Source organism: Drosophila takahashii, unplaced genomic scaffold, assembly GCF_030179915.1.
Source record: "Drosophila takahashii strain IR98-3 E-12201 unplaced genomic scaffold, DtakHiC1v2 scaffold_39, whole genome shotgun sequence".
Classification (NCBI taxonomy): Eukaryota; Metazoa; Arthropoda; class Insecta; order Diptera; family Drosophilidae; genus Drosophila; species Drosophila takahashii.
Window position 1 is genome coordinate 1,023 of NW_027221717.1, and position 72,089 is coordinate 73,111.

At 37.1% G+C, this 72,089-nt stretch overlaps 6 long non-coding RNA genes across 6 annotated transcripts; all 6 read right to left on the bottom strand.

Moving 5' to 3' along the window:
* Positions 1-11,407: 11,407 nt before the first annotated feature.
* Positions 11,408-12,251, bottom strand: LOC138914581 (uncharacterized). The gene is made up of 2 exons (XR_011420418.1): positions 11,633-12,251; positions 11,408-11,576 (listed from the first exon to the last, which is right to left on the bottom strand). It is a non-coding gene; the product is annotated as an uncharacterized lncRNA (long non-coding RNA).
* A 26-nt stretch (positions 12,252-12,277) lies between these two features.
* On the bottom strand, positions 12,278-13,770 carry LOC138914582 (uncharacterized). The gene is made up of 3 exons (XR_011420419.1): positions 12,649-13,770; positions 12,375-12,590; positions 12,278-12,311 (listed from the first exon to the last, which is right to left on the bottom strand). It is a non-coding gene; the product is annotated as an uncharacterized lncRNA (long non-coding RNA).
* A 5,174-nt stretch (positions 13,771-18,944) lies between these two features.
* LOC138914584 (uncharacterized) lies at positions 18,945-20,458 on the bottom strand. The gene is made up of 4 exons (XR_011420421.1): positions 20,186-20,458; positions 19,912-20,127; positions 19,170-19,848; positions 18,945-19,113 (listed from the first exon to the last, which is right to left on the bottom strand). It is a non-coding gene; the product is annotated as an uncharacterized lncRNA (long non-coding RNA).
* Positions 20,459-24,652: 4,194 nt separating this feature from the next.
* On the bottom strand, positions 24,653-26,163 carry LOC138914583 (uncharacterized). The gene is made up of 4 exons (XR_011420420.1): positions 25,894-26,163; positions 25,620-25,835; positions 24,878-25,556; positions 24,653-24,821 (listed from the first exon to the last, which is right to left on the bottom strand). It is a non-coding gene; the product is annotated as an uncharacterized lncRNA (long non-coding RNA).
* Positions 26,164-30,169: 4,006 nt separating this feature from the next.
* LOC138914580 (uncharacterized) lies at positions 30,170-32,529 on the bottom strand. The gene is made up of 4 exons (XR_011420417.1): positions 31,411-32,529; positions 31,137-31,352; positions 30,395-31,073; positions 30,170-30,338 (listed from the first exon to the last, which is right to left on the bottom strand). It is a non-coding gene; the product is annotated as an uncharacterized lncRNA (long non-coding RNA).
* Positions 32,530-38,012: 5,483 nt separating this feature from the next.
* Positions 38,013-39,299, bottom strand: LOC138914585 (uncharacterized). Its single transcript, XR_011420422.1, has 3 exons — positions 38,958-39,299; positions 38,676-38,891; positions 38,013-38,612 (listed from the first exon to the last, which is right to left on the bottom strand). It is a non-coding gene; the product is annotated as an uncharacterized lncRNA (long non-coding RNA).
* Between the last annotated feature and the right edge of the window lie 32,790 nt (positions 39,300-72,089).

Sequence of the window (72,089 nt, forward strand, 5' to 3'; positions counted from 1 at the left end):
TTTTTCAAAACCGTCTTATATCTGAAAATAAAGGAAAAACATGGTAACGGATGAAAATTAAAAGTCAAGTAGCTAAGACGGCCAATAACTTTTGATTGGAATGTCCGATTTAAGCCATACTTTCTGAGTTTATAGGTCTTGATGAGTAGAACAAAGTTGCCATACAATCCTTCTTTCTATCTCTTGTAGTTTTTTCAAAACCGTCTTATATCTGAAAATAAAGGAAAAACATGGTAACGGTTGAAAATTAAAAGTCAAGTAGCTAATACGGCCAATAACTTTTGATTGGAATGTCTGATTTAAGCTATACTTTCTGAGTTTATAGGTCTTGATGAGTAGAACAAAGTTGCCATACAATCCTTCTTTCTATCTCTTGTAGTTTTTTCAAAACCGTCTTATATCTGAAAATAAAGGAAAAACATGGTAACTAATGAAAATGGTAAGACAAGTAGGTAAGACGGCCAATAACTTTTGATTGGAATGTCCGATTTAAGCTATACTTTCTGAGTTTATAGGTCTTGATGAGTAGAACAAAGTTGCCATACAATCCTTCTTTCTATCTCTTGTAGTTTTTTCAAAACCGTCTTATATCTGAAAATATAGGAAAAACATGGTAACGGATGAAAATGAAAAGACAAGTAGCTAAGACGGCCAATAACTTTTGATTGGAATGTCCGATTTAGGCCATACTTTCTGAGTTTATAGGTCTTGATGAGTAGAACAAAGTTGCCATACAATCCTTCTTTCTATTTCTTGTAGTTTTTTCAAAACCGTCTTATATCTGAAAATAAAGGAAAAACATGGTAACTAATGAAAATGGAAAGACAAGTAGGTAAGACGGCCAATAACTTTTGATTGGAACGTGCGATTTAAGCCATAATTGCTGAGTTTATAGGTCTTGATGAGTAGAACAAAGTTGCCATAAAATCCTTCTTTCTATCTCTTGTAGTTTTTTCAAAACCAAAAATAAAGGAAAAACATGGTAACGGATGAAAATTAAAAGTCAAGTAGCTAAGACGGCCAATAACTTTTGATTGGAATGTGCAATTTAAGCCATAATTGCTGAGTTTATAGGTCTTGATAAGTAGAACAAAGTTGCCATAAAATCCTTCTTTCTATCTCTTGTAGTTTTTTCAAAACTGTCTTATATCTGAAAATAAAGGAAAACATGGTAACTGATGAAAATGGTTGGACAAGTAGGTAAGACGGCCAATAACTTTTGATTGGAATGTGCGATTTAAGCCATAATTGCTGAGTTTATAGGTCTTGATGAGTACAACAAAGTTGCCATAAAATCCTTCTTTCTATCTCTTGTAGTTTTTTCAAAACCGTCTTATATCTGAAAATAAAGGAAAAACATGGTAACGGATGAAAATTAAAAGTCAAGTAGCTAAGACGGCCAATAACTTTTGATTGGAATGTCCGATTTAAGCCATACTTTCTGAGTTTATAGGTCTTGATGAGTAGAACAAAGTTGCCATACAATCCTTCTTTCTATCTCTTGTAGTTTTTTCAAAACCGTCTTATATCTGAAAATAAAGGAAAAACATGGTAACGGATGAAAATTAAAAGTCAAGTAGCTAAGACGGCCAATAACTTTTGATTGGAATGTGCGATTTAAGCCATAATTGCTGAGTTTATAGGTCTTGATGAGTAGAACAAAGTTGCCATACAATCCTTCTTTCTATCTCTTGTAGTTTTTTCAAAACCGTCTTATATCTGAAAATAAAGGAAAAACATGGTAACTAATGAAAATGAAAGTCAAGTAGGTAAGACGGCCAATAACTTTTGATTGGAATGTGCGATTTAAGCCATAATTGCTGAGTTTATAGGTCTTGATGAGTAGAACAAAGTTGCCATAAAATCCTTCTTTCTATCTCTTGTAGTTTTTTCAAAACCGTCTTATATCTGAAAATAAAGGAAAAACATGGTAACTGATGAAAAAATAACTTTTGATTGGAATGTCCGATTTAAGCCATACTTTCTGAGTTTATAGGTCTTGATGAGTAGAACAAAGTTGCCATACAATCCTTCTTTCTATCTCTTGTAGTTTTTTCAAAACCGTCTTATATCTGAAAATAAAGGAAAAACATGGTAACGGTTGAAAATTAAAAGTCAAGTAGCTAATACGGCCAATAACTTTTGATTGGAATGTGCGATTTAAGCCATACTTTCTGAGTTTATAGGTCTTGATGAGTAGAACAAAGTTGCCATACAATCCTTCTTTCTATCTCTTGTAGTTTTTATAAAACCGTCTTATATCTGAAAATAAAGGAGAAACATGGTAACGGATGAAAATGGTGGGACAAGTAGGTAAGACGGCCAATAACTTTTGATTGGAATGTGCGATTTAAGCCATAATTGCTGAGTTTATAGGTCTTGATGAGTAGAACAAAGTTGCCATACAATCCTTCTTTCTATCTCTTGTAGTTTTTTCGAAACCGTCTTATATCTGAAAATATAGGAAAAACATGGTAACGGATGAAAATGAAAAGACAAGTAGCTAAGACGGCCAATAACTTTTGATTGGAATGTCCGATTTAAGCCATACTTTCTGAGTTTATAGGTCTTGATGAGTAGAACAAAGTTGCCATACAATCCTTCTTTCTATCTCTTGTAGTTTTTACAAAACCGTCTTATATCTGAAAATAAAGGAAAAGCATGGTAACGGATGAAAATGAAAAGACAAGTAGCTAAGACGGCCAATAACTTTTGATTGGAATGTCCGATTAAAGCCATACTTTCTGAGTTTATAGGTCTTGATGAGTAGAGCAAAGTTGCCATACAATCCTTCTTTCTATTTCTTGTAGTTTTTTTAAAACCGTCTTATATCTGAAAATAAAGGAAAAACATGGTAACTAATGAAAATGGAAAGACAAGTAGGTAAGACGTCCAATAACTTTTGATTGGAATGTGCGATTTAAGCCATAATCCTTCTTTCTATCTCTTGTAGTTTTTTCAAAACCGTCTTATATCTGAAAATTATGGAAAAAGATGGTAACGGATGAAAATGGTGGGACAAGTAGGTAAGACGGCCAATAACTTTTGATTGGAATGTCCGATTTAAGCCATAATTGCTGAGTTTATAGGTCTTGATGAGTAGAACAAAGTTGCCATACAATCCTTCTTCCTTTCAAAACCGTCTTATATCTGAAAATATAGGAAAAACATGGTAACGGATGAAAATGAAAAGACAAGTAGCTAGGACGGCCAATAACTTTTAATTGGAATGTCCGATTTAATCCATACTTTCTGAGTTTATAGGTCTTGATGAGTAGAACAAAGTTGCTATACAATCCTTCTTTCTATCTCTTGTAGTTTTTTCAAAACCGTCTTATATCTGAAAATAAAGGAAAAACATGGTAACGGTTGAAAATTAAAAGTCAAGTAGCTAATACGGCCAATAACTTTTGATTGGAATGTCCGATTTAAGCTATACTTTCTGAGTTTATAGGTCTTGATGAGTAGAACAAAGTTGCCATACAATCCTTCTTTCTATCTCTTGTAGTTTTTTCAAAACCGTCTTATATCTGAAAATAAAGGAAAAACATGGTAACTAATGAAAATGGTAAGTCAAGTAGGTAAGACGGCCAATAACTTTTGATTGGAATGTCCGATTTAAGCCATACTTTCTGAGTTTATAGGTCTTGATGAGTAGAGCAAAGTTGCCATACAATCCTTCTTTCTATTTCTTGTAGTTTTTTCAAAACCGTCTTATATCTGAAAATAAAGGAAAAACATGGTAACTAATGAAAATGGAAAGACAAGTAGGTAAGACGTCCAATAACTTTTGATTGGAATGTGCGATTTAAGCCATAATCCTTCTTTCTATCTCTTGTAGTTTTTTCAAAACCGTCTTATATCTGAAAATTATGGAAAAAGATGGTAACGGATGAAAATGGTGGGACAAGTAGGTAAGACGGCCAATAACTTTTGATTGGAATGTCCGATTTAAGCCATAATTGCTGAGTTTATAGGTCTTGATGAGTAGAACAAAGTTGCCATACAATCCTTCTTTCTATCTCTTGTAGTTTTTTCAAAACCGTCTTATATCTGAAAATTAAGGAAAAACATGGTAACGGATGAAAATGAAAAGACAAGTAGCTAGGACGGCCAATAACTTTTGATTGGAATGTCCGATTTAAGCCATACTTTCTGAGTTTATAGGTCTTGATGAGTAGAACAAAGTTGCCATACAATCCTTCTTTCTATCTCTTGTAGTTTTTTCAAAACCGTCTTATATCTGAAAATAAAGGAAAAACATGGTAACGGTTGAAAATTAAAAGTCAAGTAGCTAATACGGCCAATAACTTTTGATTGGAATGTCCGATTTAAGCTATACTTTCTGAGTTTATAGGTCTTGATGAGTAGAACAAAGTTGCCATACAATCCTTCTTTCTATCTCTTGTAGTTTTTTCAAAACCGTCTTATATCTGAAAAGAAAAACATGGTAACTAATGAAAATGGTAAGTCAAGTAGGTAAGACGGCCAATAACTTTTGATTGGAATGTCCGATTTAAGCCATACTTTCTGGGTTTATAGGTCTTGATGAGTAGAACAAAGTTGCCATACAATCCTTCTTTCTATCTCTTGTAGTTTTTTCAAAACCGTCTTATATCTGAAAATAAAGGAAAAACATGGTAACGGATGAAAATGGTAAGACAAGTAGGTAAGACGGCCAATAACTTTTGTTTGGAATGTACGATTTAAGCCATACTTTCTGAGTTTATAGGTATTGATGAGTAGAACAAAGTTGCCATACAATCCATCTTTCTATTCTTGTAGTTTTTTCAAAACCGTCTTATATCTGAAAATAAAGGAAAAACATGGTAACTAATGAAAATGGAAAGACAAGTAGGTAAGACGGCCAATAACTTTTGATTGGAACGTGCGATTTAAGCCATAATTGCTGAGTTTATAGGTCTTGATGAGTAGAACAAAGTTGCCATAAAATCCTTCTTTCTATCTCTTGTAGTTTTTTCAAAACCGTCTTATGTCTGAAAATAAAGGAAAAACATGGTAACGGATGAAAATTAAAAGTCAAGTAGCTAAGACGGCCAATAACTTTTGATTGGAATGTCCGATTTAAGCCATACTTTCTGAGTTTATAGGTCTTGATGAGTAGAACAAAGTTGCCATAAAATCCTTCTTTCTATCTCTTGTAGTTTTTTCAAAACTGTCTTATATCTGAAAATAAAGGAAAAACATGGTAACTGATGAAAATGGTTGGACAAGTAGGTAAGACGGCCAATAACTTTTGATTGGAATGTGCGATTTAAGCCATAATTGCTGAGTTTATAGGTCTTGATGAGTACAACAAAGTTGCCATAAAATCCTTCTTTCTATCTCTTGTAGTTTTTTCAAAACCGTCTTATATCTGAAAATAAAAGAAAAACATGGTAACGGATGAAAATTAAAAGTCAAGTAGCTAAGACGGCCAATAACTTTTGATTGGAATGTCCGATTTAAGCCATACTTTCTGAGTTTATAGGTCTTGATGAGTAGAACAAAGTTGCCATACAATCCTTCTTTCTATCTTTTGTAGTTTTTTCAAAACCGTCTTATATCTGAAAATAAAGGAAAAACATGGTAACGGTTGAAAATTAAAAGTCAAGTAGCTAATACGGCCAATAACTTTTGATTGGAATGTGCGATTTAAGCCATAATTGCTGAGTTTATAGGTCTTGATGAGTAGAACAAAGTTGCCATACAATCCTTCTTTCTATCTCTTGTAGTTTTTTCAAAACCGTCTTATATCTGAAAATAAAGGAAAAACATGGTAAATAATGAAAATGATAAGACAAGTAGGTAAGACGGCCAATAACTTTTGATTGGAATGTGCGATTTAAGCCATAATTGCTGAGTTTATAGGTCTTGATGAGTACAACAAAGTTGCCATAAAATCCTTCTTTCTATCTCTTGTAGTTTTTTAAAAACCGTCTTATATCTGAAAATAAAAGAAAAACATGGTAACGGATGAAAATTAAAAGTCAAGTAGCTAAGACGGCCAATAACTTTTGATTGGAATGTCCGATTTAAGCCATACTTTCTGAGTTTATAGGTCTTGATGAGTAGAACAAAGTTGCCATACAATCCTTCTTTCTATCTTTTGTAGTTTTTTCAAAACCGTCTTATATCTGAAAATAAAGGAAAAACATGGTAACGGTTGAAAATTAAAAGTCAAGTAGCTAATACGGCCAATAACTTTTGATTGGAATGTGCGATTTAAGCCATACTTTCTGAGTTTATAGGTCTTGATGAGTAGAACAAAGTTGCCATACAATCCTTCTTTCTATCTCTTGTAGTTTTTACAAAACCGTCTTATATCTGAAAATAATGGAAAAACATGGTAACGGGTGAAAATGGTGGGACAAGGAGGTAAGACGGCCAATAACTTTTGATTGGAATGTGTGATTTAAGCCATAATTGCTGAGTTTATAGGTCTTGATGAGTAGAACAAAGTTGCCATACAATCCTTCTTTCTATCTCTTGTAGTTTTTTCAAAACCGTCTTATATCTGAAAATATAGGAAAAACATGGTAACGGATGAAAATGAAAAGACAAGTAGCTAAGACGGCCAATAACTTTTGATTGGAATGTCCGATTTAAGCCATACTTTCTGAGTTTATAGGTCTTGATGAGTAGAACAAAGTTGCCATACAATCCTTCTTTCTATCTCTTGTAGTTTTTACAAAACCGTCTTATATCTGAAAATAAAGGAAAAACATGGTAACGGATGAAAATGAAAAGACAAGTAGCTAAGACGGCCAATAACTTTTGATTGGAATGTCCGATTAAAGCCATACTTTCTGAGTTTATAGGTCTTGATGAGTAGAGCAAAGTTGCCATACAATCCTTCTTTCTATTTCTTGTAGTTTTTTTAAAACCGTCTTATATCTGAAAATAAAGGAAAAACATGGTAACTAATGAAAATGGAAAGACAAGTAGGTAAGACGTCCAATAACTTTTGATTGGAATGTGCGATTTAAGCCATAATCCTTCTTTCTATCTCTTGTAGTTTTTTCAAAACCGTCTTATATCTGAAAATTATGGAAAAAGATGGTAACGGATGAAAATGGTGGGACAAGTAGGTAAGACGGCCAATAACTTTTGATTGGAATGTCCGATTTAAGCCATAATTGCTGAGTTTATAGGTCTTGATGAGTAGAACAAAGTTGCCATACAATCCTTCTTTCTTTCAAAACCGTCTTATATCTGAAAATATAGGAAAATGAAAAGACAAGTAGCTAGGACGGCCAATAACTTTTGATTGGAATGTCCGATTTAATCCATACTTTCTGAGTTTATAGGTCTTGATGAGTAGAACAAAGTTGCCATACAATCCTTCTTTCTATCTCTTGTAGTTTTTTCAAAACCGTCTTATATCTGAAAATAAAGGAAAAATATGGTAACGGTTGAAAATTAAAAGTCAAGTAGCTAATACGGCCAATAACTTTTGATTGGAATGTGCGATTTAAGGCATAATTGCCGAGTTTATAGGTCTTGATGAGTAGAACAAAGTTGCCATAAAATCCAATACCTTTTGATTGGAATGTCCGATTTAAGCTATACTTTCTGAGTTTATAGGTCTTGATGAGTAGAACAAAGTTGCCATACAATCCTTCTTTCTATCTCTTGTAGTTTTTTCAAAACCGTCTTATATCTGAAAATAATGGAAAAACATGGTAACGGGTGAAAATGGTGGGACAAGGAGGTAAGACGGCCAATAAATTTTGATTGGAATGTGTGATTTAAGCCATAATTGCTGAGTTTATAGGTCTTGATGAGTAGAACAAAGTTGCCATACAATCCTTCTTTCTATCTCTTGTAGTTTTTTCAAAACCGTCTTATATCTGAAAATAAAGGAAAAACATGGTAACTAATGAAAATGGTAAGACAAGTAGGTAAGACGGCCAATAACTTTTGATTGGAATGTCAGATTTAAGCCATACTTTCTGGGTTTATAGGTCTTGATGAGTAGAACAAAGTTGCCATACAATCCTTCTTTCTATTTTTTTGTAGTTTTTACAAAACCGTCTTATATCTGAAAATATAGGAAAAACATGGTAACGGATGAAAATGAAAAGACAAGTAGCTAAGACGGCCAATAACTTTTGATTGGAATGTCCGATTTAAGCCATACTTTCTGAGTTTATAGGTCTTGATGAGTAGAACAAAGTTGCCATACAATCCTTCTTTCTATCTCTTGTAGTTTTTTCAAAACCGTCTTATATCTGAAAATAAAGGAAAAACATGGTAACTAATGAAAATGGAAAGACAAGTAGGTAAGACGGCCAATAACTTTTGATTGGAATGTGCGATTTAAGCCATAATTGCTGAGTTTATAGGTCTTGATGAGTAGAACAAAGTTGCCATAAAATCCTTCTTTCTATCTCTTGTAGTTTTTTCAAAACCGTCTTATGTCTGAAAATAAAGGAAAAACATGGTAACGGATGAAAATTAAAAGTCAAGTAGCTAAGACGGCCAATAACTTTTGATTGGAATGTGCGATTTAAGCTATACTTTCTGAGTTTATAGGTCTTGATGAGTAGAACAAAGTTGCCATACAATCCTTCTTTCTATCTCTTGTAGTTTTTTCAAAACCGTCTTATATCTGAAAATAATGGAAAAACATGGTAACGGATGAAAATTAAAAGTCAAGTAGCTAAGACGGCCAATAACTTTTGATTGGAATGTCCAATTTAGGCTATACTTTCTGAGTTTATAGGTCTTGATGAGTAGAACAAAGTTGCCATACAATCCTTCTTTCCATCTCTTGTAGTTTTTTCAAAACCGTCTTATATCTGAAAATAATGGAAAAACATGGTAACGGATGAAAATTAAAAGTCAAGTAGCTAAGACGGCCAATAACTTTTGATTGGAATGTCCGATTTAAGCTATACTTTCTGAGTTTATAGGTCTTGATGAGTAGAACAAAGTTGCCATACAATCCTTCTTTCTATCTCTTGTAGTTTTTTCAAAACCGTCTTATATCTGAAAATAATGGAAAAACATGGTAACGGGTGAAAATGGTGGGACAAGGAGGTAAGACGGCCAATAAATTTTGATTGGAATGTGTGATTTAAGCCATAATTGCTGAGTTTATAGGTCTTGATGAGTAGAACAAAGTTGCCATACAATCCTTCTTTCTATCTCTTGTAGTTTTTTCAAAACCGTCTTATATCTGAAAATAAAGGAAAAACATGGTAACTAATGAAAATGGTAAGACAAGTAGGTAAGACGGCCAATAACTTTTGATTGGAATGTCCGATTTAAGCCATACTTTCTGGGTTTATAGGTCTTGATGAGTAGAACAAAGTTGCCATACAATCCTTCTTTCTATTTTTTTGTAGTTTTTACAAAACCGTCATATATCTGAAAATATAGGAAAAACATGGTAACGGATGAAAATGAAAAGACAAGTAGCTAAGACGGCCAATAACTTTTGATTGGAATGTCCGATTTAAGCCATACTTTCTGAGTTTATAGGTCTTGATGAGTAGAACAAAGTTGCCATACAATCCTTCTTTCTATCTCTTGTAGTTTTTACAAAACCGTCTTATATCTGAAAATATAGGAAAAACATGGTAACGGATGAAAATGAAAAGACAAGTAGCTAAGACGGCCAATAACTTTTGATTGGAATGTCCGATTTAAGCCATACTTTCTGAGTTTATAGTTCTTGATGAGTAGAACAAAGTTGCCATACAATCCTTCTTTCTATTTCTTGTAGTTTTTTCAAAACCGTCTTATATCTGAAAATAAAGGAAAAACATGGTAACTAATGAAAATGGAAAGACAAGTAGGTAAGACGGCCAATAACTTTTGATTGGAATGTGCGATTTAAGCCATAATTGCTGAGTTTATAGGTCTTGATGAGTAGAACAAAGTTGCCATACAATCCTTCTTTCTATCTCTTGTAGTTTTTTCAAAACCGTCTTATATCTGAAAATAAAGGAAAAACATGGTAACTAATGAAAATGGTAAGACAAGTAGGTAAGACGGCCAATAACTTTTGATTGGAATGTCCGATTTAAGCCATACTTTCTGGGTTTATAGGTCTTGATGAGTAGAACAAAGTTGCCATAAAATCCTTCTTTCTATCTCTTGTAGTTTTTTCAAAACCGTCTTATGTCTGAAAATAAAGGAAAAACATGGTAACGGATGAAAATTAAAAGTCAAGTAGCTAAGACGGCCAATAACTTTTGATTGGAATGTGCGATTTAAGCCATAATTGCTGAGTTTATAGGTCTTGATGAGTAGAACAAAGTTGCCATACAATCCTTCTTTCTATCTCTTGTAGTCTTTTCAAAGCCGTCTTATATCTGAAAATAATGGAAAAACATGGTAACGGATGAAAATGGAAAGACAAGTAGGTAAGACGGCCAATAACTTTTGATTGGAATGTGCGATTTAAGCCATACTTTCTGAGTTTATAGGTCTTGATGAGTAGAACAAAGTTGCCATACAATCCTTCTTTCTATCTCTTGTAGTCTTTTCAAAGCCGTCTTATATCTGAAAATAACGGAAAAACATGGTAACGGATGAAAATGGAAAGTCAAGTAGCTAAGACGGCCAATAACTTTTGATTGGAATGTGCGATTTAAGCCATACTTTCTGAGTTTATAGGTCTTGATGAGTAGAACAAAGTTGCCATACAATCCTTCTTTCTATCTCTTGTAGTTTTTTCAAAACCGTCTTATATCTGAAAATAATGGAAAAACATGGTAACGGATGAAAATTAAAAGTCAAGTACCTAAGACGGCCAATAACTTTTGATTGGAATGTCCGATTTAGGCTATACTTTCTGAGTTTATAGGTCTTGATGAGTAGAACAAAGTTGCCATACAATCCTTCTTTCTATCTCTTGTAGTTTTTTCAAAACCGTCTTATATCTGAAAATAATGGAAAAAGATGGTAACGGATGAAAATGGTGGGACAAGTAGGTAAGACGGCCAATAACTTTTGATTGGAATGTCCGATTTAAGCCATAATTGCAGAGTTTATAGGTCTTGATGAGTAGAACAAAGTTGCCATACAATCCTTCTTTCTTTCAAAACCGTCTTATATCTGAAAATATAGGAAAAACATGGTGTGACGACCACGGTGAAGTGGATGCTATTTGGTTGCATACTCTGCCTACGGGATCGGCCTAGCTCAGGGAGGAGACAAGGGGGTCGGTTACTTCCTAAACAGCATCACCGCCACACAATAAAACTTGTAGACAGAGTTGGGGAGGTTTAAAGGAAGGACGCAGTCAATCCGAATGGATGTAGGAGAAGATATTGATCGGTTAACCCGGTTGTTGAAGAACTGAGATGGTAATGTTCTTCGGCTTGGCCCACCCTACCTGTAAGGACACATTAATGTTGAACGCCCTTACCCTTTACAATGAAAACCGCTTAACTCAGATGCCCATGTTACCGGTTTTACTTCATTTCAGTTACTTTTAAACTTCATATAAATTCAAATAAACTCGAACTTCAAATACATGATTCTCCATTGCAAATTCCAAGACTCGCGAAACAATTTACTATCATTTACGAAAGCGAAGCGGTAATTAGCGGTAATTTGACCTGTCAGCACATTTATAAACTAAATGGGGAGGGTTTCATATTCTTTCACATCTTACATTTGGGTTGGTTTACACCATGCGTTATATATATAGATTTATATCAAAGACAGTGTATTTACTCACGACCACTCCCTCGAAGTCCGCAGGCCTGTTGACTGTAGTGCTAGGATGAGGTGATATTTGTTGATATGTGTTGATAAATTTAATTTAGCATAGCTGTCTTGATATGTGTAGGTACTAAATGTCACCAAATGAGAAAAGGAAAGAATATGAGTATGCGGTCAAATCAGATTATGAAAAGAATTTACTCTAAATTACTTAAAATTATTTCAAGAAATTAAATATAACCGCAACTAGGCGGGACGCAGCAGGCGGCGTTTCCTGTGGCCGTGAATTGTTCAAATTTGGGTAAATACTCCTACGCGCCACGTTCCCGCGGATCGCTGAAGTCGGAACAGGGTCGAAATAGCCAGAGATAGCTGCTGCCTCGCTGTACACAACCGAGCCAAAGTGAGCTTATGTGCACGAGGGTTGTCGATGGGAGGTTATGTTGCGCACGATCCTATGGGAGGTTATGTGCAGCACGATTATCCACTGAGAGGTTATGTTGCGGTCCAATGCGACTCCCTTGCGTTCGTCAGCGCTCCGGATCAAGCGCTGCCCCAATCACGCACAATTTGCCGGTTAACTTGACCAAGTTGGCTCCTTGCACGTTTAGGGGCTGATCCAGAGGTAACTAGGTGGGGGACGGAAGAGTTAGATCGAAACTAAACTGGTGCACATGCTTGGCTGCAACTACCTTGAAATATATATCCACAGAGAAGGATGCTTTTGGGCATAGCCTGACACTTTTTGGTTTCAATACTTTAGCTGGCTGAGATCCGCCGTTGAAGGGGACACTTCAGCAGCGCTGTGTAGGGAGCGCCACGTGGAATCCGCGGCTTGCCAAAATTTGGGTTGCGAACTGCCAATACACAGTCTGCCGAGACCTTGGTCTGGCGCTGCCGGTTGATGGCTGGAATTTACGCAAGACGATTAGAGTCGATCTTGCGTTTGCAGTTATTTCTGCTCACCTAGCGGTTTCCACACACACGCGTGCTGTTGATCGTAACTTTTCAGCGCTTGCGGGTATTGCGAAATCCCTTTTGAACACGGATGAATCGATTGCCTTTACTACAGGACTTGAGCGCGTGGTATAAGTAGCACACGCGTGGACTTTTAAACTTTTCGCTGAAACTATGCGTACGTTTGCTTGGCTGAACGAAATGTAAAAGAACGCTTTGGTTGAGCGGAAATATTGTCTTGCCAGTTTACAAGGTTGCCAGATCTACGGTTGGCATATGTCAAGGTCAGCGTAGCCAGATCATGGGTCAAGGGAACTATCGCTGTTAAGGTTAACAGCACTCTCCGTTCTGTTATGGGCAAGTCTGTTGTTGGCGACTGTTACGTTTAAATTTTGGGACAACAAAATTCGTACCCTCACACCACAGGTTTTATTGACATACATTTTGGGAGGAGATGAAAGCTGGAAAAGGGTACTTTACCAGAGATCTTTCGCATGAAAAACTCCTAGCTCCTTTCCGTTGTGGTCTTCTAGCAAATACAATGACTGTCCTCGTTTCTCCTTTACCTTAGCTTTAACCCCGATGGGTGCTAGCTTGGCGTTGAAGTGTGTGGCCTGGTTGCTTAATACAAAATTTCGTTTTATAACTTCCTGACCTATCTCAAAGGTTCGATACCGAGAACGCAAATCATATTCGTTTCTGTTTTTCTCGTACGCTTTTGTCATATGCTTTGCAATGTTGGATCGGATTCTCGGAAATTCATCTGCCCTATCAATCTTGGCTGAACCTTCGGTAAGCATCTGAAGATTTCGTAGCAACTTATAATCTTTACCGTGTGTTAGCATGTGCTGGCCAAAGACTACATAGTATGGGGACTTTCCAATCGATTGGTGAACTGAGTTTCTCAATGCAGAGTTTATACTCGCAAGATACATATCCCACAACCTTTGATCTGATCGAATGTATGATCTCAAGGCGGCATTAATCGAACGATTTACGCGCTCCGCTGCATTAGATTGAGGAGCGTACGCACCAGTGAATGTATGTTGGATTCCGTATTTGGACGTAAAGGTAGCGAAGTCATGGCTTTTAAACTGAGTTCCATTATCGCTAACTAATACCTCCGGAGTTCCAAAACATGCAAAAATTTCGTCTCTTAAGTAATCGATTACTATCTTTGATGTGAACCTTTTTACTGGTTTTAGCCAAGTAAATTTGGAGAAATGATCTAGAAGAATTAGAATGCCAATATTTCCATTTTTCGTCCTCGGAAATGGACCAATAAAATCCATATAAATACGTTGAAACGGCCTTTCGCTAGTAGCTTGGCAACCCATGAGTGGACGAAGACGTTGCGTCGGATGTTTGGATGTTTTGCATATCTCACACTGGGCTATGTAATTTCGAACATCTATTACCATGTTTGGCCAATAGAAGTGTCTTCGTAGACGTTCCAAGCACTTGGCAGCTCCGCAATGCGATGAGGTTGGTTGGTCGTGTGCCGACTGAATCGCGCCTATCCTCAGGTCGCTTGGAACTAACAGCTTAAACTCGGACTCATCAACTTCGGAACTTCCAGTTGCAAAACCAGTCCTGTAATAAATATAATCGTCAACGACATGGAAATCTGGTAATTCTGAATTCTGCGCACGGTCTTTTAATTGGCAGTACTCAGCGGATTGAAACGCATCCGAATGCAAGTCAATCTCTGGAAGGATCTCTACGGACATGATTTCTTCTTGAAACGAGCGCGACAACGCGTCGGGTACGACGTTTTGAGTCCCCTTGCGGTGCTCGATTTCAAAAACAAATCCTTGCAACTTGATTGCCCAACGGGCTAGTCTCCCGCTGAGGTCTGTCTGTTTCATTAGCCATTGTAGGGCTGAATGATCAGTAACGACTTTGAACTTATGCCCCTCCACATACATGCGAAACTTTCTGATAGCTAACACCACGGCAAGGCACTCCAACTCTGTTACTGTATAGTTGCGTTGAGCACCGTTTAACTTTTGCGACATGTACGCGATAGGACGCTCATTGCCTGATTCATCGCACTGTGCCAACACTGCTCCAACACCACACATGGATGCATCGCATTGTATTATAAACGGCTTTTCATAATCAGGGTGAACTAAAAATGGAGCCGAGCAAAGCTTGGACTTGACTTCGTCAAAAGCAAGTTGTGCTTCGTCGTTCCAGGTGAATGTTTTTCCACGAAGTAGATCTGTCAGAGGAAAGGTTATCGTTGAATATTGGGGTATAAATCGACGATACCAGCCACACATCCCAAGAAATCTTCTTAAGTGTTGTTGGCTTTTGGGAATGGGGAAGTCGGAGACAGCACTAACCTTTTTGGGGTTGACTTGAAGTGTCCCTTCACCCACCACGTAATTTAAATATTCGACTTTTCTAAGACAAAACTGACTCTTTTTAATGTTGATAGTTAGTCCAGCATTGCGCAGACGAGATGCAACTTCGGCAAGATGTTTTAAATGATCTTCGAAACTAGATGACATGATTAGAAGGTCGTCTAAGTAAACGAATGTGTGCGATTTCATTTGATATGGAATGACTTGGTCCATGAGGCGACACATAGTCTGAGGGGCGTTGCACAGTCCAAAAGGCATTCGCTTAAATTGGTATAATGGCCTATTTGGTACTGTGAAGGCTGTTTTTGATCGGGACTCCTCATTTAAATTAATCTGCCAAAAGGCATCTTTCAAATCGATTTTTGAAATGCAGTGAACTGGTGGAAGACGGCTTATCAATTCTTCTAAATTCGGAATCGGATAAGAATCTTTTATCGTAACATCGTTTACCTTTCTCGAATCGAGACAAAATCGAACTTTATCTGGCTTGACTATCAACACGATTGGGGATGACCAGGATGACGAAGGTGCCTCTTCAATTACTCCTAAATTAATCATTCTGTCGATCTCTACGCACAGAAGTTTTTCACGCGCTGGTGACAAGGGGTAATGCCTCTGCTTTATTGGCTTGGCATTGCCGGTATCGATGGAATGTTCGACTAAGTTTGTTATGCCAAGACCGTCTCTATCAAATGAGGGAAAGGAATCTATAATGCTTTTTAATCTACGTTTCTCTGCTGACGATAAGCTAAGATTGGGCGACTCTTCCTCAACAGTTAACTCATTTGTAGTAAATCCTAATGAAATTGTAATTCCGAACTTTTCCCAGAAATCGATTCCACAAATAACGTCTTGTGTTATCGATGGTACAACTAAGAATTCCATTTCTGCCTCTATGGAGTTGTAATTCATCTGAACTCTGATAGTACCTAGAATTGTCTGTTTTGTTCCGTCAGCGGTTCGTACGTTGCCGCGAGTTCTATTGAACTTATGTTTTCCCGAAACTATACTACTCGCTAGGGAACCTCCTACTACGCTCTTGTTTGCCCCACTATCAAGTAAGGCTAAGTACGGTTGGTCGAACAGGATTATATTCACAAAAGGTCGTATGTCGTTAACATTTTGGGTTATGCTTGATATCGTGTAACTGTGGTACCTACGCTTTGATTTCCAAAATTTGCGTAACCTTATCGCTGCGCGACTTATGTTATCCTTTTCTACAACGCCATCAAATATTCTCCTCCTAGTCTCTTTATATTCTTTGAGTCGAATATGGTATGGTTTGAAATGTCGAGTATCGGAAAGGTCAGGTATTTTAATTGATCTGTCAGGGTTGGTTGTACAATCTGGTAGTTTAGAAATTTCGACATCCGAGTTTACATTCGGGCATCCGCTCTCGGACTGACACGGGTGTCCGGTTTTGAGTTTCCCGATTTTGGAGAACATTTTGGACAAGAAGGTTTATAGGTATCCGGAGCTCTGCACCCGTAGCAAAATACGCGGCGTGGTTGGAAGCACTCCTTGTATCGATGACCTACAGAATCACAATTCCAACACTTCACCTGATTGTCATTGCGAATTGCGAAAATCGGTGAATCACTTTCCTGAGTATTCTCCTCAGTTTCGTCATCTACATTTATCTCGTTTACGGTTCGCCTTGGTGCTGAGTGACGCGCATAGTTTCTCACTCTTAAATTATTAAAGAAGTCTTCATGGCGATGACATTGTCTACGTAACGACGCTATGGTGGGTGTATCTATATGTAATAATTCATGACCTAGATCTGATCTCAAATTATTTCGAACGGCCTGAACCAATTCTGAGTCTGACATAGGTTCCGATAGTGCATCTGCAATGGCCAAGATAGAGTCGAGGAAATCGTCAAAACATTCATTAATTCCCTGCTTTCTTCTTCGCATCGCATCTCTTATGTCTTGGTCGGACTTCTGATCTTTATATCTTTCCCTCAAACGTGCACACAGTTGAGACCAATTCATTTGCTCAGACACTCTATGGCATCGCCAATAAAAGGTCAAAGCTGGGCCTACAAACAAAAGATTTGCGTACTGATATAATAAATCAAAGTTTCCATTCAAGGCTTGACGAGTCAATGAATTTACACGATATATGAAATCTTCAATGAAAATATCTTTAGGTGAACCGGAAAACTTTAAGTTCCAGTGAGCAATTAAACTTGAAATTCGACCAGGTCGATCGACGTGATCTTCGCGACGGGACTCTCCTGAACGGTTATTAACCATATTTGGGTAAGCGGAAAAGCTATTCTCGAAAGTCTGCCTTGGCAGTTGCTCTGCTGACGCATCCCATTCGAGTGAATGCCTACGAGAAGACGGTACATTAAGATTTTGCATTGCCGAGTTGATTTGATCAGTTAAGGTTGCCGTTATTCGGGTTTGGTACGATTCTAAGGCATTTGTTATAAGTTCGTGAATTCTCCCTTCTGAAATGTTACTTGCTCTTTGGGTACCTGCAGAACGTAGTGAACGCGGTATTTGTGAACTAACATTGGATGCTGTCGTTGCTGATCGTGTACTAGGTCTAGTATTCGGGCGAGTTCTTGGAACAGTGCCTGTTCGTGCGTTCGAACTGGCTTCGTTTTGGGGTCTGGGAATCTCTAAGTTGGCGTTTTGAGATACGCTTTCAAGATTAGCGATCTGAGAAGGTAAGCATGGCTGTCGACAATTTGGGCATGTTTCGTTTTGCTGTAACCAGGCATGTAGGCAACCGCGATGAAAACGATGACCGCAAGTGGTTTCGACACTTTCTGTATCTGCACTGGAGTCATTGCATATTGTGCATTGCAAGGACTCAGCTGGCAATCTCTGATTAATTTCGGGACTTCTCCTGACCGACATGATTTAGTTTTCTATAATCAACAAGAACGATAACAGTATAATTCGGTAGTGCGGTACGGGAATGATACGATAGAGCGGTACGACAAGTTTACGGTATCGATAAGAATGAAATTAAAATCTGATTAATTGGGACTTATTCTTTGTTAAATCGGTTTCATTTATACAATTAAATGAGTTTTGATCGGTATCTTCTTCTTTTGGTTCTATTGTACTTTAAGATTGATTTGCTCGATGCACTGAATGAAAGAGTATACTGCTGGAACCTTCCAGCCAGAATAGTTCTCAATTTCTTCTTGCAACTTGACTGTAGATTATGTTTCGAAATGAAAGGAAAGTTATTAAGGAAAGAGGTATTGTTGAGCTTGCCAACAAATACAATTCTCAAATTCCCTTTGACTTTTGGTATTGAGTTATTTGAGACTATAAAAAGGAGGTAGTGTTGAACTTTTCCAACCGCTACAAATCTCGACTTTCTTACTCCTGAATTAAAATGGATTAGGAGGTTAATCCTCTGATTCGTTAGATTATCTACTGGTCTGGTTCTGAAATATATCCTAGACACACAGCAATTCCTAGTAGATTATAAAACGATGTTTCTGAAACTATTGTGTCGGATGACTGGAAATGGATTTTTCGGAATGTTGGTTGGGAAAGCATGGGCCAAACAATATTTAGATTTTCTTGCTTTTGCTTAGTTGTTATTGTAGTTGCTGTTGCAGCGGCCCCACGTTGGGCGCCATTTATTCTGTGACGACCACGGTGAAGTGGATGCTATTTGGTTGCATACTCTGCCTACGGGATCGGCCTAGCTCAGGGAGGAGACAAGGGGGTCGGTTACTTCCTAAACAGCATCACCGCCACACAATAAAACTTGTAGACAGAGTTGGGGAGGTTTAAAGGAAGGACGCAGTCAATCCGAATGGATGTAGGAGAAGATATTGATCGGTTAACCCGGTTGTTGAAGAACTGAGATGGTAATGTTCTTCGGCTTGGCCCACCCTACCTGTAAGGACACATTAATGTTGAACGCCCTTACCCTTTACAATGAAAACCGCTTAACTCAGATGCCCATGTTACCGGTTTTACTTCATTTCAGTTACTTTTAAACTTCATATAAATTCAAATAAACTCGAACTTCAAATACATGATTCTCCATTGCAAATTCCAAGACTCGCGAAACAATTTACTATCATTTACGAAAGCGAAGCGGTAATTAGCGGTAATTTGACCTGTCAGCACATTTATAAACTAAATGGGGAGGGTTTCATATTCTTTCACATCTTACATTTGGGTTGGTTTACACCATGCGTTATATATATAGATTTATATCAAAGACAGTGTATTTACTCACGACCACTCCCTCGAAGTCCGCAGGCCTGTTGACTGTAGTGCTAGGATGAGGTGATATTTGTTGATATGTGTTGATAAATTTAATTTAGCATAGCTGTCTTGATATGTGTAGGTACTAAATGTCACCAAATGAGAAAAGGAAAGAATATGAGTATGCGGTCAAATCAGATTATGAAAAGAATTTACTCTAAATTACTTAAAATTATTTCAAGAAATTAAATATAACCGCAACTAGGCGGGACGCAGCAGGCGGCGTTTCCTGTGGCCGTGAATTGTTCAAATTTGGGTAAATACTCCTACGCGCCACGTTCCCGCGGATCGCTGAAGTCGGAACAGGGTCGAAATAGCCAGAGATAGCTGCTGCCTCGCTGTACACAACCGAGCCAAAGTGAGCTTATGTGCACGAGGGTTGTCGATGGGAGGTTATGTTGCGCACGATCCTATGGGAGGTTATGTGCAGCACGATTATCCACTGAGAGGTTATGTTGCAGTCCAATGCGACTCCCTTGCGTTCGTCAGCGCTCCGGATCAAGCGCTGCCCCAATCACGCACAATTTGCCGGTTAACTTGAGCAAGTTGGCTCCTTGCACGTTTAGGGGCTGATCCAGAGGTAACTAGGTGGGGGACGGAAGAGTTAGATCGAAACTAAACTGGTGCACATGCTTGGCTGCAACTACCTTGAAATATATATCCACAGAGAAGGATGCTTTTGGGCATAGCCTGACACTTTTTGGTTTCAATACTTTAGCTGGCTGAGATCCGCCGTTGAAGGGGACACTTCAGCAGCGCTGTGTAGGGAGCGCCACGTGGAATCCGCGGCTTGCCAAAATTTGGGTTGCGAACTGCCAATACACAGTCTGCCGAGACCTTGGTCTGGCGCTGCCGGTTGATGGCTGGAATTTACGCAAGACGATTAGAGTCGATCTTGCGTTTGCAGTTATTTCTGCTCACCTAGCGGTTTCCACACACACGCGTGCTGTTGATCGTAACTTTTCAGCGCTTGCGGGTATTGCGAAATCCCTTTTGAACACGGATGAATCGATTGCCTTTACTACAGGACTTGAGCGCGTGGTATAAGTAGCACACGCGTGGACTTTTAAACTTTTCGCTGAAACTATGCGTACGTTTGCTTGGCTGAACGAAATGTAAAAGAACGCTTTGGTTGAGCGGAAATATTGTCTTGCCAGTTTACAAGGTTGCCAGATCTACGGTTGGCATATGTCAAGGTCAGCGTAGCCAGATCATGGGTCAAGGGAACTATCGCTGTTAAGGTTAACAGCACTCTCCGTTCTGTTATGGGCAAGTCTGTTGTTGGCGACTGTTACGTTTAAATTTTGGGACAACAAAATTCGTACCCTCACAATGGTAACGGATGAAAATGAAAAGACAAGTAGCTAAGACGGCCAATAACTTTTGATTGGAATGTCCGATTTAAGCCATACTTTCTGAGTTTATAGGTCTTGATGATTAGAACAAAGTTGCCATACAATCCTTCTTTCTATCTCTTGTAGTTTTTTCAAAACCGTCTTATATCTGAAAATAATGGAAAAACATGGTAACGGATGAAAATGAAAAGACAAGTAGGTAAGACGGCCAATAACTTTTGATTGGAATGTCCGATTTAAGCCATAATTGCTGAGTTTATAGGTCTTGATGAGTAGAACAAAGTTGCCATACAATCCTTCTTTCTATCTCTTGTATTTTTTTCAAAACCGTCTTATATCTGAAAATAATGGAAAAAGGTGGTAACGGATGAAAATGGTGGGACAAGTAGGTAAGACGGCCAATAACTTTTGATTGGAATTTGCGATTTAAGCCATAATTGCTGAGTTTATAGGTCTTGATGAGTAGAACAAAGTTGCCATACAATCCTTCTTTCTTTCAAAACCGTCTTATATCTGAAAATATAGGAAAAACATGGTAACGGATGAAAATGAAAAGACAAGTAGCTAGGACGGCCAATAACTTTTGATTGGAATGTCCGATTTAAGCCATACTTTCTGAGTTTATAGGTCTTGATTAGTAGAACAAAGTTGCCATACAATCCTTCTTTCTATCTCTTGTAGTTTTTTCAAAGCCGTCTTATATCTGAAAATAATGGAAAAACATGGTAACGGATGAAAATGAAAAGACAAGTAGCTAAGACGGCCAATAACTTTTGATTGGAGTTTTTTCAAAACCATCTTATATCTGAAAATATAGGAAAAACATGGTAACGGATGAAAATGAAAAGACAAGTAGCTAAGACGGCCAATAACTTTTGATTGGAATGTCCGATTTAAGCCATACTTTCTGAGTTTATAGGTCTTGATGAGTAGAACAAAGTTGCCATAAAATCCTTCTTTCTATCTCTTGTGGTTTTTTCAAAACCGTCTTATATCTGAAAATAAAGGAAAAACATGGTAACGGATGAAAATTAAAAGTCAAGTAGCTAAGACGGCCAATAACTTTTTATTGGAATGTCCGATTTAGGCTATACTTTCTGAGTTTATAGGTCTTGATGAGTAGAACAAAGTTGCCATACAATCCTTCTTTCTATCTCTTGTAGTTTTTTCAAAACCGTTTTATATCTGAAAATAAAGGAAAAACATGGTAACGGATGAAAATTAAAAGTCAAGTAGCTAAGACGGCCAATAACTTTTGATTGGAATGTGCGATTTAAGCTATACTTTCTGAGTTTATAGGTCTTGATGAGTAGAACAAAGTTGCCATACAATCCTTCTTTCTATCTCTTGTAGTTTTTTCAAAACCGTCTTATATCTGAAAATAATGGAAAAACATGGTAACGGATGAAAATTTAAAGTCAAGTAGCTAAGACGGCCAATAACTTTTGATTGGAATGTCCGATTTAGGCTATACTTTCTGAGTTTATAGGTCTTAATGAGTAGAACAAAGTTGCCATACAATCCTTCTTTCTATCTTTTGTAGTTTTTTCAAAACCGTCTTATATCTGAAAATAATGGAAAAAGATGGTAACGGATAAAAATGGTGGGACAAGTAGGTAAGACGGCCAATAACTTTTGATTGGAATGTCCGATTTAAGCCATAATTGCTGAGTTTATAGGTCTTGATGAGTAGAACAAAGTTGCCATACAATCCTTCTTTCTTTCAAAACCGTCTTATATCTGAAAATATAGGAAAAACATGGTAACGGATGAAAATGAAAAGACAAGTAGCTAAGACGGCCAATAACTTTTGATTGGAATGTCCGATTTAAGCCATACTTTCTGAGTTTATAGGTCTTGATGAGTAGAACAAAGTTGCCATACAATCCTTCTTTCTTTCAAAACCGTCTTATATCTGAAAATATAGGAAAAACATGGTAACGGATGAAAATGAAAAGACAAGTAGCTAAGACGGCCAATAACTTTTGATTGGAGTTTTTTCAAAACCATCTTATATCTGAAAATATAGGAAAAACATGGTAACGGATGAAAATGAAAAGACAAGTAGCTAAGACGGCCAATAACTTTTGATTGGAATGTCCGATTTAAGCCATACTTTCTGAGTTTATAGGTCTTGATGAGTAGAACAAAGTTGCCATAAAATCCTTCTTTCTATCTCTTGTGGTTTTTTCAAAACCGTCTTATATCTGAAAATAAAGGAAAAACATGGTAACGGATGAAAATTAAAAGTCAAGTAGCTAAGACGGCCAATAACTTTTTATTGGAATGTCCGATTTAGGCTATACTTTCTGAGTTTATAGGTCTTGATGAGTAGAACAAAGTTGCCATACAATCCTTCTTTCTATCTCTTGTAGTTTTTTCAAAACCGTCTTATATCTGAAAATAATGGAAAAACATGGTAACGGATGAAAATTTAAAGTCAAGTAGCTAAGACGGCCAATAACTTTTGATTGGAATGTCCGATTTAGGCTATACTTTCTGAGTTTATAGGTCTTGATGAGTAGAACAAAGTTGCCATACAATCCTTCTTTCTATCTTTTGTAGTTTTTTCAAAACCGTCTTATATCTGAAAATAATGGAAAAAGATGGTAACGGATAAAAATGGTGGGACAAGTAGGTAAGACGGCCAATAACTTTTGATTGGAATGTCCGATTTAAGCCATAATTGCTGAGTTTATAGGTCTTGATGAGTAGAACAAAGTTGCCATACAATCCTTCTTTCTTTCAAAACCGTCTTATATCTGAAAATATAGGAAAAACATGGTAACGGATGAAAATGAAAAGACAAGTAGCTAAGACGGCCAATAACTTTTGATTGGAATGTCCGATTTAAGCCATACTTTCTGAGTTTATAGGTCTTGATGAGTAGAACAAAGTTGCCATACAATCCTTCTTTCTATCTCTTATAGTTTTTTCAAAACCGTCTTATATCTGAAAATAATGGAAAAACATGGTAACGGATGAAAATGAAAAGACAAGTAGGTAAGACGGCCAATAACTTTTGATTGGAATGTCCGATTTAGGCCATAATTGCTGAGTTTATAGGTCTTGATGAGTAGAACAAAGTTGCCATACAATCCTTCTTTCTATCTCTTGTGGTTTTTTCAAAACCGTCTTATATCTGAAAATAATGAAAAAAGATGGTAACGGATGAAAATGGTGGGACAAGTAGGTAAGACGGCCAATAACTTTTGATTGGAATGTCCGATTTAAGCCATAATTGCTGAGTTTATAGGTCTTGATGAGTAGAACAAAGTTGCCATACAATCCTTCTTTCTTTCAAAACCGTCTTATATCTGAAAATATAGGAAAAACATGGTAACGGATGAAAATGAAAAGACAAGTAGCTAGGACGGCCAATAACTTTTGATTGGAATGTCCGATTTAAGCCATACTTTCTGAGTTTATAGGTCTTGATTAGTAGAACAAAGTTGCTATACAATCCTTCTTTCTATCTCTTGAAGTTTTTTCAAAGCCGTCTTATATCTGAAAATAATGGAAAAACATGGTAACGGATGAAAATGAAAAGACAAGTAGCTAAGACGGCCAATAACTTTTGATTGGAGTTTTTTCAAAACCATCTTATATCTGAAAATATAGGAAAAACATGGTAACGGATGAAAATGAAAAGACAAGTAGCTAAGACGGCCAATAACTTTTGATTGGAATTATATCTGAAAAAAAATGGAAAAACATGGTGTGACGACCACGGTGAAGTGGATGCTATTTGGTTGCATACTCTGCCTACGGGATCGGCCTAGCTCAGGGAGGAGACAAGGGGGTCGGTTACTTCCTAAACAGCATCACCGCCACACAATAAAACTTGTAGACAGAGTTGGGGAGGTTTAAAGGAAGGACGCAGTCAATCCGAATGGATGTAGGAGAAGATATTGATCGGTTAACCCGGTTGTTGAAGAACTGAGATGGTAATGTTCTTCGGCTTGGCCCACCCTACCTGTAAGGACACATTAATGTTGAACGCCCTTACCCTTTACAATGAAAACCGCTTAACTCAGATGCCCATGTTACCGGTTTTACTTCATTTCAGTTACTTTTAAACTTCATATAAATTCAAATAAACTCGAACTTCAAATACATGATTCTCCATTGCAAATTCCAAGACTCGCGAAACAATTTACTATCATTTACGAAAGCGAAGCGGTAATTAGCGGTAATTTGACCTGTCAGCACATTTATAAACTAAATGGGGAGGGTTTCATATTCTTTCACATCTTACATTTGGGTTGGTTTACACCATGCGTTATATATATAGATTTATATCAAAGACAGTGTATTTACTCACGACCACTCCCTCGAAGTCCGCAGGCCTGTTGACTGTAGTGCTAGGATGAGGTGATATTTGTTGATATGTGTTGATAAATTTAATTTAGCATAGCTGTCTTGATATGTGTAGGTACTAAATGTCACCAAATGAGAAAAGGAAAGAATATGAGTATGCGGTCAAATCAGATTATGAAAAGAATTTACTCTAAATTACTTAAAATTATTTCAAGAAATTAAATATAACCGCAACTAGGCGGGACGCAGCAGGCGGCGTTTCCTGTGGCCGTGAATTGTTCAAATTTGGGTAAATACTCCTACGCGCCACGTTCCCGCGGATCGCTGAAGTCGGAACAGGGTCGAAATAGCCAGAGATAGCTGCTGCCTCGCTGTACACAACCGAGCCAAAGTGAGCTTATGTGCACGAGGGTTGTCGATGGGAGGTTATGTTGCGCACGATCCTATGGGAGGTTATGTGCAGCACGATTATCCACTGAGAGGTTATGTTGCGGTCCAATGCGACTCCCTTGCGTTCGTCAGCGCTCCGGATCAAGCGCTGCCCCAATCACGCACAATTTGCCGGTTAACTTGAGCAAGTTGGCTCCTTGCACGTTTAGGGGCTGATCCAGAGGTAACTAGGTGGGGGACGGAAGAGTTAGATCGAAACTAAACTGGTGCACATGCTTGGCTGCAACTACCTTGAAATATATATCCACAGAGAAGGATGCTTTTGGGCATAGCCTGACACTTTTTGGTTTCAATACTTTAGCTGGCTGAGATCCGCCGTTGAAGGGGACACTTCAGCAGCGCTGTGTAGGGAGCGCCACGTGGAATCCGCGGCTTGCCAAAATTTGGGTTGCGAACTGCCAATACACAGTCTGCCGAGACCTTGGTCTGGCGCTGCCGGTTGATGGCTGGAATTTACGCAAGACGATTAGAGTCGATCTTGCGTTTGCAGTTATTTCTGCTCACCTAGCGGTTTCCACACACACGCGTGCTGTTGATCGTAACTTTTCAGCGCTTGCGGGTATTGCGAAATCCCTTTTGAACACGGATGAATCGATTGCCTTTACTACAGGACTTGAGCGCGTGGTATAAGTAGCACACGCGTGGACTTTTAAACTTTTCGCTGAAACTATGCGTACGTTTGCTTGGCTGAACGAAATGTAAAAGAACGCTTTGGTTGAGCGGAAATATTGTCTTGCCAGTTTACAAGGTTGCCAGATCTACGGTTGGCATATGTCAAGGTCAGCGTAGCCAGATCATGGGTCAAGGGAACTATCGCTGTTAAGGTTAACAGCACTCTCCGTTCTGTTATGGGCAAGTCTGTTGTTGGCGACTGTTACGTTTAAATTTTGGGACAACAAAATTCGTACCCTCACAATGGTAACGGATGAAAATGAAAAGACAAGTAGCTAAGACGGCCAATAACTTTTGATTGGAATGTCCGATTTAAGCCATACTTTCTGAGTTTATAGGTCTTGATGATTAGAACAAAGTTGCCATACAATCCTTCTTTCTATCTCTTGTAGTTTTTTCAAAACCGTCTTATATCTGAAAATAATGGAAAAACATGGTAACGGATGAAAATGAAAAGACAAGTAGGTAAGACGGCCAATAACTTTTGATTGGAATGTCCGATTTAAGCCATAATTGCTGAGTTTATAGGTCTTGATGAGTAGAACAAAGTTGCCATACAATCCTTCTTTCTATCTCTTGTATTTTTTTCAAAACCGTCTTATATCTGAAAATAATGGAAAAAGGTGGTAACGGATGAAAATGGTGGGACAAGTAGGTAAGACGGCCAATAACTTTTGATTGGAATTTGCGATTTAAGCCATAATTGCTGAGTTTATAGGTCTTGATGAGTAGAACAAAGTTGCCATACAATCCTTCTTTCTTTCAAAACCGTCTTATATCTGAAAATATAGGAAAAACATGGTAACGGATGAAAATGAAAAGACAAGTAGCTAGGACGGCCAATAACTTTTGATTGGAATGTCCGATTTAAGCCATACTTTCTGAGTTTATAGGTCTTGATTAGTAGAACAAAGTTGCCATACAATCCTTCTTTCTATCTCTTGTAGTTTTTTCAAAGCCGTCTTATATCTGAAAATAATGGAAAAACATGGTAACGGATGAAAATGAAAAGACAAGTAGCTAAGACGGCCAATAACTTTTGATTGGAGTTTTTTCAAAACCATCTTATATCTGAAAATATAGGAAAAACATGGTAACGGATGAAAATGAAAAGACAAGTAGCTAAGACGGCCAATAACTTTTGATTGGAATGTCCGATTTAAGCCATACTTTCTGAGTTTATAGGTCTTGATGAGTAGAACAAAGTTGCCATAAAATCCTTCTTTCTATCTCTTGTGGTTTTTTCAAAACCGTCTTATATCTGAAAATAAAGGAAAAACATGGTAACGGATGAAAATTAAAAGTCAAGTAGCTAAGACGGCCAATAACTTTTTATTGGAATGTCCGATTTAGGCTATACTTTCTGAGTTTATAGGTCTTGATGAGTAGAACAAAGTTGCCATACAATCCTTCTTTCTATCTCTTGTAGTTTTTTCAAAACCGTTTTATATCTGAAAATAAAGGAAAAACATGGTAACGGATGAAAATTAAAAGTCAAGTAGCTAAGACGGCCAATAACTTTTGATTGGAATGTGCGATTTAAGCTATACTTTCTGAGTTTATAGGTCTTGATGAGTAGAACAAAGTTGCCATACAATCCTTCTTTCTATCTTTTGTAGTTTTTTCAAAACCGTCTTATATCTGAAAATAATGGAAAAAGATGGTAACGGATAAAAATGGTGGGACAAGTAGGTAAGACGGCCAATAACTTTTGATTGGAATGTCCGATTTAAGCCATAATTGCTGAGTTTATAGGTCTTGATGAGTAGAACAAAGTTGCCATACAATCCTTCTTTCTTTCAAAACCGTCTTATATCTGAAAATATAGGAAAAACATGGTAACGGATGAAAATGAAAAGACAAGTAGCTAAGACGGCCAATAACTTTTGATTGGAATGTCCGATTTAAGCCATACTTTCTGAGTTTATAGGTCTTGATGAGTAGAACAAAGTTGCCATACAATCCTTCTTTCTTTCAAAACCGTCTTATATCTGAAAATATAGGAAAAACATGGTAACGGATGAAAATGAAAAGACAAGTAGCTAAGACGGCCAATAACTTTTGATTGGAGTTTTTTCAAAACCATCTTATATCTGAAAATATAGGAAAAACATGGTAACGGATGAAAATGAAAAGACAAGTAGCTAAGACGGCCAATAACTTTTGATTGGAATGTCCGATTTAAGCCATACTTTCTGAGTTTATAGGTCTTGATGAGTAGAACAAAGTTGCCATAAAATCCTTCTTTCTATCTCTTGTGGTTTTTTCAAAACCGTCTTATATCTGAAAATAAAGGAAAAACATGGTAACGGATGAAAATTAAAAGTCAAGTAGCTAAGACGGCCAATAACTTTTTATTGGAATGTCCGATTTAGGCTATACTTTCTGAGTTTATAGGTCTTGATGAGTAGAACAAAGTTGCCATACAATCCTTCTTTCTATCTCTTGTAGTTTTTTTAAAACCGTCTTATATCTGAAAATAATGGAAAAACATGGTAACGGATGAAAATTTAAAGTCAAGTAGCTAAGACGGCCAATAACTTTTGATTGGAATGTCCGATTTAGGCTATACTTTCTGAGTTTATAGGTCTTGATGAGTAGAACAAAGTTGCCATACAATCCTTCTTTCTATCTTTTGTAGTTTTTTCAAAACCGTCTTATATCTGAAAATAATGGAAAAAGATGGTAACGGATAAAAATGGTGGGACAAGTAGGTAAGACGGCCAATAACTTTTGATTGGAATGTCCGATTTAAGCCATAATTGCTGAGTTTATAGGTCTTGATGAGTAGAACAAAGTTGCCATACAATCCTTCTTTCTTTCAAAACCGTCTTATATCTGAAAATATAGGAAAAACATGGTAACGGATGAAAATGAAAAGACAAGTAGCTAAGACGGCCAATAACTTTTGATTGGAATGTCCGATTTAAGCCATACTTTCTGAGTTTATAGGTCTTGATGAGTAGAACAAAGTTGCCATACAATCCTTCTTTCTATCTCTTATAGTTTTTTCAAAACCGTCTTATATCTGAAAATAATGGAAAAACATGGTAACGGATGAAAATGAAAAGACAATTAGGTAAGACGGCCAATAACTTTTGATTGGAATGTCCGATTTAGGCCATAATTGCTGAGTTTATAGGTCTTGATGAGTAGAACAAAGTTGCCATATAATCCTTCTTTCTATCTCTTGTGGTTTTTTCAAAACCGTCTTATATCTGAAAATAATGAAAAAAGATGGTAACGGATGAAAATGGTGGGACAAGTAGGTAAGACGGCCAATAACTTTTGATTGGAATTTGCGATTTAAGCCATAATTGCTGAGTTTATAGGTCTTGATGAGTAGAACAAAGTTGCCATACAATCCTTCTTTCTTTCAAAACCGTCTTATATCTGAAAATATAGGAAAAACATGGTAACGGATGAAAATGAAAAGACAAGTAGCTAGGACGGCCAATAACTTTTGATTGGAATGTCCGATTTAAGCCATACTTTATGAGTTTATAGGTCTTGATTAGTAGAACAAAGTTGCCATACAATCCTTCTTTCTATCTCTTGAAGTTTTTTCAAAGCCGTCTTATATCTGAAAATAATGGAAAAACATGGTAACGGATGAAAATGAAAAGACAAGTAGCTAAGACGGCCAATAACTTTTGATTGGAGTTTTTTCAAAACCATCTTATATCTGAAAATATAGGAAAAACATGGTAACGGATGAAAATGAAAAGACAAGTAGCTAAGACGGCCAATAACTTTTGATTGGAATTATATCTGAAAATAATGGAAAAACATGGTGTGACGACCACGGTGAAGTGGATGCTATTTGGTTGCATACTCTGCCTACGGGATCGGCCTAGCTCAGGGAGGAGACAAGGGGGTCGGTTACTTCCTAAACAGCATCACCGCCACACAATAAAACTTGTAGACAGAGTTGGGGAGGTTTAAAGGAAGGACGCAGTCAATCCGAATGGATGTAGGAGAAGATATTGATCGGTTAACCCGGTTGTTGAAGAACTGAGATGGTAATGTTCTTCGGCTTGGCCCACCCTACCTGTAAGGACACATTAATGTTGAACGCCCTTACCCTTTACAATGAAAACCGCTTAACTCAGATGCCCATGTTACCGGTTTTACTTCATTTCAGTTACTTTTAAACTTCATATAAATTCAAATAAACTCGAACTTCAAATACATGATTCTCCATTGCAAATTCCAAGACTCGCGAAACAATTTACTATCATTTACGAAAGCGAAGCGGTAATTAGCGGTAATTTGACCTGTCAGCACATTTATAAACTAAATGGGGAGGGTTTCATATTCTTTCACATCTTACATTTGGGTTGGTTTACACCATGCGTTATATATATAGATTTATATCAAAGACAGTGTATTTACTCACGACCACTCCCTCGAAGTCCGCAGGCCTGTTGACTGTAGTGCTAGGATGAGGTGATATTTGTTGATATGTGTTGATAAATTTAATTTAGCATAGCTGTCTTGATATGTGTAGGTACTAAATGTCACCAAATGAGAAAAGGAAAGAATATGAGTATGCGGTCAAATCAGATTATGAAAAGAATTTACTCTAAATTACTTAAAATTATTTCAAGAAATTAAATATAACCGCAACTAGGCGGGACGCAGCAGGCGGCGTTTCCTGTGGCCGTGAATTGTTCAAATTTGGGTAAATACTCCTACGCGCCACGTTCCCGCGGATCGCTGAAGTCGGAACAGGGTCGAAATAGCCAGAGATAGCTGCTGCCTCGCTGTACACAACCGAGCCAAAGTGAGCTTATGTGCACGAGGGTTGTCGATGGGAGGTTATGTTGCGCACGATCCTATGGGAGGTTATGTGCAGCACGATTATCCACTGAGAGGTTATGTTGCGGTCCAATGCGACTCCCTTGCGTTCGTCAGCGCTCCGGATCAAGCGCTGCCCCAATCACGCACAATTTGCCGGTTAACTTGAGCAAGTTGGCTCCTTGCACGTTTAGGGGCTGATCCAGAGGTAACTAGGTGGGGGACGGAAGAGTTAGATCGAAACTAAACTGGTGCACATGCTTGGCTGCAACTACCTTGAAATATATATCCACAGAGAAGGATGCTTTTGGGCATAGCCTGACACTTTTTGGTTTCAATACTTTAGCTGGCTGAGATCCGCCGTTGAAGGGGACACTTCAGCAGCGCTGTGTAGGGAGCGCCACGTGGAATCCGCGGCTTGCCAAAATTTGGGTTGCGAACTGCCAATACACAGTCTGCCGAGACCTTGGTCTGGCGCTGCCGGTTGATGGCTGGAATTTACGCAAGACGATTAGAGTCGATCTTGCGTTTGCAGTTATTTCTGCTCACCTAGCGGTTTCCACACACACGCGTGCTGTTGATCGTAACTTTTCAGCGCTTGCGGGTATTGCGAAATCCCTTTTGAACACGGATGAATCGATTGCCTTTACTACAGGACTTGAGCGCGTGGTATAAGTAGCACACGCGTGGACTTTTAAACTTTTCGCTGAAACTATGCGTACGTTTGCTTGGCTGAACGAAATGTAAAAGAACGCTTTGGTTGAGCGGAAATATTGTCTTGCCAGTTTACAAGGTTGCCAGATCTACGGTTGGCATATGTCAAGGTCAGCGTAGCCAGATCATGGGTCAAGGGAACTATCGCTGTTAAGGTTAACAGCACTCTCCGTTCTGTTATGGGCAAGTCTGTTGTTGGCGACTGTTACGTTTAAATTTTGGGACAACAAAATTCGTACCCTCACACCACAGGTTTTATTGACATACATTTTGGGAGGAGATGAAAGCTGGAAAAGGGTACTTTACCAGAGATCTTTCGCATGAAAAACTCCTAGCTCCTTTCCGTTGTGGTCTTCTAGCAAATACAATGACTGTCCTCGTTTCTCCTTTACCTTAGCTTTAACCCCGATGGGTGCTAGCTTGGCGTTGAAGTGTGTGGCCTGGTTGCTTAATACAAAATTTCGTTTTATAACTTCCTGACCTATCTCAAAGGTTCGATACCGAGAACGCAAATCATATTCGTTTCTGTTTTTCTCGTACGCTTTTGTCATATGCTTTGCAATGTTGGATCGGATTCTCGGAAATTCATCTGCCCTATCAATCTTGGCTGAACCTTCGGTAAGCATCTGAAGATTTCGTAGCAACTTATAATCTTTACCGTGTGTTAGCATGTGCTGGCCAAAGACTACATAGTATGGGGACTTTCCAATCGATTGGTGAACTGAGTTTCTCAATGCAGAGTTTATACTCGCAAGATACATATCCCACAACCTTTGATCTGATCGAATGTATGATCTCAAGGCGGCATTAATCGAACGATTTACGCGCTCCGCTGCATTAGATTGAGGAGCGTACGCACCAGTGAATGTATGTTGGATTCCGTATTTGGACGTAAAGGTAGCGAAGTCATGGCTTTTAAACTGAGTTCCATTATCGCTAACTAATACCTCCGGAGTTCCAAAACATGCAAAAATTTCGTCTCTTAAGTAATCGATTACTATCTTTGATGTGAACCTTTTTACTGGTTTTAGCCAAGTAAATTTGGAGAAATGATCTAGAAGAATTAGAATGCCAATATTTCCATTTTTCGTCCTCGGAAATGGACCAATAAAATCCATATAAATACGTTGAAACGGCCTTTCGCTAGTAGCTTGGCAACCCATGAGTGGACGAAGACGTTGCGTCGGATGTTTGGATGTTTTGCATATCTCACACTGGGCTATGTAATTTCGAACATCTATTACCATGTTTGGCCAATAGAAGTGTCTTCGTAGACGTTCCAAGCACTTGGCAGCTCCGCAATGCGATGAGGTTGGTTGGTCGTGTGCCGACTGAATCGCGCCTATCCTCAGGTCGCTTGGAACTAACAGCTTAAACTCGGACTCATCAACTTCGGAACTTCCAGTTGCAAAACCAGTCCTATAATAAATATAATCGTCAACGACATGGAAATCTGGTAATTCTGAGTTCTGCGCACGGTCTTTTAATTGGCAGTACTCAGCGGATTGAAACGCATCCGAATGCAAGTCAATCTCTGGAAGGATCTCTACGGACATGATTTCTTCTTGAAACGAGCGCGACAACGCGTCGGGTACGACGTTTTGAGTCCCCTTGCGGTGCTCGATTTCAAAAACAAATCCTTGCAACTTGATTGCCCAACGGGCTAGTCTCCCGCTGAGGTCTGTCTGTTTCATTAGCCATTGTAGGGCTGAATGATCAGTAACGACTTTGAACTTATGCCCCTCCACATACATGCGAAACTTTCTGATAGCTAACACCACGGCAAGGCACTCCAACTCTGTTACTGTATAGTTGCGTTGAGCACCGTTTAACTTTTGCGACATGTACGCGATAGGACGCTCATTGCCTGATTCATCGCACTGTGCCAACACTGCTCCAACACCACACATGGATGCATCGCATTGTATTATAAACGGCTTTTCATAATCAGGGTGAACTAAAAATGGAGCCGAGCAAAGCTTGGACTTGACTTCGTCAAAAGCAAGTTGTGCTTCGTCGTTCCAGGTGAATGTTTTTCCACGAAGTAGATCTGTCAGAGGAAAGGTTATCGTTGAATATTGGGGTATAAATCGACGATACCAGCCACACATCCCAAGAAATCTTCTTAAGTGTTGTTGGCTTTTGGGAATGGGGAAGTCGGAGACAGCACTAACCTTTTTGGGGTTGACTTGAAGTGTCCCTTCACCCACCACGTAACCTAAATATTCGACTTTTCTAAGACAAAACTGACTCTTTTTAATGTTGATAGTTAGTCCAGCATTGCGCAGACGAGATGCAACTTCGGCAAGATGTTTTAAATGATCTTCGAAACTAGATTACATGATTAGAAGGTCGTCTAAGTAAACGAATGTGTGCGATTTCATTTGATATGGAATGACTTGGTCCATGAGGCGACACATAGTCTGAGGGGCGTTGCACAGTCCAAAAGGCATTCGCTTAAATTGGTATAATGGCCTATTTGGTACTGTGAAGGCTGTTTTTGATCGGGACTCCTCATTTAAATTAATCTGCCAAAAGGCATCTTTCAAATCGATTTTTGAAATGCAGTGAACTGGTGGAAGACGGCTTATCAATTCTTCTAAATTCGGAATCGGATAAGAATCTTTTATCGTAACATCGTTTACCTTTCTCGAATCGAGACAAAATCGAACTTTATCTGGCTTGACTATCAACACGATTGGGGATGACCAGGATGACGAAGGTGCCTCTTCAATTACTCCTAAATTAATCATTCTGTCGATCTCTACGCACAGAAGTTTTTCACGCGCTGGTGACAAGGGGTAATGCCTCTGCTTTATTGGCTTGGCATTGCCGGTATCGATGGAATGTTCGACTAAGTTTGTTATGCCAAGACCGTCTCTATCAAATGAGGGAAAGGAATCTATAATGCTTTTTAATCTACGTTTCTCTGCTGACGATAAGCTAAGATTGGGCGACTCTTCCTCAACAGTTAACTCATTTGTAGTAAATCCTAATGAAATTGTAATTCCGAACTTTTCCCAGAAATCGATTCCACAAATAACGTCTTGTGTTATCGATGGTACAACTAAGAATTCCATTTCTGCCTCTATGGAGTTGTAATTCATCTGAACTCTGATAGTACCTAGAATTGTCTGTTTTGTTCCGTCAGCGGTTCGTACGTTGCCGCGAGTTCTATTGAACTTATGTTTTCCCGAAACTATACTACTCGCTAGGGAACCTCCTACTACGCTCTTGTTTGCCCCACTATCAAGTAAGGCTAAGTACGGTTGGTCGAACAGGATTATATTCACAAAAGGTCGTATGTCGTTAACATTTTGGGTTATGCTTGATATCGTGTAACTGTGGTACCTACGCTTTGATTTCCAAAATTTGCGTAACCTTATCGCTGCGCGACTTATGTTATCCTTTTCTACAACGCCATCAAATATTCTCCTCCTAGTCTTTTTATATTCTTTGAGTCGAATATGGTATGGTTTGAAATGTCGAGTATCGGAAAGGTCAGGTATTTTAATTGATCTGTCAGGGTTGGTTGTACAATCTGGTAGTTTAGAAATTTCGACATCCGAGTTTACATTCGGGCATCCGCTCTCGGACTGACACGGGTGTCCGGTTTTGAGTTTCCCGATTTTGGAGAACATTTTGGACAAGAAGGTTTATAGGTATCCGGAGCTCTGCACCCGTAGCAAAATACGCGGCGTGGTTGGAAGCACTCCTTGTATCGATGACCTACAGAATCACAATTCCAACACTTCACCTGATTGTCATTGCGAATTGCGAAAATCGGTGAATCACTTTCCTGAGTATTCTCCTCAGTTTCGTCATCTACATTTATCTCGTTTACGGTTCGCCTTGGTGCTGAGTGACGCGCATTGTTTCTCACTCTTAAATTATTAAAGAAGTCTTCATGGCGATGACATTGTCTACGTAACGACGCTATGGTGGGTGTATCTATATGTAATAATTCATGACCTAGATCTGATCTCAAATTATTTCGAACGGCCTGAACCAATTCTGAGTCTGACATAGGTTCCGATAGTGCATCTGCAATGGCCAAGATAGAGTCGAGGAAATCGTCAAAACATTCATTAATTCCCTGCTTTCTTCTTCGCATCGCATCTCTTATGTCTTGGTCGGACTTCTGATCTTTATATCTTTCCCTCAAACGTGCACACAGTTGAGACCAATTCATTTGCTCAGACACTCTATGGCATCGCCAATAAAAGGTCAAAGCTGGGCCTACAAACAAAAGATTTGCGTACTGATATAATAAATCAAAGTTTCCATTCAAGGCTTGACGAGTCAATGAATTTACACGATATATGAAATCTTCAATGAAAATATCTTTAGGTGAACCGGAAAACTTTAAGTTCTAGTGAGCAATTAAACTTGAAATTCGATCAGGTCGATCGACGTGATCTTCGCGACGGGACTCTCCTGAACGGTTATTAACCATATTTGGGTAAGCGGAAAAGCTATTCTCGAAAGTCTGCCTTGGCAGTTGCTCTGCTGACGCATCCCATTCGAGTGAATGCCTACGAGAAGACGGTACATTAAGATTTTGCATTGCCGAGTTGATTTGATCAGTTAAGGTTGCCGTTATTCGGGTTTGGTACGATTCTAAGGCATTTGTTATAAGTTCGTGAATTCTCCCTTCTGAAATGTTACTTGCTCTTTGGGTGCCTGCAGAACGTAGTGAACGCGGTATTTGTGAACTAACATTGGATGCTGTCGTTGCTGATCGTGTACTAGGTCTAGTATTCGGGCGAGTTCTTGGAACAGTGCCTGTTCGTGCGTTCGAACTGGCTTCGTTTTGGGGTCTGGGAATCTCTAAGTTGGCGTTTTGAGATACGCTTTCAAGATTAGCGATCTGAGAAGGTAAGCATGGCTGTCGACAATTTGGGCATGTTTCGTTTTGCTGTAACCAGGCATGTAGGCAACCGCGATGAAAACGATGACCGCAAGTGGTTTCGACACTTTCTGTATCTGCACTGGAGTCATTGCATATTGTGCATTGCAAGGACTCAGCTGGCAATCTCTGATTAATTTCGGGACTTCTCCTGACCGACATGATTTAGTTTTCTATAATCAACAAGAACGATAACAGTATAATTCGGTAGTGCGGTACGGGAATGATACGATAGAGCGGTACGACAAGTTTACGGTATCGATAAGAATGAAATTAAAATCTGATTAATTGGGACTTATTCTTTGTTAAATCGGTTTCATTTATACAATTAAATGAGTTTTGATCGGTATCTTCTTCTTTTGGTTCTATTGTACTTTAAGATTGATTTGCTCGATGCACTGAATGAAAGAGTATACTGCTGGAACCTTCCAGCCAGAATAGTTCTCAATTTCTTCTTGCAACTTGACTGTAGATTATGTTTCGAAATGAAAGGAAAGTTATTAAGGAAAGAGGTATTGTTGAGCTTGCCAACAAATACAATTCTCAAATTCCCTTTGACTTTTGGTATTGAGTTATTTGAGACTATAAAAAGGAGGTAGTGTTGAACTTTTCCAACCGCTACAAATCTCGACTTTCTTACTCCTGAATTAAAATGGATTAGGAGGTTAATCCTCTGATTCGTTAGATTATCTACTGGTCTGGTTCTGAAATATATCCTAGACACACAGCAATTCCTAGTAGATTATAAAACGATGTTTCTGAAACTATTGTGTCGGATGACTGGAAATGGATTTTTCGGAATGTTGGTTGGGAAAGCATGGGCCAAACAATATTTAGATTTTCTTGCTTTTGCTTAGTTGTTATTGCAGTTGCTGTTGCAGCGGCCCCACGTTGGGCGCCATTTATTCTGTGACGACCACGGTGAAGTGGATGCTATTTGGTTGCATACTCTGCCTACGGGATCGGCCTAGCTCAGGGAGGAGACAAGGGGGTCGGTTACTTCCTAAACAGCATCACCGCCACACAATAAAACTTGTAGACAGAGTTGGGGAGGTTTAAAGGAAGGACGCAGTCAATCCGAATGGATGTAGGAGAAGATATTGATCGGTTAACCCGGTTGTTGAAGAACTGAGATGGTAATGTTCTTCGGCTTGGCCCACCCTACCTGTAAGGACACATTAATGTTGAACGCCCTTACCCTTTACAATGAAAACCGCTTAACTCAGATGCCCATGTTACCGGTTTTACTTCATTTCAGTTACTTTTAAACTTCATATAAATTCAAATAAACTCGAACTTCAAATACATGATTCTCCATTGCAAATTCCAAGACTCGCGAAACAATTTACTATCATTTACGAAAGCGAAGCGGTAATTAGCGGTAATTTGACCTGTCAGCACATTTATAAACTAAATGGGGAGGGTTTTATATTCTTTCACATCTTACATTTGGGTTGGTTTACACCATGCGTTATATATATATAGATTTATATCAAAGACAGTGTATTTACTCACGACCACTCCCTCGAAGTCCGCAGGCCTGTTGACTGTAGTGCTAGGATGAGGTGATATTTGTTGATATGTGTTGATAAATTTAATTTAGCATAGCTGTCTTGATATGTGTAGGTACTAAATGTCACCAAATGAGAAAAGGAAAGAATATGAGTATGCGGTCAAATCAGATTATGAAAAGAATTTACTCTAAATTACTTAAAATTATTTCAAGAAATTAAATATAACCGCAACTAGGCGGGACGCAGCAGGCGGCGTTTCCTGTGGCCGTGAATTGTTCAAATTTGGGTAAATACTCCTACGCGCCACGTTCCCGCGGATCGCTGAAGTCGGAACAGGGTCGAAATAGCCAGAGATAGCTGCTGCCTCGCTGTACACAACCGAGCCAAAGTGAGCTTATGTGCACGAGGGTTGTCGATGGGAGGTTATGTTGCGCACGATCCTATGGGAGGTTATGTGCAGCACGATTATCCACTGAGAGGTTATGTTGCGGTCCAATGCGACTCCCTTGCGTTCGTCAGCGCTCCGGATCAAGCGCTGCCCCAATCACGCACAATTTGCCGGTTAACTTGAGCAAGTTGGCTCCTTGCACGTTTAGGGGCTGATCCAGAGGTAACTAGGTGGGGGACGGAAGAGTTAGATCGAAACTAAACTGGTGCACATGCTTGGCTGCAACTACCTTGAAATATATATCCACAGAGAAGGATGCTTTTGGGCATAGCCTGACACTTTTTGGTTTCAATACTTTAGCTGGCTGAGATCCGCCGTTGAAGGGGACACTTCAGCAGCGCTGTGTAGGGAGCGCCACGTGGAATCCGCGGCTTGTCAAAATTTGGGTTGCGAACTGCCAATACACAGTCTGCCGAGACCTTGGTCTGGCGCTGCCGGTTGATGGCTGGAATTTACGCAAGACGATTTACGCAAGACGATCGATCTTGCGTTTGCAGTTATTTCTGCTCACCTAGCGGTTTCCACACACACGCGTGCTGTTGATCGTAACTTTTCAGCGCTTGCGGGTATTGCGAAATCCCTTTTGAACACGGATGAATCGATTGCCTTTACTACAGGACTTGAGCGCGTGGTATAAGTAGCACACGCGTGGACTTTTAAACTTTTCGCTGAAACTATGCGTACGTTTGCTTGGCTGAACGAAATGTAAAAGAACGCTTTGGTTGAGCGGAAATATTGTCTTGCCAGTTTACAAGGTTGCCAGATCTACGGTTGGCATATGTCAAGGTCAGCGTAGCCAGATCATGGGTCAAGGGAACTATCGCTGTTAAGGTTAACAGCACTCTCCGTTCTGTTATGGGCAAGTCTGTTGTTGGCGACTGTTACGTTTAAATTTTGGGACAACAAAATTCGTACCCTCACAATGGTAACGGATGAAAATGAAAAGACAAGTAGCTAAGACGGCCAATAACTTTTGATTGGAATGTCCGATTTAAGCCATACTTTCTGAGTTTATAGGTCTTGATGATTAGAACAAAGTTGCCATACAATCCTTCTTTCTATCTCTTGTAGTTTTTTCAAAACCGTCTTATATCTGAAAATAATGGAAAAACATGGTAACGGATGAAAATGAAAAGACAAGTAGGTAAGACGGCCAATAACTTTTGATTGGAATGTCCGATTTAAGCCATAATTGCTGAGTTTATAGGTCTTGATGAGTAGAACAAAGTTGCCATACAATCCTTCTTTCTATCTCTTGTATTTTTTTCAAAACCGTCTTATATCTGAAAATAATGGAAAAAGGTGGTAACGGATGAAAATGGTGGGACAAGTAGGTAAGACGGCCAATAACTTTTGATTGGAATTTGCGATTTAAGCCATAATTGCTGAGTTTATAGGTCTTGATGAGTAGAACAAAGTTGCCATACAATCCTTCTTTCTTTCAAAACCGTCTTATATCTGAAAATATAGGAAAAACATGGTAACGGATGAAAATGAAAAGACAAGTAGCTAGGACGGCCAATAACTTTTGATTGGAATGTCCGATTTAAGCCATACTTTCTGAGTTTATAGGTCTTGATTAGTAGAACAAAGTTGCCATACAATCCTTCTTTCTATCTCTTGTAGTTTTTTCAAAGCCGTCTTATATCTGAAAATAATGGAAAAACATGGTAACGGATGAAAATGAAAAGACAAGTAGCTAAGACGGCCAATAACTTTTGATTGGAGTTTTTTCAAAACCATCTTATATCTGAAAATATAGGAAAAACATGGTAACGGATGAAAATGAAAAGACAAGTAGCTAAGACGGCCAATAACTTTTGATTGGAATGTCCGATTTAAGCCATACTTTCTGAGTTTATAGGTCTTGATGAGTAGAACAAAGTTGCCATAAAATCCTTCTTTCTATCTCTTGTGGTTTTTTCAAAACCGTCTTATATCTGAAAATAAAGGAAAAACATGGTAACGGATGAAAATTAAAAGTCAAGTAGCTAAGACGGCCAATAACTTTTTATTGGAATGTCCGATTTAGGCTATGCTTTCTGAGTTTATAGGTCTTGATGAGTAGAACAAAGTTGCCATACAATCCTTCTTTCTATCTCTTGTAGTTTTTTCAAAACCGTTTTATATCTGAAAATAAAGGAAAAACATGGTAACGGATGAAAATTAAAAGTCAAGTAGCTAAGACGGCCAATAACTTTTGATTGGAATGTGCGATTTAAGCTATACTTTCTGAGTTTATAGGTCTTGATGAGTAGAACAAAGTTGCCATACAATCCTTCTTTCTATCAATTGTAGTTTTTTCAAAACCGTCTTATATCTGAAAATAATGGAAAAACATGGTAACGGATGAAAATTTAAAGTCAAGTAGCTAAGACGGCCAATAACTTTTGATTGGAATGTCCGATTTAGGCTATACTTTCTGAGTTTATAGGTCTTGATGAGTAGAACAAAGTTGCCATACAATCCTTCTTTCTATCTCTTGTAGTTTTTTTCAAAACCGTCTTATATCTGAAAATAATGGAAAAAGATGGTAACGGATAAAATGGTGGGACAAGTAGGTAAGACGGCCAATAACTTTTGATTGGAATGTCCGATTTAAGCCATAATTGCTGAGTTTATAGGTCTTGATGAGTAGAACAAAGTTGCCATACAATCCTTCTTTCTTTCAAAACCGTCTTATATCTGAAAATATAGGAAAAACATGGTAACGGATGAAAATGAAAAGACAAGTAGCTAAGACGGCCAATAACTTTTGATTGGAATGTCCGATTTAAGCCATACTTTCTGAGTTTATAGGTCTTGATGAGTAGAACAAAGTTGCCATACAATCCTTCTTTCTATCTCTTATAGTTTTTTCAAAACCGTCTTATATCTGAAAATAATGGAAAAACATGGTAACGGATGAAAATGAAAAGACAAGTAGGTAAGACGGCCAATAACTTTTGATTGGAATGTCCGATTTAAGCCATAATTGCTGAGTTTATAGGTCTTGATGAGTAGAACAAAGTTGCCATACAATCCTTCTTTCTATCTCTTGTGGTTTTTTCAAAACCGTCTTATATCTGAAAATAATGGAAAAAGATGGTAACGGATGAAAATGGTGGGACAAGTAGGTAAGACGGCCAATAACTTTTGATTGGAATTTGCGATTTAAGTCATAATTGCTGAGTTTATAGGTCTTGATGAGTAGAACAAAGTTGCCATACAATCCTTCTTTCTTTCAAAACCGTCTTATATCTGAAAATATAGGAAAAACATGGTAACGGATGAAAATGAAAAGACAAGTAGCTAGGACGGCCAATAACTTTTGATTGGAATGTCCGATTTAAGCCATACTTTCTGAGTTTATAGGTCTTGATTAGTAGAACAAAGTTGCCATACAATCCTTCTTTCTATCTCTTGTAGTTTTTTCAAAGCCGTCTTATATCTGAAAATAATGGAAAAACATGGTAACGGATGAAAATGAAAAGACAAGTAGCTAAGACGGCCAATAACTTTTGATTGGAGTTTTTTCAAAACCATCTTATATCTGAAAATATAAGAAAAACATGGTAACGGATGAAAATGAAAAGACAAGTAGCTAAGACGGCCAATAACTTTTGATTGGAATTATATCTGAAAATAATGGAAAAACATGGTAACGGATGAAAATGAAAAGACAAGTAGCTAAGACGGCCAATAACTTTTGATTGGAGTTTTTTCAAAACCATCTTATATCTGAAAATATAGGAAAAACATGGTAACGGATGAAAATGAAAAGACAAGTAGCTAAGACGGCCAATAACTTTTGATTGGAATGTCCGATTTAAGCCATACTTTCTGAGTTTATAGGTCTTGATGATTAGAACAAAGTTGCCATAAAATCCTTCTTTCTATCTCTTGTAGTTTTTTCAAAACCGTCTTATATCTGAAAATAAAGGAAAAACATGGTAACGGATGAAAATTAAAAGTCAAGTAGCTAAGACGGCCAATAACTTTTTATTGAAATGTCCGATTTAGGCTATACTTTCTGAGTTTATAGGTCTTGATGAGTAGAACAAAGTTGCCATACAATCCTTCCTTCTATCTCTTGTAGTTTTTTCAAAACCGTCTTATATCTGAAAATAATGGAAAAACATGGTAACGGATGAAAATGAAAAGACAAGTAGCTAAGACGGCCAATAACTTTTGATTGGAATGTCCGATTTAAGCCATACTTTCTGAGTTTATAGGTCTTGATGAGTAGAACAAAGTTGCCATACAAACCTTATTTCTATCTCTTGTAGTTTTTTAAAACCGTCTTGTATCTGAAAATATAGGAAAAACATGGTAACGGATGAAAATTTAAAGTCAAGTAGCTAAGACGGCCAATAACTTTTGATTGGAATGTCCGATTTAGGCTATACTTTCTGAGTTTATAGGTCTTGATGAGTAGAACAAAGTTGCCATACAATCCTTCTTTCTATCTCTTGTAGTTTTTTCAAAACCGTCTTATATCTGAAAATAATGGAAAAAGATGGTAACGGATAAAAATGGTGGGACAAGTAGGTAAGACGGCCAATAACTTTTGATTGGAATGTCCGATTTAAGCCATAATTGCTGAGTTTATAGGTCTTGATGAGTAGAACAAAGTTGCCATACAATCCTTCTTTCTTTCAAAACCGTCTTATATCTGAAAATATAGGAAAAACATGGTAACGGATGAAAATGAAAAGACAAGTAGCTAAGACGGCCAATAACTTTTGATTGGAATGTCCGATTTAAGCCATACTTTCTGAGTTTATAGGTCTTGATGAGTAGAACAAAGTTGCCATACAATCCTTCTTTCTATCTCTTATAGTTTTTTCAAAACCGTCTTATATCTGAAAATAATGGAAAAACATGGTAACGGATGAAAATGAAAAGACAAGTAGGTAAGACGGCCAATAACTTTTGATTGGAATGTCCGATTTAAGCCATAATTGCTGAGTTTATAGGTCTTGATGAGTAGAACAAAGTTGCCATACAATCCTTCTTTCTATCTCTTGTGGTTTTTTCAAAACCGTCTTATATCTGAAAATAATGGAAAAAGATGGTAACGGATGAAAATGGTGGGACAAGTAGGTAAGACGGCCAATAACTTTTGATTGGAATTTGCGATTTAAGTCATAATTGCTGAGTTTATAGGTCTTGATGAGTAGAACAAAGTTGCCATACAATCCTTCTTTCTATCTCTTGTAGTTTTTTCAAAACCGTTTTATATCTGAAAATAAAGGAAAAACATGGTAACGGATGAAAATTAAAAGTCAAGTAGCTAAGACGGCCAATAACTTTTGATTGGAATGTGCGATTTAAGCTATACTTTCTGAGTTTATAGGTCTTGATGAGTAGAACAAAGTTGCCATACAATCCTTCTTTCTATCAATTGTAGTTTTTTCAAAACCGTCTTATATCTGAAAATAATGGAAAAACATGGTAACGGATGAAAATTTAAAGTCAAGTAGCTAAGACGGCCAATAACTTTTGATTGGAATGTCCGATTTAGGCTATACTTTCTGAGTTTATAGGTCTTGATGAGTAGAACAAAGTTGCCATACAATCCTTCTTTCTATCTCTTGTAGTTTTTTCAAAACCGTCTTATATCTGAAAATAATGGAAAAAGATGGTAACGGATAAAAATGGTGGGACAAGTAGGTAAGACGGCCAATAACTTTTGATTGGAATGTCCGATTTAAGCCATAATTGCTGAGTTTATAGGTCTTGATGAGTAGAACAAAGTTGCCATACAATCCTTCTTTCTTTCAAAACCGTCTTATATCTGAAAATATAGGAAAAACATGGTAACGGATGAAAATGAAAAGACAAGTAGCTAAGACGGCCAATAACTTTTGATTGGAATGTCCGATTTAAGCCATACTTTCTGAGTTTATAGGTCTTGATGAGTAGAACAAAGTTGCCATACAATCCTTCTTTCTATCTCTTATAGTTTTTTCAAAACCGTCTTATATCTGAAAATAATGGAAAAACATGGTAACGGATGAAAATGAAAAGACAAGTAGGTAAGACGGCCAATAACTTTTGATTGGAATGTCCGATTTAAGCCATAATTGCTGAGTTTATAGGTCTTGATGAGTAGAACAAAGTTGCCATACAATCCTTCTTTCTACCTCTTGTGGTTTTTTCAAAACCGTCTTATATCTGAAAATAATGGAAAAAGATGGTAACGGATGAAAATGGTGGGACAAGTAGGTAAGACGGCCAATAACTTTTGATTGGAATTTGCGATTTAAGTCATAATTGCTGAGTTTATAGGTCTTGATGAGTAGAACAAAGTTGCCATACAATCCTTCTTTCTTTCAAAACCGTCTTATATCTGAAAATATAGGAAAAACATGGTAACGGATGAAAATGAAAAGACAAGTAGCTAGGACGGCCAATAACTTTTGATTGGAATGTCCGATTTAAGCCATACTTTCTGAGTTTATAGGTCTTGATGAGTAGAACAAAGTTGCCATACAATCCTTCTTTCTATCTCTTATAGTTTTTTCAAAACCGTCTTATATCTGAAAATAATGGAAAAACATGGTAACGGATGAAAATTTAAAGTCAAGTAGCTAAGACGGCCAATAACTTTTGATTGGAATGTCCGATTTAGGCTATACTTTCTGAGTTTATAGGTCTTGATGAGTAGAACAAAGTTGCCATACAATCCTTCTTTCTATCTCTTGTAGTTTTTTCAAAACCGTCTTATATCTGAAAATAATGGAAAAAGATGGTAACGGATAAAAATGGTGGGACAAGTAGGTAAGACGGCCAATAACTTTTGATTGGAATGTCCGATTTAAGCCATAATTGCTGAGTTTATAGGTCTTGATGAGTAGAACAAAGTTGCCATACAATCCTTCTTTCTTTCAAAACCGTCTTATATCTGAAAATATAGGAAAAACATGGTAACGGATGAAAATGAAAAGACAAGTAGCTAAGACGGCCAATAACTTTTGATTGGAATGTCCGATTTAAGCCATACTTTCTGAGTTTATAGGTCTTGATGAGTAGAACAAAGTTGCCATACAATCCTTCTTTCTATCTCTTATAGTTTTTTCAAAACCGTCTTATATCTGAAAATAATGGAAAAACATGGTAACGGATGAAAATGAAAAGACAAGTAGGTAAGACGGCCAATAACTTTTGATTGGAATGTCCGATTTAAGCCATAATTGCTGAGTTTATAGGTCTTGATGAGTAGAACAAAGTTGCCATACAATCCTTCTTTCTATCTCTTGTGGTTTTTTCAAAACCGTCTTATATCTGAAAATAATGGAAAAAGATGGTAACGGATGAAAATGGTGGGACAAGTAGGTAAGACGGCCAATAACTTTTGATTGGAATTTGCGATTTAAGTCATAATTGCTGAGTTTATAGGTCTTGATGAGTAGAACAAAGTTGCCATACAATCCTTCTTTCTTTCAAAACCGTCTTATATCTGAAAATATAGGAAAAACATGGTAACGGATGAAAATGAAAAGACAAGTAGCTAGGACGGCCAATAACTTTTGATTGGAATGTCCGATTTAAGCCATACTTTCTGAGTTTATAGGTCTTGATTAGTAGAACAAAGTTGCCATACAATCCTTCTTTCTATCTCTTGTAGTTTTTTCAAAGCCGTCTTATATCTGAAAATAATGGAAAAACATGGTAACGGATGAAAATGAAAAGACAAGTAGCTAAGACGGCCAATAACTTTTGATTGGAGTTTTTTCAAAACCATCTTATATCTGAAAATATAGGAAAAACATGGTAACGGATGAAAATGAAAAGACAAGTAGCTAAGACGGCCAATAACTTTTGATTGGAATTATATCTGAAAATAATGGAAAAACATGGTAACGGATGAAAATGAAAAGACAAGTAGCTAAGACGGCCAATAACTTTTGATTGGAGTTTTTTCAAAACCATCTTATATCTGAAAATATAGGAAAAACATGGTAACGGATGAAAATGAAAAGACAAGTAGCTAAGACGGCCAATAACTTTTGATTGGAATGTCCGATTTAAGCCATACTTTCTGAGTTTATAGGTCTTGATGATTAGAACAAAGTTGCCATAAAATCCTTCTTTCTATCTCTTGTAGTTTTTTCAAAACCGTCTTATATCTGAAAATAAAGGAAAAACATGGTAACGGATGAAAATTAAAAGTCAAGTAGCTAAGACGGCCAATAACTTTTTATTGGAATGTCCGATTTAGGCTATACTTTCTGAGTTTATAGGTCTTGATGAGTAGAACAAAGTTGCCATACAATCCTTCTTTCTATCTCTTGTAGTTTTTTCAAAACCGTCTTATATCTGAAAATAATGGAAAAACATGGTAACGGATGAAAATGAAAAGACAAGTAGCTAAGACGGCCAATAACTTTTGATTGGAATGTCCGATTTAAGCCATACTTTCTGAGTTTATAGGTCTTGATGAGTAGAACAAAGTTGCCATACAAACCTTATTTCTATCTCTTGTAGTTTTTTAAAACCGTCTTGTATCTGAAAATATAGGAAAAACATGGTAACGGATGAAAATTAAAAGTCAAGTAGCTAAGACGGCCAATAACTTTTGATTGGAATGTCCGATTTAAGCCATACTTTCTGAGTTTATAGGTCTTGATGAGTAGAACAAAGTTGCCATACAATCCTTCTTTCTATCTCTTGTAGTTTTTTCAAAACTGTCTTATATCTGAAAATAAAGGAAAACATGGTAACTGATGAAAATGGTTGGACAAGTAGCTAGGACGGCCAATAACTTTTGATTGGAATGTCCGATTTAAGCCATACTTTCTGAGTTTATAGGTCTTGATTAGTAGAACAAAGTTGCCATACAATCCTTCTTTCTATCTCTTGTAGTTTTTTCAAAGCCGTCTTATATCTGAAAATAATGGAAAAACATGGTAACGGATGAAAATGAAAAGACAAGTAGCTAAGACGGCCAATAACTTTTGATTGGAGTTTTTTCAAAACCATCTTATATCTGAAAATATAGGAAAAACATGGTAACGGATGAAAATGAAAAGACAAGTAGCTAAGACGGCCAATAACTTTTGATTGGAATTATATCTGAAAATAATGGAAAAACATGGTAACGGATGAAAATGAAAAGACAAGTAGCTAAGACGGCCAATAACTTTTGATTGGAGTTTTTTCAAAACCATCTTATATCTGAAAATATAGGAAAAACATGGTAACGGATGAAAATGAAAAGACAAGTAGCTAAGACGGCCAATAACTTTTGATTGGAATGTCCGATTTAAGCCATACTTTCTGAGTTTATAGGTCTTGATGATTAGAACAAAGTTGCCATAAAATCCTTCTTTCTATCTCTTGTAGTTTTTTCAAAACCGTCTTATATCTGAAAATAAAGGAAAAACATGGTAACGGATGAAAATTAAAAGTCAAGTAGCTAAGACGGCCAATAACTTTTTATTGGAATGTCCGATTTAGGCTATACTTTCTGAGTTTATAGGTCTTGATGAGTAGAACAAAGTTGCCATACAATCCTTCTTTCTATCTCTTGTAGTTTTTTCAAAACCGTCTTATATCTGAAAATAATGGAAAAACATGGTAACGGATGAAAATGAAAAGACAAGTAGCTAAGACGGCCAATAACTTTTGATTGGAATGTCCGATTTAAGCCATACTTTCTGAGTTTATAGGTCTTGATGAGTAGAACAAAGTTGCCATACAAACCTTATTTCTATCTCTTGTAGTTTTTTAAAACCGTCTTGTATCTGAAAATATAGGAAAAACATGGTAACGGATGAAAATTAAAAGTCAAGTAGCTAAGACGGCCAATAACTTTTGATTGGAATGTCCGATTTAGGCTATACTTTCTGAGTTTATAGGTCTTGATGAGTAGAACAAAGTTGCCATACAATCCTTCTTTCTATCTCTTGTAGTTTTTTCAAAACCGTCTTATATCTGAAAATAATGGAAAAACATGGTAACGGATGAAAATGAAAAGACAAGTAGCTAAGACGGCCAATAACTTTTGATTGGAATGTCCGATTTAAGCCATACTTTCTGAGTTTATAGGTCTTGATGAGTAGAACAAAGTTGCCATACAAACCTTATTTCTATCTCTTGTAGTTTTTTAAAACCGTCTTGTATCTGAAAATATAGGAAAAACATGGTAACGGATGAAAATTAAAAGTCAAGTAGCTAAGACGGCCAATAACTTTTGATTGGAATGTCCGATTTAAGCCATACTTTCTGAGTTTATAGGTCTTGATGAGTAGAACAAAGTTGCCATACAATCCTTCTTTCTATCTCTTGTAGTTTTTTCAAAACTGTCTTATATCTGAAAATAAAGGAAAACATGGTAACTGATGAAAATGGTTGGACAAGTAGCTAGGACGGCCAATAACTTTTGATTGGAATGTCCGATTTAAGCCATACTTTCTGAGTTTATAGGTCTTGATTAGTAGAACAAAGTTGCCATACAATCCTTCTTTCTATCTCTTGTAGTTTTTTCAAAGCCGTCTTATATCTGAAAATAATGGAAAAACATGGTAACGGATGAAAATGGAAAGACAAGTAGCTAAGACGGCCAATAACTTTTGATTGGAGTTTTTTCAAAACCATCTTATATCTGAAAATATAGGAAAAACATGGTAACGGATGAAAATGAAAAGACAAGTAGCTAAGACGGCCAATAACTTTTGATTGGAATTATATCTGAAAATAATGGAAAAACATGGTAACGGATGAAAATGAAAAGACAAGTAGCTAAGACGGCCAATAACTTTTGATTGGAGTTTTTTCAAAACCATCTTATATCTGAAAATATAGGAAAAACATGGTAACGGATGAAAATGAAAAGACAAGTAGCTAAGACGGCCAATAACTTTTGATTGGAATGTCCGATTTAAGCCATACTTTCTGAGTTTATAGGTCTTGATGATTAGAACAAAGTTGCCATAAAATCCTTCTTTCTATCTCTTGTAGTTTTTTCAAAACCGTCTTATATCTGAAAATAAAGGAAAAACATGGTAACGGATGAAAATTAAAAGTCAAGTAGCTAAGACGGCCAATAACTTTTTATTGGAATGTCCGATTTAGGCTATACTTTCTGAGTTTATAGGTCTTGATGAGTAGAACAAAGTTGCCATACAATCCTTCTTTCTATCTCTTGTAGTTTTTTCAAAACCGTCTTATATCTGAAAATAATGGAAAAACATGGTAACGGATGAAAATGAAAAGACAAGTAGCTAAGACGGCCAATAACTTTTGATTGGAATGTCCGATTTAAGCCATACTTTCTGAGTTTATAGGTCTTGATGAGTAGAACAAAGTTGCCATACAAACCTTATTTCTATCTCTTGTAGTTTTTTAAAACCGTCTTGTATCTGAAAATATAGGAAAAACATGGTAACGGATGAAAATTAAAAGTCAAGTAGCTAAGACGGCCAATAACTTTTGATTGGAATGTCCGATTTAGGCTATACTTTCTGAGTTTATAGGTCTTGATGAGTAGAACAAAGTTGCCATACAATCCTTCTTTCTATCTCTTGTAGTTTTTTCAAAACCGTCTTATATCTGAAAATAATGGAAAAACATGGTAACGGATGAAAATGAAAAGACAAGTAGCTAAGACGGCCAATAACTTTTGATTGGAATGTCCGATTTAAGCCATACTTTCTGAGTTTATAGGTCTTGATGAGTAGAACAAAGTTGCCATACAATCCTTCTTTCTATCTCTTGTAGTTTTTTCAAAACCGTCTTATATCTGAAAATAATGGAAAAACATGGTAACGGATGAAAATTAAAAGTCAAGTAGCTAAGACGGCCAATAACTTTTGATTGGAATGTCCGATTTAAGCCATACTTTCTGAGTTTATAGGTCTTGATGAGTAGAACAAAGTTGCCATACAATCCTTCTTTCTATCTCTTGTAGTTTTTTCAAGTTTTTGATTGGAATGTGCGATTTAAGCCATAATTGCTGAGTTTATAGGGGTTGATGAGTAGAACAAAGTTGCCATACAATCCTTTTTTCTATCTCTTGTAGTTTTTTCAAAACCGTCTTATATCTGAAAATAAAGGAAAAACATGAGTTTATAGGTCTTGATGAGTAGAACAAAGTTGCCATAAAATCCTTCTTTCTATCTCTTGTAGTTTTTTCAAAACCGTCTTATATCTGAAAATAAAGGAAAAACAAGGTAACGGATGAAAATTAAAAGTCAAGTAGCTAAGACGGCCAATAAATTTTGGTTGGAATGTGTGATTTAAGCCATACTTTCTGAGTTTATAGGTCTTGATGAGTAGAACAAAGTTGCCATACAATCCTTCTTTCTATCTCTTGTAGTTTTTTCAAAACCGTCTTATATCTGAAAATAAAAGAAAAACATGGTAACGGATGAAAATGGTGAGACAAGTAGGTAAGACGGCCAATAACTTTTGATTGGAATGTGCGATTTAAGCCATAATTGCTGAGTTTATAGGTCTTGATGAGTAGAACAAAGTTGCCATAAAATCCTTCTTTCTATCTCTTGTAGTTTTTTCAAAACTGTCTTATATCTGAAAATAAAGGAAAAACATGGTAACTGATGAAAATGGTTGGACAAGTAGGTAAGACGGCCAATAACTTTTGATTGGAATGGGCGATTTAAGCCATAATTGCTGAGTTTATAGGTCTTGATGAGTAGAACAAAGTTGCCATACAATCCTTCTTTCTTTCAAAACCGTCTTATATCTGAAAATATAGGAACAACATGGTAACGGATGAAAATGAAAAGACAAGTAGCTAAGACGCCAATAACTTTTGATTGGAATGTCCGATTTAAGCCATACTTTCTGAGTTTATAGGTCTTGATGAGTAGAACAAAGTTGCCATACAATCCTTCTATCTATCTCTTGTAGTTTTTTCAAAACCGTCTTATATCTGAAAATAATGGAAAAACATGGTAACGGATGAAAATGAAAAGACAAGTAGGTAAGACGGCCAATAACTTTTGATTGGAATGTCCGATTTAAGCCATAATTGCTGAGTTTATAGGTCTTGATGAGTAGAACAAAGTTGCCATACAATCCTTCTTTCTATCTCTTGTAGTTTTTTCAAAACCGTCTTATATCTGAAAATATAGGAAAAACATGGTAACGGATGAAAATGAAAAGACAAGTAGCTAAGACGGCCAATAACTTTTGATTGGAATGTCCGATTTAAGCCATACTTTCTGAGTTTATAGGTCTTGATGAGTAGAACAAAGTTGCCATACAAACCTTCTTTCTATCTCTTGTAGTTTTTTCAAAACTGTCTTGTATCTGAAAATATAGGAAAAACATTGTAACGGATGAAAATTAAAAGTCAAGTAGCTAAGACGGCCAATAACTTTTGATTGGAATGTCCGATTTAAGCCATACTTTCTGAGTTTATAGGTCTTGATGAGTAGAACAAAGTTGCCATACAATCCTTCTTTCTATCTCTTGTAGTTTTTTCAAAACTGTCTTATATCTGAAAATAAAGGAAAACATGGTAACTGATGAAAATGGTTGGACAAGAAGGTAAGACGGCCAATAACTTTTAATTGGAATGTGCGATTTAAGCCATACTTTCTGAGTTTATAGGTCTTGATGAGTAGAACAAAGTTGCCATACAAACCTTCTTTCTATCTCTTGTAGTTTTTTCAAAACTGTCTTGTATCTGAAAATATAGGAAAAACATGGTAACGGATGAAAATTAAAAGTCAAGTAGCTAAGACGGCCAATAACTTTTGATTGGAATGTCCGATTTAAGCCATACTTTCTGAGTTTATAGGTCTTGATGAGTAGAACAAAGTTGCCATACAATCCTTCTTTCTATCTCTTGTAGTTTTTTCAAAACCGTCTTATATCTGAAAATAATGGAAAAACATGGTAACGGATGAAAATGGTGGGACAAGTAGGTAAGACGGCCAATAACTTTTGATTGGAATGTGCGATTAAAGCCATAATTGCTGAGTTTATAGGTCTTGATGAGTAGAACAAAGTTGCCATACAATCCTTCTTTCTTTCAAAACCGTCTTATATCTGAAAATATAGGAACAACATGGTAACGGATGAAAATGAAAAGACAAGTAGCTAAGACGCCAATAACTTTTGATTGGAATGTCCGATTTAAGCCATACTTTCTGAGTTTATAGGTCTTGATGAGTAGAACAAAGTTGCCATACAATCCTTCTATCTATCTCTTGTAGTTTTTTCAAAACCGTCTTATATCTGAAAATAATGGAAAAACATGGTAACGGATGAAAATGAAAAGACAAGTAGCTAAGACGGCCAATAACTTTTGATTGGAGTTTTTTCAAAACCATCTTATATCTGAAAATATAGGAAAAACATGGTAACGGATGAAAATGAAAAGACAAGTAGCTAAGACGGCCAATAACTTTTGATTGGAATTATATCTGAAAATAATGGAAAAACATGGTAACGGATGAAAATGAAAAGACAAGTAGCTAAGACGGCCAATAACTTTTGATTGGAGTTTTTTCAAAACCATCTTATATCTGAAAATATAGGAAAAACATGGTAACGGATGAAAATGAAAAGACAAGTAGCTAAGACGGCCAATAACTTTTGATTGGAATGTCCGATTTAAGCCATACTTTCTGAGTTTATAGGTCTTGATGATTAGAACAAAGTTGCCATAAAATCCTTCTTTCTATCTCTTGTAGTTTTTTCAAAGCCGTCTTATATCTGAAAATAATGGAAAAACATGGTAACGGATGAAAATGAAAAGACAAGTAGCTAAGACGGCCAATAACTTTTGATTGGAGTTTTTTCAAAACCATCTTATATCTGAAAATATAGGAAAAACATGGTAACGGATGAAAATGAAAAGACAAGTAGCTAAGACGGCCAATAACTTTTGATTGGAGTTTTTTCAAAACCATCTTATATCTGAAAATATAGGAAAAACATGGTAACGGATGAAAATGAAAAGACAAGTAGCTAAGACGGCCAATAACTTTTGATTGGAATTATATCTGAAAATAATGGAAAAACATGGTAACGGATGAAAATGAAAAGACAAGTAGCTAAGACGGCCAATAACTTTTGATTGGAGTTTTTTCAAAACCATCTTATATCTGAAAATATAGGAAAAACATGGTAACGGATGAAAATGAAAAGACAAGTAGCTAAGACGGCCAATAACTTTTGATTGGAATGTCCGATTTAAGCCATACTTTCTGAGTTTATAGGTCTTGATGATTAGAACAAAGTTGCCATAAAATCCTTCTTTCTATCTCTTGTAGTTTTTTCAAAACCGTCTTATATCTGAAAATAAAGGAAAAACATGGTAACGGATGAAAATTAAAAGTCAAGTAGCTAAGACGGCCAATAACTTTTTATTGGAATGTCCGATTTAGGCTATACTTTCTGAGTTTATAGGTCTTGATGAGTAGAACAAAGTTGCCATACAATCCTTCTTTCTATCTCTTGTAGTTTTTTCAAAACCGTCTTATATCTGAAAATAATGGAAAAACATGGTAACGGATGAAAATGAAAAGACAAGTAGCTAAGACGGCCAATAACTTTTGATTGGAATGTCCGATTTAAGCCATACTTTCTGAGTTTATAGGTCTTGATGAGTAGAACAAAGTTGCCATACAAACCTTATTTCTATCTCTTGTAGTTTTTTAAAACCGTCTTGTATCTGAAAATATAGGAAAAACATGGTAACGGATGAAAATTAAAAGTCAAGTAGCTAAGACGGCCAATAACTTTTGATTGGAATGTCCGATTTAGGCTATACTTTCTGAGTTTATAGGTCTTGATGAGTAGAACAAAGTTGCCATACAATCCTTCTTTCTATCTCTTGTAGTTTTTTCAAAACCGTCTTATATCTGAAAATAATGGAAAAACATGGTAACGGATGAAAATGAAAAGACAAGTAGCTAAGACGGCCAATAACTTTTGATTGGAATGTCCGATTTAAGCCATACTTTCTGAGTTTATAGGTCTTGATGAGTAGAACAAAGTTGCCATACAATCCTTCTTTCTATCTCTTGTAGTTTTTTCAAAACCGTCTTATATCTGAAAATAATGGAAAAACATGGTAACGGATGAAAATTAAAAGTCAAGTAGCTAAGACGGCCAATAACTTTTGATTGGAATGTCCGATTTAAGCCATACTTTCTGAGTTTATAGGTCTTGATGAGTAGAACAAAGTTGCCATACAATCCTTCTTTCTATCTCTTGTAGTTTTTTCAAGTTTTTGATTGGAATGTGCGATTTAAGCCATAATTGCTGAGTTTATAGGGGTTGATGAGTAGAACAAAGTTGCCATACAATCCTTTTTTCTATCTCTTGTAGTTTTTTCAAAACCGTCTTATATCTGAAAATAAAGGAAAAACATGAGTTTATAGGTCTTGATGAGTAGAACAAAGTTGCCATAAAATCCTTCTTTCTATCTCTTGTAGTTTTTTCAAAACCGTCTTATATCTGAAAATAAAGGAAAAACAAGGTAACGGATGAAAATTAAAAGTCAAGTAGCTAAGACGGCCAATAAATTTTGGTTGGAATGTGTGATTTAAGCCATACTTTCTGAGTTTATAGGTCTTGATGAGTAGAACAAAGTTGCCATACAATCCTTCTTTCTATCTCTTGTAGTTTTTTCAAAACCGTCTTATATCTGAAAATAAAAGAAAAACATGGTAACGGATGAAAATGGTGAGACAAGTAGGTAAGACGGCCAATAACTTTTGATTGGAATGTGCGATTTAAGCCATAATTGCTGAGTTTATAGGTCTTGATGAGTAGAACAAAGTTGCCATAAAATCCTTCTTTCTATCTCTTGTAGTTTTTTCAAAACTGTCTTATATCTGAAAATAAAGGAAAAACATGGTAACTGATGAAAATGGTTGGACAAGTAGGTAAGACGGCCAATAACTTTTGATTGGAATGGGCGATTTAAGCCATAATTGCTGAGTTTATAGGTCTTGATGAGTAGAACAAAGTTGCCATACAATCCTTCTTTCTTTCAAAACCGTCTTATATCTGAAAATATAGGAACAACATGGTAACGGATGAAAATGAAAAGACAAGTAGCTAAGACGCCAATAACTTTTGATTGGAATGTCCGATTTAAGCCATACTTTCTGAGTTTATAGGTCTTGATCAGTAGAACAAAGTTGCCATACAATCCTTCTATCTATCTCTTGTAGTTTTTTCAAAACCGTCTTATATCTGAAAATAATGGAAAAACATGGTAACGGATGAAAATGAAAAGACAAGTAGGTAAGACGGCCAATAACTTTTGATTGGAATGTCCGATTTAAGCCATAATTGCTGAGTTTATAGGTCTTGATGAGTAGAACAAAGTTGCCATACAATCCTTCTTTCTATCTCTTGTAGTTTTTTCAAAACCGTCTTATATCTGAAAATATAGGAAAAACATGGTAACGGATGAAAATGAAAAGACAAGTAGCTAAGACGGCCAATAACTTTTGATTGGAATGTCCGATTTAAGCCATACTTTCTGAGTTTATAGGTCTTGATGAGTAGAACAAAGTTGCCATACAAACCTTCTTTCTATCTCTTGTAGTTTTTTCAAAACTGTCTTGTATCTGAAAATATAGGAAAAACATTGTAACGGATGAAAATTAAAAGTCAAGTAGCTAAGACGGCCAATAACTTTTGATTGGAATGTCCGATTTAAGCCATACTTTCTGAGTTTATAGGTCTTGATGAGTAGAACAAAGTTGCCATACAATCCTTCTTTCTATCTCTTGTAGTTTTTTCAAAACTGTCTTATATCTGAAAATAAAGGAAAACATGGTAACTGATGAAAATGGTTGGACAAGAAGGTAAGACGGCCAATAACTTTTAATTGGAATGTGCGATTTAAGCCATACTTTCTGAGTTTATAGGTCTTGATGAGTAGAACAAAGTGCCATACAATACTTCTTTCTATCTCTTGTAGTTATTTCAAAACCGTCTTATATCTGAAAATATAGGAAAAACATGGTAACGGATGAAAATGAAAAGACAAGTAGCTAAGACGGCCAATAACTTTTGATTGGAATGTCCGATTTAAGCCATACTTTCTGAGTTTATAGGTCTTGATGAGTAGAACAAAGTTGCCATACAAACCTTCTTTCTATCTCTTGTAGTTTTTTCAAAACTGTCTTGTATCTGAAAATATAGGAAAAACATGGTAACGGATGAAAATTAAAAGTCAAGTAGCTAAGACGGCCAATAACTTTTGATTGGAATGTCCGATTTAAGCCATACTTTCTGAGTTTATAGGTCTTGATGAGTAGAACAAAGTTGCCATACAATCCTTCTTTCTATCTCTTGTAGTTTTTTCAAAACCGTCTTATATCTGAAAATAATGGAAAAACATGGTAACGGATGAAAATGGTGGGACAAGTAGGTAAGACGGCCAATAACTTTTGATTGGAATGTGCGATTAAAGCCATAATTGCTGAGTTTATAGGTCTTGATGAGTAGAACAAAGTTGCCATACAATCCTTCTTTCTTTCAAAACCGTCTTATATCTGAAAATATAGGAACAACATGGTAACGGATGAAAATGAAAAGACAAGTAGCTAAGACGCCAATAACTTTTGATTGGAATGTCCGATTTAAGCCATACTTTCTGAGTTTATAGGTCTTGATGAGTAGAACAAAGTTGCCATACAATCCTTCTATCTATCTCATGTAGTTTTTTCAAAACCGTCTTATATCTGAAAATAATGGAAAAACATGGTAACGGATGAAAATGAAAAGACAAGTAGGTAAGACGGCCAATAACTTTTGATTGGAATGTCCGATTTAAGCCATAATTGCTGAGTTTATAGGTCTTGATGAGTAGAACAAAGTTGCCATACAATCCTTCTTTATATCTCTTGTAGTTTTTTCAAAACCGTCTTATATCTGAAAATATAGGAAAAACATGGTAACGGATGAAAATGAAAAGACAAGTAGCTAAGACGGCCAATAACTTTTGATTGGAATGTCCGATTTAAGCCATACTTTCTGAGTTTATAGGTCTTGATGAGTAGAACAAAGTTGCCATACAATCCTTCTTTCTATCTCTTGTAGTTTTTTCAAAACCGTCTTATATCTGAAAATATAGGAAAAGCATGGTAACGGATGAAAATTAAAAGTCAAGTAGCTAAGACGGCCAATAACTTTTGATTGGAATGTCCGATTTAAGCCATACTTTCTGAGTTTATAGGTCTTGATGAGTGGACAAAAGTTGCCATACAATCCTTCTTTCTATCTCTTGTAGTTTTTTCAAAACCGTCTTATATCTGAAAATAAAGGAAAAACATGGTAACGGATGAAAATGGTGAGACAAGTAGGTAAGACGGCCAATAACTTTTGATTGGAATGTGCGATTTAAGCCATAATTGCTGAGTTTATAGGGGTTGATGAGTAGAACAAAGTTGCCATACAATCCTTTTTTTTATCTCTTGTAGTTTTTTCAAAACCGTCTTATATCTGAAAATAAAGGAAAAACATGAGTTTATAGGTCTTGATGAGTAGAACAAAGTTGCCATAAAATCCTTCTTTCTATCTCTTGTAGTTTTTTCAAAACTGTCTTATATCTGAAAATAAAGGAAAAACATGGTAACTGATGAAAATGGTTGGACAAGTAGGTAAGACGGCCAATAACTTTTGATTGGAATGTGCGATTTAAGCCATACTTTCTGAGTTTATAGGTCTTGATGAGTAGAACAAAGTTGCCATACAATCCTTCTTTCTATCTCTTGTAGTTTTTTCAAAACCGTCTTATATCTGAAAATAAAGGAAAAACATGGTTACTAATGAAAATGGAAAGACAAGTAGGTAAGACGGCCAATAACTTTTTATTGGAATGTCCGATTTAAGCCATACTTTCTGAGTTTATAGGTCTTGATGTGTAGAACAAAGTTGCCATACAATCCTTCTTTCTATCTCTTGTAGTTTTTTCAAAACCGTCTTATATCTGAAAATATAGGAAAAACATGGTAACGGATGAAAATGAAAAGACAAGTAGCTAAGACGGCCAATAACTTTTGATTGGAATGTCCGATTTAAGCCATACTTTCTGAGTTTATAGGTCTTGATGAGTAGAACAAAGTTGCCATACAATCCTTCTTTCTATCTCTTGTAGTTCTTTCAAAACCGTCTTATATCTGAAAATATAGGAAAAACATGGTAACGGATGAAAATGAAAAGACAAGTAGCTAAGACGGCCAATAACTTTTGATTGGAATGTCCGATTTAAGCCATACTTTCTGAGTTTATAGGTCTTGATGAGTGGACAAAAGTTGCCATACAATCCTTCTTTCTATCTCTTGTAGTTTTTTCAAAACCGTCTTATATCTGAAAATAAAGGAAAAACATGGTAACGGATGAAAATGGTGAGACAAGTAGGTAAGACGGCCAATAACTTTTGATTGGAATGTGCGATTTAAGCCATAATTGCTGAGTTTATAGGGGTTGATGAGTAGAACAAAGTTGCCATACAATCCTTTTTTTTATCTCTTGTAGTTTTTTCAAAACCGTCTTATATCTGAAAATAAAGGAAAAACATGAGTTTATAGGTCTTGATGAGTAGAACAAAGTTGCCATAAAATCCTTCTTTCTATCTCTTGTAGTTTTTTCAAAACCGTCTTATATCTGAAAATAAAGGAAAAACAAGGTAACGGATGAAAATTAAAAGTCAAGTAGCTAAGACGGCCAATAAATTTTGGTTGGAATGTGTGATTTAAGCCATACTTTCTGAGTTTATAGGTCTTGATGAGTAGAACAAAGTTGCCATACAATCCTTCTTTCTATCTCTTGTAGTTTTTTCAAAACCGTCTTATATCTGAAAATAAAAGAAAAACATGGTAACGGATGAAAATGGTGAGACAAGTAGGTAAGACGGCCAATAACTTTTGATTGGAATGTGCGATTTAAGCCATAATTGCTGAGTTTATAGGTCTTGATGAGTAGAACAAAGTTGCCATAAAATCCTTCTTTCTATCTCTTGTAGTTTTTTCAAAACTGTCTTATATCTGAAAATAAAGGAAAAACATGGTAACTGATGAAAATGGTTGGACAAGTAGGTAAGACGGCCAATAACTTTTGATTGGAATGGGCGATTTAAGCCATAATTGCTGAGTTTATAGGTCTTGATGAGTAGAACAAAGTTGCCATACAATCCTTCTTTCTTTCAAAACCGTCTTATATCTGAAAATATAGGAACAACATGGTAACGGATGAAAATGAAAAGACAAGTAGCTAAGACGCCAATAACTTTTGATTGGAATGTCCGATTTAAGCCATACTTTCTGAGTTTATAGGTCTTGATGAGTAGAACAAAGTTGCCATACAATCCTTCTATCTATCTCTTGTAGTTTTTTCAAAACCGTCTTATATCTGAAAATAATGGAAAAACATGGTAACGGATGAAAATGAAAAGACAAGTAGGTAAGACGGCCAATAACTTTTGATTGGAATGTCCGATTTAAGCCATAATTGCTGAGTTTATAGGTCTTGATGAGTAGAACAAAGTTGCCATACAATCCTTCTTTCTATCTCTTGTAGTTTTTTCAAAACCGTCTTATATCTGAAAATATAGGAAAAACATGGTAACGGATGAAAATGAAAAGACAAGTAGCTAAGACGGCCAATAACTTTTGATTGGAATGTCCGATTTAAGCCATACTTTCTGAGTTTATAGGTCTTGATGAGTAGAACAAAGTTGCCATACAATCCTTCTTTCTATCTCTTGTAGTTTTTTCAAAACCGTCTTATATCTGAAAATATAGGAAAAGCATGGTAACGGATGAAAATTAAAAGTCAAGTAGCTAAGACGGTCAATAACTTTTGATTGGAATGTCCGATTTAAGCCATACTTTCTGAGTTTATAGGTCTTGATGAGTAGAACAAAGTTGCCATACAATCCTTCTTTCTATCTCTTGTAGTTTTTTCAAAACCGTCTTATATCTGAAAATATAGGAAAAACATGGTAACGGATGAAAATGAAAAGACAAGTAGCTAAGACGGCCAATAACTTTTGATTGGAATGTCCGATTTAAGCCATACTTTCTGAGTTTATAGGTCTTGATGAGTGGACAAAAGTTGCCATACAATCCTTCTTTCTATCTCTTGTAGTTTTTTCAAAACCGTCTTATATCTGAAAATAAAGGAAAAACATGGTAACGGATGAAAATGGTGAGACAAGTAGGTAAGACGGCCAATAACTTTTGATTGGAATGTGCGATTTAAGCCATAATTGCTGAGTTTATAGGGGTTGATGAGTAGAACAAAGTTGCCATACAATCCTTTTTTCTATCTCTTGTAGTTTTTTCAAAACCGTCTTATATCTGAAAATAAAGGAAAAACATGAGTTTATAGGTCTTGATGAGTAGAACAAAGTTGCCATAAAATCCTTCTTTCTATCTCTTGTAGTTTTTTCAAAACCGTCTTATATCTGAAAATAAAGGAAAAACAAGGTAACGGATGAAAATTAAAAGTCAAGTAGCTAAGACGGCCAATAAATTTTGGTTGGAATGTGTGATTTAAGCCATTCTTTCTGAGTTTATAGGTCTTGATGAGTGGAACAAAGTTGCCATACAATCCTTCTTTCTATCTCTTGTAGTTTTTTCAAAACCGTCTTATATCTGAAAATTAAGGAAAAACATGGTAACGGATGAAAATGGTGAGACAAGTAGGTAAGACGGCCAATAACTTTTGATTGGAATGTGCGATTTAAGCCATAATTGCTGAGTTTATAGGTCTTGATGAGTAGAACAAAGTTGCCATAAAATCCTTCTTTCTATCTCTTGTAGTTTTTTCAAAACCGTCTTATATCTGAAAATAAAGAAAAAACATGAGTTTATAGGTCTTGATGAGTAGAACAAAGTTGCCATAAAATCCTTCTTTCTATCTCTTGTAGTTTTTTCAAAACCGTCTTATATCTGAAAATAAAGGAAAAACAAGGTAACGGATGAAAATTAAAAGTCAAGTAGCTAAGACGGCCAATAAATTTTGGTTGGAATGTGTGATTTAAGCCATACTTTCTGAGTTTATAGGTCTTGATGAGTGGAACAAAGTTGCCATACAATCCTTCTTTCTATCTCTTGTAGTTTTTTCAAAACCGTCTTATATCTGAAAATAAAGGAAAAACATGGTAACGGATGAAAATGGTGAGACAAGTAGGTAAGACGGCCAATAACTTTTGATTGGAATGTGCGATTTAAGCCATAATTGCTGAGTTTATAGGTCTTGATGAGTAGAACAAAGTTGCCATAAAATCCTTCTTTCTATCTCTTGTAGTTTTTTCAAAACTGTCTTATATCTGAAAATAAAGGAAAAACATGGTAACTGATGAAAATGGTTGGACAAGTAGGTAAGACGGCCAATAACTTTTGATTGGAATGTGCGATTTAAGCCATACTTTCTGAGTTTATAGGTCTTGATGAGTAGAACAAAGTTGCCATACAATCCTTCTTTCTATCTCTTGTAGTTTTTTCAAAACCGTCTTATATCTGAAAATAAAGGAAAAACATGGTTACTAATGAAAATGGAAAGACAAGTAGGTAAGACGGCCAATAACTTTTTATTGGAATGTCCGATTTAAGCCATACTTTCTGAGTTTATAGGTCTTGATAAGTAGAACAAAGTGGCCATACAATCCTTCTTTCTATCTCTTGTAGTTTTTTCAAAACTGTCTTATATCTGAAAATAAAGGAAAAACATGGTAACTGATGAAAATGGTTGGACAAGTAGGTAAGACGGCCAATAACTTTTGATTGGAATGTGCGATTTAAGCCATACTTTCTGAGTTTATAGGTCTTGATGAGTAGAACAAAGTTGCCATACAATCCTTCTTTCTATCTCTTGTAGTTTTTTCAAAACTGTCTTATATCTGAAAATAAAGGAAAAACATGGTAACTGATGAAAATGGTTGGACAAGTAGGTAAGACGGCCAATAACTTTTGATTGGAATGTGCGATTTAAGCCATACTTTCTGAGTTTATAGGTCTTGATGAGTAGAACAAAGTTGCCATACAATCCTTCTTTCTATCTCTTGTAGTTTTTTCAAAACCGTCTTATATCTGAAAATAAAGGAAAAACATGGTTACTAATGAAAATGGAAAGACAAGTAGGTAAGACGGCCAATAACTTTTTATTGGAATGTCCGATTTAAGCCATACTTTCTGAGTTTATAGGTCTTGATGAGTAGAACAAAGTGTCCATACATTCCTTCTTTCTATCTCTTGCAGTTTTTTCAAAACCGTCTTATATCTGAAAATAATGGAAAAACATGGTAACGGATGAGAATGTTGGGACAAGTAGGTGAGACGGCCAATAACTTTTGATTGGAATGTGCGATTTAAGCCATAATTGCTGAGTTTATAGGTCTTGATGAGTAGAACAAAGTTGCCATACAATCCTTCTTTCTTTCAAAACCGTCAAATATCTGAAAATATAGGAAAAACATGGTAACGGATGAAAATGAAAAGACAAGTAGCTAAGACGGCCAATAACTTTTGATTGGAATGTCCGATTTAAACCATACTTTCTGAGTTTATAGGTCTTGATGAGTAGAACAAAGTTGCCATACAATCCTTCTTTCTATCTCTTGTATTTTTTTCAAAACCGTCTTATATCTGAAAATAATGGAAATACATGGTAACGGATGAAAATTAAAAGTCAAGTAGCTAAGACGGCCAATAACTTTTGATTGGAATGTCCGATTTAGGCTATACTTTCTGAGTTTATAGGTCTTGATGAGTAGAACAAAGTTGCCATACAATCCTTCTTTCTATCTCTTGTAGTTTTTTCAAAACCGTCTTATATCTGAAAATAATGGAAAAAGATGGTAACGGATGAAAATGGTGGGACAAGTAGGTAAGACGGCCAATAACTTTTGATTGGAATGTCCGATTTAAGCCATAATTGCTGAGTTTATAGGTCTTGATGAGTAGAACAAAGTTGCCATACAATCCTTCTTTCCATCTCTTGTAGTTTTTTCAAAACCGTCTTATATCTGAAAATAATGGAAAAAGATGGTAACGGATGAAAATGGTGGGACAAGTAGGTAAGACGGCCAATAACTTTTGATTGGAAATTGCGATTTAAGCCATACTTTCTGAGTTTATAGGTCTTGATGAGTAGAACAAAGTTGCCATACAAATCTTCTTTCTATCTCTTGTAGTTTTTTCAAAACCGTCTTATATCTGAAAATAAAGGAAAAACATGGTAACGGATGAAAATGGTGAGACAAGTAGGTAAGACGGCCAATAACTTTTGATTGGAATGTGCGATTTAAGCCATTATTGCTGAGTTTATAGGGGTTGATGAGTAGAACAAAGTTGCCATACAATCCTTCTTTCTATCTCTTGTAGTTTTTACAAAACCGTCTTATATCTGAAAATATAGGAAAAACATGGTAACGGATGAAAATGAAAAGACAAGTAGCTAAGACGGCCAATAACTTTTTATTGGAATGTCCGATTTAAGCCATACTTTCTGAGCTTATAGGTCTTGATGAGTAGAACAAAGTTGCCATACAACCCTTCTTTCTATCTCTTGTAGTTTTTTCAAAGCCGTCTTATATCTGAAAATAATGGAAAAACATGGTAACGTGTAACGAACATTCATAATTCTCAGGCCAAGATGTTGACTAAGAGAAGAGCTCACGCGAAATTATCTTCCGGCTTGGCTCGTCGACATTGGTGTAGGTTTTAGCTACTTCTCTTGACTGGCCTATTTTCATTATTAATTCTAAACAATATTCCCGTGACAGGACAAGCTATGACAAAGGGACGAGATACTACATATTTTTAATCAGACAATACGGAAATCTATGACTATGGGGCCTATTGCACTTCGCCTATTTTGTGAATACTTTAAAACCTCAGATGTTGTGGAGATTTTACATCGCCCTCCCTTCCTTTGACCGTTTCTTTCCTTATTAAAAAAACCCATATTCTATGAAACGGTCCCTTGTTGTTCAGGGGTGTCAGGGGGTCATTTATGCCGAGTCAAAAAATTGGGGATTTTAAAACATTATAATATTTTATTTAAAAACTAAAAGAAAAATACGAGCAATTCATGGGGACAGCTATACATCATAATAAATTAGAGAACAGTGAAAATATAATAAATGGGACAATATAAAAATATATATAAATAAAATTGCGATAAAAATATGGAATAAAATATAGTTTATATAAAAGGTTAAATATTCATGCGGGCTCTTATGCGATGAGATCGGATTTAAACATCTTGGATATCAAAAAATAAAAATGACAGGATTTAGAAAGCGAATCAGATTATTTTGGCAAACAAGTGTAAACACATAGCCATGACTTGAGCAGCAAAACGCAAATTATTTGAATTATATTTTTTTGATTTTCCACCACTCATTTGTTTTCTTTATTTCTTGTTTTCGGCTTTCATCTTCCCGTGGGATTTTATTGGTTAATTTTACTTTAAGGAAAAAAATTGTATAAATTCTCAGTATCGCATATTTTAACTTGTGACTTTTTCTTTGTTGGATTATCCTCTATATGTCATGGTTTATAATTAATACGGAACTTTTGTTCGCTCACCACAATTTCTGCTGGGGTCCTCCTCGACGAAAGCGCTTTCTCGGGATGAACCTGAAACTTCAGAAAATATTCTTTTTTTTTCTGGCACAAACATACCACGGAATTTAAATATATATATATATTTTTTTTTATACATTTAAGATAAAAAAAATCACACAAAAAAAATGCGATTGAGTCGCCGGGCAGAAATCACCAAAAAAAACCACTCAATTTTTAAAACCACTCAAATCGGCCTTTGCCTTTCTATCATCATTTTCGCACTTTGATCGGGTTTCGTTTTTTTTTCACCGCATGGATATTATATAATTTAATTAGGTTAAGCAGCTAAACTAATATATTTTTTTTTCTTTTTTTTCTTTAAATTAAGACATAACTAAAAATTTTCTGATGCCTGATTTTTTTTATATTTTTTTTATCATTTGGCACTCGGATTCGTTCCGACATCTCAGCAACTATATGTGCACCATTCATCTCAGCAACTATATGTGCACCATTTATTTGTTGGCTTTGGGGGATCTAAATTGGGCTTTGACAATTTTTCACGTCACTCGGTCGGGGCACTCATGATTGGAAATTTCTCCTCTATTTTTCCCACTAAAACTGAAATTTTCCCGACGAAAGTTTAGCGATTTTCGGTCATCCTCTTTCCGGCGTAAAATAACTCGCCCTCGAAGGCGGCTGCGCGACAACTGCGCGAATCCAGAAAAACTCAAGCCGGGGCGGCGATTTGGAGATTTCTTGTTGTTGCAAGCCTTCGTCTTTCTTCGGTCCTCGCTTTGCCAATATGCACTCAATTTTGGTGCGCTTACTTCCCAATTGATAATTGTGATTTTTTTTAGCGCCAAGCCTAATGAAATAAATTCCGTTCTAAATTATACTTCACCCAAACCCTACGCTTTGGAAACTCACCAGCTAGGATTTAGCGCTGCGCTGGATATTTGAACGCTTTTGCGTTTCTCAGTTCGCCAAGCTGCCGGGGATTACTTCCGCACAAAAAAAATGTAATTTGGACTGTATAATTTTAACTTATGTCCAGCACCACTTGTACCTCTGACGCCACGATTAGAACAGACAGATCCAGACGCCACAATTATGGCGGTAACCTCTAGCCGGGTAGATTAGATAGAGAAAGGGAAAGTTGACAGAAAGGTCTGTTGCTCTCCTTGCCGCTTTTCTTTTGCCACACCCCATACCGCCGAGCGACTCCTAGATGGCGCTAACCCTATTTTACATTCAGCTAACTACAAGCGCTACAAAAAAGCCCCCCTCCTAAGAGCAGACTTAGGGTTTACAAACCCGAAGGATGATCACCACCAAGCTTGTAGTTCATTCAGTCTACTGCTTCAGGTCCTTGGCGTGGAACCGTCCTACCAAATTCCCCTGTACATCTTCAAGCTCATAACATGAATTTCCTAACTTCTTTCGGACTCTGGCTTTAACATACGTCGGTCCTAATTATACCCTTGTAGAGGGTATTATAATTTCAGTCAGATGTTTGCAACGCAGTGAAGGAGACGTTTCCGACCACATAAAGTATATATATTCTTGATCAGCACCAATAGCCGAGTCTATCTAGCCATGTCCGTCTGTCCGTTTCTATGCGAACTAGTCTCTCAGTTTTAAAGCTATCGCGATGAAACTTTCCCGAAGGTCTTCTTTCTATTGCAGGTAGTACATATGTCGGAGCGAGCCGGATCGGACCACTATATCTTAAGGCTCCCAAACAAATATAAGAAAATTCATTGTAACTTTGTAGGAAGTAGGCGTTTTTATTCTTGACTACTTAAAAACAAAATTGAAATAAATCGAAACGCTGAATCTGGAATCCCTGGAACTGCACCGAGTGAGTATTCTTTTATCTACAAGGGTATATAAGCTTCGGCTGGCCGAAGGTAGCTTCCTTTCTTGTTTTGAACTGTATCCGGCTGGAAAACTACTCTGTTTAAAATTCTTTCGGTAAACTTCTTGCCCTTCGCTGTATGCAACCTCTCTTGTCCGCAAATTGTATTGACGCTCATTGTTGGCGTTTTGCCTACTCATAACTTCCTGAGCCTTTTTCCTGACCAATTCCAGAGAGTCCTCTCGCGTAAACACCGCAGATCTGTCCTCCAAAATCCCCAACGCTCTCAACAGTTTATAGGAAGATCCGGACGAGAGGAAATGTTGCCCAAATACCATGTAGTACGGTGTGGTCCCTATAGCTGAATGGACTGCAGAACGTAGAGCACAGCATATACTACTAAGCTGCTCATCCCAATCTTTTTGGTAAGCCCTTACGTACGACCGGATAGCGGCGATCACTGATCGATTTACCCTTTCGGAAGCATTCGCCTGAGGCGAGTAAGACGCGGTAAGGGTATGGGATATTTGGTATTTCCTTAGAAACTTCTGAAAGGCTTCAGCCTTAAACTGGGAACCATTGTCAGATACTATAGTCTCTGGGAATCCGAACGTATGGAATAATTCCTGTTGCATATACTTAATCACAACGTCTGCTGTGAGCTTCTTGACCGCTTTTAGGAACACAAACTTGGAGTAATGGTCCAACACAATGAAAATTCCCACATTGCCAGAGCGAGATCTGGAATATGGGCCTAAGAAATCAACATACAACCGCTGAAAGAAACGCTGTGACTCTGGTGCCACGCCAATCGGTGGCCGCTGTATTCTATTCGGATACTTGGTGGTCTTGCATGTTTCGCAGGATTGAATATATGACTTGACATCATTAATCAGACCAGGCCAATAATAATATCTACGAATCCTTTCCAAAGTTTTATGTACGCCTCCATGTGAAGCCAGTGGGTCATCGTGGGATTTCTTTAACACCTCTGAGACTAACTCATCGGGAATCCAAAGCTTCCAAATAAAGGTATCATGCAATGGGTCGCCCGTGGCATGATCTGATCTCCTGTACACCAGTCCATCTACTACCTTCAGGTCTGGCAACTTATCTTGATTTGTTTCTACTCTTTTTGCACGCTTCACATATTCATCCGATTTTAACTGTGGCGACTGAAGATCGATTAATAATCCATGACTTGAGTCAATAGATGCTAATTCGGCCTCGTTTACCCTTGATAGGGCATCTGGTACAACATTCAGCCTGCCACTACGATGCTCTATTTTAAAATTGAAGCCTTGCAGCTTTAAAGCCTACCGAGCTAGACGAGAATGCAAATCAGTCTGGGACATGAGCCATTTAAGGGATGCATGGTCTGTTATGACCGTAAATTCATGTCCTTCAATGTATGGCCTGAACCGTTTTATGCACACTATAGCCGTTAGACATTCCTGCTCAGTGACTGAATAGTTGCGTTGTGCCTTGTTAAGTTTTTTGGACACGAATTCGATTGGATATTCGTCACCTTCCTCGGTCTTTTGTACCAAGACTCCACCTACTCCAGACTTACTCGCGTCACACTGCACGAAAAAGGGCTTATTGAAATCTGCGCTGCGTAATACAGGAGCAGAACAAAGCATAGATTTCAGCTGATTAAATGCTGTTTCGCCTTCTGGAGTCATCTGGAATTTTTTCTTGGGCTTAAGCAAGTCAGTTAGTGGGGCTGCTACCGAAGCAAAATTGCTAATAAACTTGCGATACCAGCCTACCATCCCTAGGAAACTTCTGAGAGATTTCAAGTTTTTCGGAAGAGGGAATTCTGACATTGCCGATATTTTTTCTGGATCAGTCCGTATAACTCCTTCTCCCACTATATGACCTAAATATTTCACTGATCGCATACAAAAATGGCTTTTCTCCACGTTAAGAGTTAGACCAGCAATCTTTATCTGCTCAGCTACTAAGCCTAGCACTTTTAGATGAGTTTCAAAGCTCTCCGACACCACCAGCAGATCATCCAAATAAACGAAAACCTCATTGCGCAGATTGGCTGGTATGACCTTGTCCATTAGGCGCGTCATAGTTTGCGAGGCGTTTGTAAGCCCGAATGGCATCACTTTATACTGATAAAGAGGCTTTCCCGGAATGGTAAAAGCCGTCTTATCGCGCGATTTTGGATCTAGAGGGATCTGCCAATAGGCATCTTTCAGATCCAAACTGGAGATAAACATTGCCTTGGGTAGTCGTGACAAAATACCATCGATTTGCGGCAACGGATATGCATCCTTTTTCGTCACAGCATTGACTTTGCGACTATCTAAACACAGACTGACTTTTCCTGGCTTTTGAACAAGAACAACTGGTGACGACCAAGCGCTCTGGGACTCCTCTATCACTCCCATTTCCAACATTCTATCGACTTCGGCATATAGAAGTTTTTCTACTGCGGGAGATACGGGAAAATGGCGCTGTTTGACCGGTTTAGCATCGCCGATATCGATCTCATGAGAAATCAATGTAGTTTTTCCCAACCCAGACACTGCAAAAGAGGGAAATTTGGCCACAACCTGACTGAGAGTATTTCGTTGTATATCGGACAGCATATGATTGCCTGACACTATTTCAGAGACTTGCATGGATGGTGGTAATAAGTCAAAGGTATTCCAAAAATGTATCCCTAGATATAGATCCTGACCTAAGGACGGCACGATGTGAAACTCAAGCTCCTTGGATACGTCCTTAAAAGTCACTTCGGTTTTCAATTTACCTATGACATCCTGTTTCGCTCCATCGGCTGTGTGTGCTACCATTGAAACACTTTTGAATTTAACCCTACTAAGTATGATTTGCTCTGCTAATTTACAGCCGATGACATTTATAGCTGCACCGGTATCCAATAATCCTGTTACTACCCTATTCAATAACTTGACTTCGGCGTACGGACGACTATCATGTTTTTTAAAACGTATACAATTAATGGTTTTAATCGAATTCCAAAACGATCTTAATCTTTTAGTATTTCTCGACATTTTTCTAGGTAATTTCGGACTGTTTAAACTAACACTATTACTAACTATATTAGACCAACCAATTGAAAGTTTTGGACCTTCATTGGACTCAGACTCCCAAACATTTGGACCTTTTATGGGGGATTCGACTCTTCGTTGGTTGCCTTGTTTGGTGGAACACAGGTCGATTGGCGATAGCTGCCTGTGTTCGTCCTTCCGTTTTTTTGGCACCTAACACAGGTATGACTGTAGGCATTCATTAGGCCACATTTATAACAGAAAACTTTTCTCTTAGCCTTACAATCTTGGTATCGGTGGCCTTCTTTATGGCAGTTAAAGCAGATAAGCGCCACTGCCCCGACTTCCCAACTGAGATCGGCGTCGGAAAATTCCTCGGCATCTTCCCACTTGACCTCTTCGACCAATTCTGAGACTTGTTTTTTGAACGGTACGACCTTTTGATAGCCCTGAGTCTTTCGCACATCTTCCAAAAAGTCTTCCCTACGACGACAAATTTCTCGCAATCTTTCGACAGTTAGAACCTGCAGATTTAAAATCTCATGCCTAATATCTGGCCTTAAATTCCGCTTTAAAATTTCAACAATCTCCATTTCCGACAACGGCACTTCCAAACTGTCCATCATTTCAACCACAGCATCGTAAAAGGAGTCGAATCCTTCTTTTTCTCGCTGTTTCCTATCGCGTATGGCCTCCCTTACGTTCATGTCCGTCCGAGCATCTCGAAATTGTTTTCTCAAAGCATTGCAAAGGAATTCCCATTGAAGATTTCTTGTTCTCCTATGGCACCTCCAATAAAATTCCCTAGCCTTTCCTTCAAACAAGAGATTCGCATTGCTACTAAGGATCGAGTAGTTCCCCTCCAGAGTCTGTTCTGTGAGAGCCTGAACCCGATATATAAAGTTATCTACGCTAATGCCATCCGAACTACCACTAAAACGCAATTTCCAGCTATTTATGATGTGGCCTACCTTATCCGGCCTCTGGCTTAGATCGGATGTGAAGCTCCTAGGAGTTCCTCGTCCCGAGCCTGCTCGAACACCCGAATGATCCACTGACATTTGTCGCTCCACATTTACCTCTTCTTCATGCTCAGAGATATTTATACCCGTTGGCTGAAAGCTGGGCCATTTTATCTGACAACAGGGTTAGTAATTCATTTTGCATGCCTTGTATAGCGCTTTTGACTGTGTTCTCAATTAATGCTGTTTGAGAAGTTCCCAACCCTGCTGAACCTCGAGCTCCTATTGGCGTATTGCCACTCGCAGCTAGCACCTGAGTCTTCTGCTGTCGTGTATTTTGAGAAGGAGTTGCTGGTTTCTCAAAACAGACAGTTTGGCAAATGGGACATGTAGTGTGGGTCTTGGAATAATTTGCGATACAAGATTGATGAAACTCATGCTTACATTTAGTTTTATATGTCTTGGCGGAGTCTAAATAACACTCGCACAGCGAACACTGGCGGGTTTCGGCATCTTCGCCATCAGCCATATTGAATAGATAAGAAAAATCCTAGTCTAATTATAAAAAAATATTAGCTAATATATAAAAGAAATTCTAATGTGAAAACTAAACTCAAAATAACATATAAATACGAGATATATAAAACTAGAAAATTGCATAAAACGAGTGCGAAATTACAACACGTTACATAAACCAGAAATATTGGTCTCCTTATCTCCTTTTGTTTGCGAGGTCGATGACCTCCGCTGAACAATCAGCTGTCCAAATCTCTGTACAAAATTACTCAAGCCTCGAACTCAAACCAAAATCTAATCGAACTGCTCGAATACACAGAGAAAAATCAAATATTGATTGACAGCAAAAAAATATGAACATATAATAATAATATAATAAAATTAAAAAAAAATAATGTAAAAATTAGAATAATTAAAATGAAATTAATTCGTAAAGAAAAGAAATGAATATCATAAAATAATTTGACGTCGGACATAAATATTCCCCCTCTGAAAAACCTAACGAAAATAAGACAAGTGCATAGAAAAAAAACATAAAATGCAATTGCATGTGCATTGCGCTTATCGCTTTGGCAAAAACTACAACAACAACAATAAGCGCCACTCGCAGACAGCGGCTAGCCGATCGTACGACTTTCGCGATAATGCCTATAATCCGAGCCGTCTGCTTCGCACTTTACAATTGCGGGGCATGTTAGCTATGCCTTTCATCGTGGTCAGCGAATCTTTATGTAAATAAAATCCACTGCATATCCAATGCGAATTATGGCAAGC